The sequence below is a fragment of the Amphiura filiformis genome, unplaced genomic scaffold (genome assembly GCF_039555335.1).
Source record: "Amphiura filiformis unplaced genomic scaffold, Afil_fr2py scaffold_99, whole genome shotgun sequence".
Taxonomy (NCBI): Eukaryota; Metazoa; Echinodermata; class Ophiuroidea; order Amphilepidida; family Amphiuridae; genus Amphiura; species Amphiura filiformis.
Window position 1 is genome coordinate 178,809 of NW_027305563.1, and position 72,089 is coordinate 250,897.

Here is a 72,089-nt window from a genome sequence, read left to right on the forward strand (position 1 = left end):
TGCAGATTTGAAGTAAAAGTAAAAATGACGAGGAACTTTACGACTCATTCGTGGTGTACGGTCACAAATAAGAATCATTATACAGTAGATTCTTCAAATAAATATGCATTTTAATGAATGAGGGAGCATTGACTCCCAAAGAAACTCTATTAATTTTAACCAAAGAAATTAGAATAATGGAGCGTGGGCTTATGTGATGTTTATGGGGAGAAGAAATAGTACCTCTAGAGGGTTTAAAATCGATCAGACATGTTATTACTATGCGCCCCCGATAGCGTCGAATCACACAGCTAATAGTATAGCGTCTTATCACACAGACCAATAAAATTGTAAAAACTTTCTCAAGTGTTAAAGAATTAATACAAATGAAAGAAACTGAGTTGAATATCACAAGGAATGCCAGTTAAATTCTTAGATTCATCTTTGGGGGTGAGCCAGCTACAAGACAGGATCAAGGTCAAAATCAATTTTGGCAACAAAGTACAAAATAATTGAAATAACAAATTTAAAAGAAGCATTTGCATTCCTCCAAAAATCACTTCCTAGCCGTGATAGTAAGAATCGGTAGTTATTAAGTACTTGCGATTTAAATTTTTAGACAAAAGAGGCAAGCTTTTTGGTCGTTGTGCAGACAAAACACAAGCCTAAGTCTACTGTGTTAAACTAAAATGTAACATACATAACTACTTGCTACGCATGCAGTAGTGATACATTTATTAGGCTAACATTCATTTCTATCTATCGGTAGGTTAGCTTCAATCGTCAGATTATAATTTTCCTAAAATTCATCTAAACAATCATCTAATCTAGCTAAGTACTAACAGAACATCTGTATTATCATATATTCTTCATTTATTTTATTGCTATTAGTTTTCCATGCACCATTCCTGATATCGATTATACTCAATCACTGGGGTCACAATTTCAGAAAGCCATAATGGTTTTTATTTTTATCAGCCAGTTTGGTCAATATTACTCAAGTCTACAACACTTTTTTTATACCAGGTTTTACTGCCACAAGGAGCTTACAACAACAGGTGTGTACACACACAACAGGACTGGGCTGTTCCATTTAAAATCCACACTACCCTGTGGAAGATTTAGCTAAAGTCTTCCACAGAGGGAGTATAAGTTACGAATAGAATAGACAATTTGGTAACTTCCGTTTGAAATACTCAATCACTCCGGTTGTGGAAGATATAGGTAAAACCACAGTACAGGGGGAGTATGGGTTTCAAATTGATTAACTCTGACCAATTACATCTGAAAAACTTGCTACCCTTATGGAAGGTGTTTCCTAAATCTTCCACAGGGGTAGTGTGGATTTCAACCGGAATGGTCCATTGTCAGCGGCAGGCCACAGATCATGCAAGGGAAAACTTGGTAACTTGGATTGTTCACGAAGGACCATATCTTGCCTTTTGTGCTTTACTTGCAGCTATTTACTGCTGAAACAGCTTTCACTATTATTTCCACCACCCGTATTATAAACGTCAATACTTTTTATTGAGCCAATTTTTCGTTATTTTTAATTTCACATTTAAATTTAATAGTAAATTATTTTCATTTTCTGTGTTTTCATTTGATAAATCTAAGCCAGTGATAACTTGTATTAATTTTATTCCATGTCACATGTAGAAGCTTGACACTTTATATAATGCTTCCACTACATGTACAATAATCATATGACGGTACATAAATATACTTTTTTGGAACTAGTTAGGTAGGTAAACCAATGAATGTTACCACCCTGACATGTATATATATATTGAGTGTTATAGGCTACAATGCCACCAACTAGCCTATATATAGCATTTAATTGAGCAATTTCCCAGCCTGAAAACAATTAACATTTGCAGCCATTTTTATACCAGATTAACCTAGAAGACATTGTTATTTCATAGCTCTGAAAATAAGACCCATATTTGTGATGCGATCACGCAAAATGAGTCTGATGTCGATCAAAATAAAATTCAGTTATTAATTTTATTACTAGAGCCATTCTCAGAGCTTCATTTGCTGAAAATCCCATCATAATTTGATTTACTGTTCCAGAGATATGGTCATTTTAGTGTTGCTCAGAACAATAAAATATGAAGGAAGTTGAATACTATTATTGACTATATCTCAAAATCAATATTCCCGACATCCGACTCATTTTCCTTGATCGCATCACATTTGAGACATGTCCCCATACGGTCATGTGTACTGGAGTAAACTCCATGTCCAGAATGACGGAGTAGACAGGCGACTAGCTAGGACACTGGTTTCAGTACAACCATGGGTTTCAGTACAACCTTGGTTTGAGTACAACCTTGGTTGTGACTCAATCACTCTTTAGCAAGAGGAATATAATTCCACTTTAAGAAATCTGTTTCATTTACTGAGCCACACAGCATTATATATAGTATCAGATATGAATATTCAGTTCATTAGTACCAACTCATAAATATTCATTTTACAAATAGTGTAGCACTATATGATATTTTACTTTTTAAATAAATATTAGTAATTAATTACATTGTATGTGTTTTGTTACTCAATGCCCCTTGATGTATGACATCTGGCTCACCATGATAGGTGGGAAAAGGAATGCATGCCAAAATGGTGTCCCCATGACCGATCCCTCCATCCATGCACAGCCGTCATCATGTGGTCAGATTCTCTGTTGCCCATTTGAGGTGGATGGTCTTGAGGTGGTCAGCAGCCCTTTGGGAGATGTTCAATGCTGGATGGATTGGTAGTAGACCGGATTCTCCCATTAATGAAAGACCACAGATGCCGAAATAAGCATGAAGTGCATCTATATAAATTGCAAATTGAAAGAAAAAAAATAAATAAATAAAAAGTGAGATTTTGAAGTTTCAACCTTTGAAGGTTTCAATCTCAATGATAGCTGTGCCTACCACAATTCTGTGAGTATGTTTCAATTATAATTACTGGCAGAAAAGAACGGCGCTTGTTTACATTTTGAGAGCGTACACAGCGTAAACACTGAAGTGGGGTTCTGATTGGCTAATTCAAGTGTCCCACAATCATAACAACACACCAGTAATCTGATTAGCCGATTACGCATCAAAGCATTGGTTGGCGCAGAGTGGCGCTCATGAAGGGAACACAAAGCCCCACGTATGTGCGCTTGTGTTGATCAAAGCAAGAGTGCCGTTGTTTTCTGAAAGCCTGTGTAGCAGGGATGTAAATGGGTAACAGATCCATTTCCTGAAAATCAATCATTTGTTTGGGCATTGAACATTTATGGGGGCTCGTCCGGGAAATAAGCTGCAGCAGGAGTTGAAAGGGTATCACAACTCCTAAACAATTTTTTTCTGCTCTTTTAATGCTGAAATACCATCGTCCAAGTACAGAAAAAAAAAACATTTTCCGGAATTCCAGAAATGTCTAGTTTCAAACTTACCTTATTTTGGATTCATCAACAAAAAACGCCAAATATTCTTTTTACTTGACTTACCTGGGTGATAATCTGCCCATTTTGCAAATCCTCCGACAGATTCATCTTGAGTTGATAGAACAAAGCTGCGATTACTTGCATAGTCAATCATCTCGAAACACTCAAGAAGCTACAAGAAATAAAAATTAAAGGCATAAATCTAGCGATTACATTGATTCCATATTGGGATCTGGCAGAATAAGTCATATGCTGCCTAATTTGATTTTGTGACACCACTATCTGAAGAATTAAATTTATTTTAAAATTAAAGCACCCTGCTTTAATTCTCTATAAACTTGTTTACCGTAAAATGGGGTGACTTTGGACACTGGGGTGACTTTGGACACACATGGGAAAAACTATTATTTCATATAGGCTGTTTTACCTTTTAATATTTCTAAGAATATTTTTGTATGTTCTTATGTGGTAATGTATGGACATTACAAATGACTAAAGTTTTCCATGCAGTATAATGTGTTATCTTATATGTTTTCCAGAACTTTTTAGCAGGGTCCATAAAGTACAGGATTTTTGTGGTGGTCAAACTTTCGGTACTCCACCGGAACATAAGAGTGGAAACTCAAGCCTGTTGGTTGGATAGTAAACACAGATGAATCAAGAACCTACCTGGATAGTCATGATATCTAGCCACTCTTAAGAATTTAAAAGCAGGCTGTGTCCAATGTCACCCCAGGGTTTGGCTTCCTTTCGGGGTGACTTTGGACATAACAAATGAATACAAAAAATTTGACACTTTGTTAAAAATACACCACAGTGACCATGCCCTACCACAACAGTGTCCTCTGTGCTCCTACCCACCTCACAACTACTTCCACCCTCTCCATTGCTCTACTCTTCAGGTCGGGGTGACTTTGGACATGCACTTGATTACATGGTGTCTAAAGTCACCCCAAACCCAGGGGTGACTTTGGACAAACTTTGCCCCCCCAAAATTATTGTAAAATAAAATAAACTCGAGTTGACCTTATGGGCATGAACTGTCCTCTATTGGTACTTGCCAAACCCAACATGAAACTCAGAATTCTACTGATCATTATAAAAATATTTACGACAATACATCAAAATTGTCCAAAGCCACCCCATGTTACGGTACCTATAAAGCCAGGAATAAAGATACTAGTTTGTGTCGCAACATCCTGTCAATCAAAGTCCCCACAGCCTGTGATTTGGTCAGTAGTGCATAAAAGGGAGGTCAATAATTCATCTGACGCCTTCATCAGAGAAAAGGACTCGTAGAAAATGGCTGCTGATGTCTGCACTTTAACTGGGCAAAAAGCAGCTTTCCTAGGCATTATTGATGGGCTCACACACTTTAACAATGTTTATGACCTCAATTGCTTTAATCAGTGATTTTTTTACTTTATGGGTAAAGTACAACCAAATGTTGTCTCCTTTATATAAGCTATGACTCATTTACTGTGACTAAACAACGAAGATGATGACAACGCCGACAACAACAACAACACCCATTTTTTTACCTTTAGAGTTGCTCCAACCCAGAATGAATAGCAGGTGTCCACCGGTTTATTGGGTCTCCCTTGGAAGCCTGTTTGTTGTCTAAAGATGCACCATTTAATTATCCCTTGTATCTGTTTCTTGGAAAATGCCGTATGTAATCTTCCCATCAACACTAGGGATGCTATTGCACAGAAAGTGGTACCACCTGTATATAAGGAATTATGATCAAATAAGAAAAGGAAGTGCATTATGGGATACTATAGTTAAGTGCTGTCAGTGAAATATTTTTTCTTGTCGACATGTCAGAAAAATGTATCGACATGTCGACAACATTTCGACATGAAAGTACGCCCATGACTCAGTCGAGAATGTCAATGAAGTTGAATAAGCAATCACATATACCATATTAAATACCACAGTAAATGTGTATTCTAATAAGCTAAGTGAAATGGCGATCAATATGATGAACAACAGTCACATCTTTCGAAAAATTACACTTAAAATATTGTTTTTTGAGTGTTTGTTAAACATGATTTTACCACTATTTAGTAAGTACCATGTGTCAAAAACAATGTCAACAAATGTTGTAATCCAAATTTTATATCAACATATGCAACTTTTTATGTCGACATAATTGCATGTCGATGACAGCACTAATAGTTAATGTTTAATATTGCAGCTCTCAGGGCTGGATTTACCTTTTGCTGGGTACGGTAACATGATTAGCCCCTCTGGCTCTGCTGAACAAAGTGTTACCCCCACACCAAAATTTTGGCCCCCAGATCATGGCCCTTGGGCCCAGACCCACTGTACCCTGTGGTAAATGCAGTCATGGGCTAGCTCTTTTTCACAGTTCTCTTGACATCTTTTCAATATCAAGGAACTTTATCAAATAACATTTTAGCTCTGTGCAACAAAGGACACAAGAGCGTGAAGAAAACAAGGACGGAAATCAACGGTGCTCTAGCTACAGGGTGTCCAAAAAAAAGAGGCCCCTCATTGCGCCCTCTTTTTCTCTATTTCTGAAAAGTTGATCAAATATATGTTGGTATGTAAAGAAACCTTGAGTCATTAGCTTTAATAAACCAAAACAATTACATCAATCGGCTCACAACTTTTGAAGATATGCTCTTTTAAAGAAATGTACCCGTTTTTCACTCTGTCCACGGAGAAGGTTTGGCTACTTCAAAGATTGAAAAGGAATACACATACCATGCATGAATATCAAACATTCCTCAATGATAACTTTATAAAATAACTTTAATTATGGAATGGGCTTTACCGGTGGGTTTATGGGCAATGGATTTTGTTAATAGAGTCATTAATTTGTGGGTAAAATGGATGCCGAACGGGACTTCTTATTTTGCTTTACTTGCAATTACTTATTTTTTCTTGGCCTTTTTGTTTTATGTTTCTTACTTTCTTACTTTGTTGTTTCTTGCTTTCTTTTTTTTATTTACAACATAAGTCATTTCTCTTTTTAGGATAAAAGGTAGCCCTAAAAGGCTGTTTGGTTTGTCTTTGGTTCTTCTGAAGTGAGTTTACTGTGCTGCTCTGCCCTCTACCTGGTTGCCTCCTTGGCGAATACAGGTTTCAGCCCGGTCCTCATTGCATCAATTGCGTTGCGTACCATCCTTGTGCGCCGGATACTTGAAAATGCATTCAGTAATACATTTGCAAAGATCTTGGTTTTTACCACAAAGGAAAAAAAATCAAGTGGTGTGAGGTCTGGTGATCGTGCAGGCCTCTCCACAGCATGAGCCATCCCAACCACTATGTTTGCTATCCGTGGACAGAGTGCAAAACGGGTACTTTTATTCAAAAGGGCATATCTTCAAAAGTTGTGAGCCGATTGAAATAATTGTTTTGGTTTATTAAAGCTAACGATTAAAGGTTTCTTTACATACCAAAATATATTTAATCAACTTTTCAGAAATAGGAGAAAAAGAGGCGCAATGAGGGCCTCTTTTTTTGGGGACACCATGTAGCTGCCATAACTTGCCAGTAATTTTGTAAAATACCTTCTTTCAGACTTGTAACAAGTCATGACTCGAGACTTTACTTTCAAAAATGTAACGACTCGACTCGGATCTTGACATTTTCCCCATAGAGATTGTACAGTGACCAGGAGGCATTGCTAGTATAGAAATGACTCGATTCGACTATGAAATGACTTGACTCGTTACAACTCTGATACCTTTATTTTACCTTAAATAGTTTCAAAATATCCTAAAATATTAATGGAGTATTCCATCTGAAATCCATACAACCTCTATGGAAGACACGACCTTAATCTCTGACACAGGGAGTGTGAATTTCAAATGGGGTTACCTGAATGGGTGACTTCATTTGAAATCTAAATCCCCTTTGTGGAAGATTAAGGTCATGTCTTCCATAGGGTGTATGGATCTCAACAGGAATAACCCAATACATATTCCAATTTCTTTTCACAACTTACCATGACCTTCTAGTCCAGGTCCTTGTCCAATTCCATATTCATAACTCTATAATAATAAGACGGGTAAAGTAAAAATGAATCGCATATTATGTAATTGTTTTGAATCAATATAGTACAAACAAAGGAAAAAATACAGAGAAGTAGAAAACAACTTACTGTATGGATTCAGCCTTAGCCCTTCCCCAGGTCACTTTAGTACAAATAACCATGATACAGGGATGTGCCACTAGCATGGGTTGCATTTTGGCCATTTGGTATATCAATTACCCCTTTCTAGGCCAATTTTGGTATATGGATGGGTAATTTTTTCAAACTTTTTCCATTTTCCCCAAATTTTGTTGAAATGTAGCCAAAATGTTCAAAGTTTATGGGAATAATTGTAAAAACTTGGCAATTTGCATTAAATTTGGCCCAAAAGTTTTGACTTTTGGTATATCGATGGGCCAAAATTTCTTGGAAAATTGGTACATGGATAGGTTCACTTTCAAATTCTCAGTGGCACAATCCCTACCCAAACCAAACTTGAGTACCCCCTACATAGTATACAAATATCTCATTTCCGTCAGTGCCCCACCTAAAATTTGTTCGGCTTAGATAAGGCGGAAAAAATAAGACTCATAACACTGTAAAAATGGTATAGAATGGCGTGCACGCTATTGGGCGCAGTGCTTATGCTAGGTGTGCATTGCGTAATGTGTGACTAGCGCACGCTTATGTAAATTTATGTGAGCGTGAGTTGGGACTTTATTGACATGCGCAGTAACAAAAGCCGAATAATTTCCGCCTTATATAAATCGAACTTTAGCATGAAAATCATGGATACTCACAAGACTATCTTGGATAAATTTGATGGCTTTCTCTTGATCTATACCCGACCAATCTTGTAGGATATAACTGATGCAGCATGCACAGTAGACGAATCTCATGTCGTTCTCGCTACCGTCAATGGTTGCAGCAAAACTAAATCAAACACAAAACAAATAATGTTTAGGTGTTTATGAATTAGGGGGTTATCATTAATAGATTTTATGGCGTGATTGCTGGCTGGACATCTTTTTCGAATCCAAAAAACGTGGTACTACCATCATGAATAGAGATGAGGGGGCCTACCATTTCAGTCACATCTATGACCCTTTCCTACATGCCACCACAGGATGGAGCTGTAAATAATACCATCAGAAGAGAGGATGGGAAACCCATCACTCTAAAGATGTCACCCATCGCATATGAAACTGTCAGGTCAGTGTTCAAAATTTGGTTAAGAAACATGAAAATTCCAAATATAATTATCTACAAACCTGATGAATCTTTTCAAAAATTGCAGTTATAAATGCCTAGATTATTTAGCCTTAACATATAAAAATATGTGTCAAGAAGTTATGTGTAAGACACATGAAACTTTATCTGTAAAAATTACACTTTTATAGTGATTCAGGTGAAACATGACCTACCTTCCGTCTGGTAGTTGCAGAGCTTTGATCCCTTGTATTATTGCTGACCTTTGAACCCTAGAAAGGTCATCCCCAAGGATAAGCAATGATGCTAGACCTGTATAGGTCATGGCTATGTGACTCCAGTCATATGGATGTGATATGTTATTTTCCTAAAAGAATAAACAAATTATAAAGATAATAATCACAACCGTGCACTTTGCTTGTTAAGTTATGTGACCGTTCCCTCAATCGATGAAAATTATGAACTTTTAATTTTTCATATATGTATACATCCATATCAAAAGCGATGCACTTGTAAAACTGCTACATGTGTCTCATTTCACATAATAGCTAGGAATAAATACCAGACTCATCTCAAGTGGACGTCACTTGAAATCATCCCCAGGTTACATGGTTTAGGAATATGTTCTATGTATTCCTAAATCAAGTGACTTTGGTATGATTTGAGGTGACCACCACTTGAGATGAGTCTGGTATTTATTCCTAGCTATTATGTGAAATGAGACTCATGTAGCAGCCGACTAGTGCATCGTTTTGATATGGATGTCCACATATACATTTGTATTTTATAAGAATCTTTGCGAGAATCGTCCACTAATTCTCACCAAATGATTAACCCTAGGCCAGCATACATACATTTAGGATCTTAAAATTTATAGGATATCTGATACATCAATCTATTAAAGCCACAGTATACAATCTTTTTAAATTAATTTGGTTAAACCTGATCTTTTTGGCATATATTTGTAACGTTTGCACATTTCATGTTCCAACTATATTACATCTAATTGGAATCATCAAAATATATTATGCTCACAGGACAACGGAGCATTCGGGAGCAATTTATTATGAATTAATGTTTTATAAGACATTAAATTCCCCATAAAATAACACAGTTAAGGGGGTACTATACCCCTCGATAAATTTGTGTCCATTTTTGCATTTTCCTCAATAACTAATAACACACTGGTAACAAAAGTTATGTATATTATAGGGGCAAGGCATCCAATTCCTACACTGGAATTTCAGTGACCCAAGACAAGCGGTTTGTTATTTATGATAAGAAATAAGGTACCGCTAGGAGGGACCTCATTTCCTATCATATATACTGAACCGCTTGTCTTGAGTCACTGAAATTTCAGTGTAGTAATTGGATTCCTTGCCCCAATAATATACATAACTTTTGTTATAATTATTTTTTGAGAAAATGCAAAAATAGTCATAAATTTACAACAGGGGTGTAGTACCTCCTTAAGATAGTAATGGTTTCCTTTCATTTCACCTAATCAGGGTCAGAGTTTTGTGAATCGAATTCTCACAAAAATTCTCGTAAACAGATTTGCGTGAATCGAAGTTGATTCTCGCAAACTTTTGTAGTTTACACAGAAGTTGATTTGTGAGAATCAAACGATTCCCGCAAATTTATTCTGTAAGAATCAAAGATTGATTCTCGCACTGTGAAACGAAATTCTGACCCTGCTAATTATTTTGACTTAAAAAAACCCAGAAAATAGAAAGTTTAACTACATGTATACATCGAGGGATTGGGGCCAGGTCCTATAGCTATCTGCAATAGCTGCCCTACAGACATTTGGACAATTTCTACAATCTATACTGTACACAATCTGAAAATATGACACCTGGCAGCTATTGCATATAGAGCCTTCTTGCACTAACCCCCATACATGTAAATTTGAACAAGGTACTAGGATTTGATTCAAAACTGAACTGTTTTTGGTACTCCAGTAGGATTATACTTGGATCCGATTGCAGCTGAACCCCTAAATCCACAACATCTATTTCTTTTATCTGAAAAAGAAGAAAACAATAGAGAGGGAGGATGAATAATTAGCATATCATATTAGCAGTCACAGCATGAAATTGCTATAGTAATCAAAATTCAAAACCAGTCATGGCTACCAACGACCAACAAAGTTGCCTTCAAGTCAACTACTTGTGACTTGACGCTATAGGGCATGCTAGCAACTTATCGATCAGATATCGACAGAAGTTAAGTAAAAAAATTCTTAGGAGTATGATATGGCTTTACAGTACCCTGTGTATGTGCAAAGTTTAAAATCCTACATCTTCGGTAAACTCACACAAATTTGAAAACAATTTGGAATGTTGAAATTTCAGTTCAGAATCCCATCTAGAGGAGCTATAAATTGCTCTTGCAAATGCAACTTAAGAAGAGCTGTAGAGGAGTCATTGCTCTCACTCTTCTCAAAAGGCAGTCCTTGCCCCGGTCCACAGCTCCTTATTTCAACCCATGGTTATAAACTAGTACGGTAATTACATGAAGAGCCTTACCTGTTTTCTCCAAATCTGGTAGAACTTGTAGAGAGTATATCCAATCTATGATCTCATTTCTTTCTTTTTCCACACTGTCTAGTGCATTGAGTACATCAAGACCAGAGAGTGCAAAGAACGAGATAGTTAGACTGCAAAAGGAAGATGAAAAATTAAAAAGATACCGATTAATAACACTTCTTTATAAGGTCACACACTTTTCTTTTGCATACAGTTTGGAGGACTGGAGGATTCATATTTATATAATTCATATCCATGTAAGACTACTAGTATTTAAAGAAATCAACAACTTTTTGGAGTAATGTAGTGTAACTACATGTAGCTAATGATGTACTGTAATTTTAAACATCAAATTAAAAAAACGGTTCAAAAATCCTTCCATGCTTTTTTTTGTCAAGACCATTTTTTCCTATAAACCAACTAACCAAATTGTGAGATGCTATTTCGAATACATGTTTCAAACACTCCAAAGAAATGAAGCCATACATTTGTATATTAGTTTTTTTCCTTTTGTTGATTCCAAAAATATTACGGATTCATGCATAATTTTCCGGTCAACTTGCACACAATTTGCACATCAAAACATTATACGACGCACAGATTGCCTGTCATACAATGTAGGGCCTAATATGCAATGTCGTCATCGAAATGTCTACATTATTTGTTTGATGTTATTCTCTAGACGTTCGGGCTATTTATATGTAAAATTTGTTATTTTAAATGTAAACAAGGAATAAACACAATATTTTGAGGCTTATGTTTTAAATTCTACTTCTCATTGTAGACATGTACAATTAATATTCTTGAGAACTCTTTACTTTGAATTTGCACACAATAGTTTGCACGCATTAAATGCTAGAGACCATTGCTAGATCGGTTACCACTAGTTTCGCCGGGTAACTAGTTGATCAAGATCAAGTTGTTGTAGAAGAGGTGAGATACTGACTTTACGTTCATAGACACCACATATACATGTACATATAACGCACAGCCTGGCACTGGACCGCCTCCAGAGAGTCTATGTTTTTTGCAGTGTGTGGACTCCATGCTGCCGACGCGTACTCCAGCTGGGGACGAACCAGGGTTTGGTATGCTTTTAGCTTGATGTTTTGTGAGCATGGTCCCATGTTTCTTCTATGATTCCTAGAGTAGGCCTACTGATCTAATTTTGGCAATATGCTGGTTGAGCCTGGTTCCACATTAAGTCACTAGAGACTGTGACACCGAGGTACTTATGGCTCTAGAGATGTTCTTTCTAGAGTATGTCTTGCTGCACAACATTGTACCGTAATTGAAAAGGCTGGGTTTGGTCTTACAAGGCATTCGAGGCTAGTACTAGTAGAGACCATTGGATTCGAAATCTAGTCAGATTCGCTGAAGCATGACACAGTCAGTGTAAAGCTATGGAAGTTCAGAAGTAAACACAACCGATCACGACAGGCGATCACATCAAAAATGTTGCTAAAATTGCACTTCAACAAACAGAGCTCGAAATACCACATGCATACATGCACAGATGCATGTAACTTTGACTGTGCAGTGTGCATGTAAAATTTTGTGAAAATCAGTCAATTTTTACATGTAGGAACAAATCAGAGTTATGGCATATAAGTTTTATTCTGTATTTCGACCCCTGTCAACAAACTTCTGGACTGTTCAAAATATGTTGACTCATCAAAATTACTTTCATCCAAATTTCAACATTAACAGAATAAACGCTGATCGAATGAAAAAAGATAGATTGGCTCATCAAACACATAACTATCAGGTGCAAATTTGAAGCTACATTGTAGAGTTCTCGAGTAAACTAGCCTCGGATGTGAAGCTACTGGTGAGCAAATTTATGGCTAGTCTTCTCAAGTATAATGTAGTTGGTGCAGTCAGTCATGACAGTAAGGCATCAGACTTATATTTTTTTAATCAACATCATGCAGAAGTGAACAGAAGATCAGTTGTAGTAAAGTTCTACAAATTCTGAACATTTGAGGACTTGTTCTCAAGTTGTAGAAGGTGCCATAGAGTGTCTTCAGTGTTAATTCTTTTCATTATAAATGTCGCAAAAATATCAATATTGACATTAACAACCTGTTTGGCCTCTACATAGTGCCGTACTATTACGCTGACTTTCGTATTCGGCGAGGAGGACGATTTCGACCTCCTCGTTTGTTTACAAACAGAGAGGTAGACAAAGGGGCCTGTCAAACCTGTTCCGCTTGTCCAAATACTCAAGTATCAAAAGGATGGTCCACAATAGAGACTAAATCAGTGATTCACGCAACATGAATAGGGGATTAAAAAGCTGTGAAGTAGCACCATGTGCTTCTATTGTCCAATTTGCCATCAAGATTTCGAATGAAAACAGTTCAGACCCAGTACACGATAATGTCAGAAATTAATAATTTGTTCTGGGTCTGATTATTCGGACTAGCCTCTACATATATATTGATACATTGGTCACCTGTGTTTTCATATCATATTTTGTGGTGAAAAATTATTACGTGTAATTTGCAATCATTTTTGGAGCAACAATTTCTTCGTACAGATGGCTAAGTGTGTATGTGAATGCACATTAAACACATACATGTACACAGCACCTGTTGGACCGGGAGTTTCAATTATTGGAACTGACAGTGCAGAGGATGGAAATTGTGCAGATCGCTGGTTCGAACTTGCACGCACGATTGTATTCCGATTAAGAATTGTGTTAACTCAGGTTTGCCTGTTATATACCAAATTTATATTTTGTTGATAAAGTCAAAGTGATATTTATTTTTTATTCATTTTTTATTGTATAATTTTATTTATTTTAGGTTTTTTCAATTTACCTGATCTCACCACACTCATGGAGTGTGAATGGATTCGTCTGTTCATTTACTTTACAAAAAAAGAATTACTTCAGTATACTGTGAAACAAAATGAAGCTGGAAAAGGCACAATTTTCCCCTTTAATTTTTCATTCAATAAGCTTACTCATGTGTGCCAAATTCGGAAGAATTCAACCGGAAGTGAAAAACATCGATCGATACTTTTGCTAAAAAACACACATTTGAGATAATTTATTTGCTTACCGACTAGTGTCAAGGGATGTATAGCCACTTGGAAGAACCTGCAAACATCTACAAAAGAATTTAATGTGCTTAGACCGACAAAGTGATCGATCTTCTTTTCATTTTCCGGAGCTGCGTCCGTGATCATGGGCGCGGCCATCTTGAAGTGGTTCTCAAATTACACACATTTTTGTTCAGTGTTTTATCTAAAATTAGATATCATAAATAATAAATCACAATTATAAAACATAATACTTATATTATGAATTTTATTACATTATATTAAGCAATTTTTGGAATTTATAAAGGCGAATGAAGAGGCTAGTAAATGCTGAAAATTCCGAGGATGACCTATAACCTAAAATGGCAGCTTCCTGAGCGAGCGTGGAGTCTGCAGAAATAGTGTGTTGTTTTTGCCAAAATTCGACCCTTTTACGGGCATAATGGGGATTGGAATCAAGCTGTTTGCTTTTCTAACATGGCTAGCTATTCTATATGCAATTGGTATAGCTCTTTTCACTCGGGGTTTCTTACTAAACCGTCTTGAAATTTCTCGTTCCAGTGACTGTGAAACTGATTCCGTTCCATTTCCATCTGTTCGGTTTTTGTCTTCAGGATCAGCACACAAATCTGAAGGGCTTACTGACAATCAAAATCATTGTGTTCAACATCAAAGATTTAGTAAAGCTATAATTTTAGTCATCGATGCACTACGGCATGATTTTGCAGTGTTCAACGAGTCACTGCGTGCTAGTAAATCGCTGCCATTTCAAAACAAACTTGTCACTATTCGTAAACTGTTACGCGAAAAACCACATCATTCTCTGTTGTACAAATTCATCGCAGACCCACCAACAACAACTCTACAAAGACTAAAAGGCCTTACAACGGGTAGTTTACCAACATTCGTTGATGCAAGTAGTAATTTTGCCGGTTCAGAAATTGTTGAAGACAATGTAATAAGTCAGCTGTACAAATTAGGAAAAAGAATAACTTTTATGGGTGATGATACTTGGGAGACGCTTTTTAAAGATAAATTTATCAGATCTTTTCCATACCCTTCATTCAATGTGAAAGATCTGCACACAGTAGACAATGGCGTCATCTCGCACCTCATGCCAGAAATTAGTCGAAATGATTGGACGGTGTTAATTGGTCACTTCTTGGGAGTAGATCACTGTGGTCATAGATTTGGGCCATACCATTCGGCGATGGCAAATAAGCTTACACAAATGGATGACGTAATCAGGTATGAATTCAGTCCCGAGCTTAAAAGGCAGCCTACATGTATATACCTGGCATTTCAGGATCAGAATTTCCGCGAGAATCCAAGAATCGATTCTTGCAAAGATTCTCATAAACAGATTTGCGCGAATCAAAGTTGACTTCTCACCAACTTTTGTAGTTTATACAGAAGTTTTAGTTGATTTGCAAGAATCAAATAATTCCCGCAAATTTATACTGCAAGAATCGAGATTGATTATCGCACTGTGAAACAAAATTCTGACCCTGCTTTTATTGACAGCTGATGATTTTTCAAACTGCTATTTTGGCAGGAAACAGTACGAAAGTACATGAGTAATGCTGGTTTCATAATTTCTGAGTTCTCATGCAACAGAGCGGCGCCGCTTTTGAGTTGACTTGAATTCAACTCCTAGCAATTTGCTGAGGGCAAATCGGTGGGGTGATTTAGCTTGCCACTGGTCACTGCTTGCATTCCTGGTGTGACTGCGCAGTGAAGCAAAATTGTTCAATGTCAAAGTGGCAACTAGCAGGAAAGTATGAAACCAGCAGGTACCGAAGTACCGGTACATGTACAATTTTACCATGTCATTTTTGTAGACTAGACTAATAATGCAAAACAGCGTACAATGTAACTTCATAAAATGTGTTGTGTTTTTGAAAACTTAAATTTATAAAAATTCACCAATGGCACTCAGATTAGAATGTATTGTGATTTGAACAAGTTTGATTCAGTTTTGTATGTACATGTATGTGTTATGAACTTAATGTTTCTGATTTACCTGTGTGATATTGCAATAAGTTGTGATGCTATAGACCACTTGACATGTGACGTCATTGCCCGGCAGTATCCATGCAAATTATGGCAATTTCCATTGTTCTTTGCCTTGCAGTGTGCATACGCATCGTAGTTTGCTCATGACATGTGCATATATTGTGCATTTTAAATTATCGCCCACCACATTTCATATACATGTACATGTAGTACAAGAAAGCCATTGAACAGTGTAGCGGTTCGTTCGAGCATATCGATAGACGAGTCCCTCGCCTTTGTTGATAAACTATGATGTCAAGTGGTCTATAGAATATAATTTCAGTTGGATGCACCATGTAGCAAACAGTGGATGGATGCACAGTAACAATACTATGTGAGGCCTTTGTTTCCCAAATGTCAAATATTTAGTTTACATATTGTTATGCAGCACTGTTGTGGTAAATACATGTTTATGGCTTGTTGATGGTACAACTCATTGTTGCTCAAACTTGTCAAAGTACATGTACCAGTATTGTATCACACAAGTAAATGAGACACATGTGGTTGTGGATTTTACGGTTTGGTTTGGAAATAAGCTCTTCATACACTGTATGATCAAAAAAGACCATTCAGTGTATGATCGAACTTACTTAATTTTTTTTACACCACCACTTTGGTTTTAAATCATTTAACATGTAGCAAAACTTAGTCCTGCAAGCAAGACTTAGTCTTTATCATATTGACATCTATGGACCTGAAGTAGGGATGCACTGTAGGCCTATGTCTAAAAAATCCAAAGGTCATCAAGACATATAGGCCTACATATTATTTGTCTTTTTTTTAAAGTTATTTATTTTTTTGGTTTTATAGTGTCCCTGGACCTACATGTAGAGCTATGCTACAATGTAGGATCATTCATGGTTGACTTACAAAAAAAAATAAAAAAATTGCATGATTGTTTGTGTTTTTAATACGAAAAGTGGTAATTTGTATTCATGTCGTAACAATACATGTAATACTACACGGAGCATTGCGCTCGACCTGTGTACACACATGGTACACATAAGCTGACATCCACGGGAGATGTTAGCAAGCAGTCGATCGATGAACTCTGAATAAAACCGGGTTGACCCGGTTTTAATATAAAAAGTTTTTTACTCAAATAAATTTACTGTTATTAAAGCACTTCAGGCTTGGTCTTTTATGTGGTATTTACACCTCTGGGCATTATAATTATGCAAAAAGTAGAAATCCGAGTAAAATTTAGGGCATCGCTGTGAAGCAATTCACACATTATGGCTTTAAAAATACAAACAATCATGCAATTTTTTAAATATTTTTTTTCGTAAGTCAACCATGAATGATCCTAGCATATAGCTGTAGGTGGAAGGACTCTACAGATCCGAAAAATAAATAGGCCTAACTTTAAAAAAAACCAAAAAAAAACCCCAATTTTGAAAAATGTTCACCTAAAAACGGGATGGGACTATACTCGAGTCAGTATGGTAATTGGGTCTTTTGTTTTTAAAGATATATTTTAATAACCAAAAATGGATGTACGAGTATCTAAATATAGTGATGAAACAAAAATTATGACCCCCTCAAAACACGACCATACATGTTTATACATGTACATGTATATCTATACATTTTGCGAGTTTCTAATGCCCAATGGCAAGGAGGTCCATACAAAAAAATGTAGCACTGGTGTAACACTTTTAAGGTGGGTGAAATGAAAGATCATAATTAAAATAGTATATTATTGTCACTTCAAGTGTGTAAGACTTTTTCGCACACAGATGACAAAATCAATGCACAAAACCATCCAATTCTCTCTCAGTTGTGTAAAATATAATTTGCTCATAGTTTGTCTATTATTTTTCATTCCTTCTTGTTTTCCTCGCAGAGGTGTTATAGAAGACATGGACAAAGACACTATACTGTTTGTATTTGGTGACCATGGTATGACGCCCACAGGTGACCATGGTGGGGATAGTGCTGATGAAGTTGGTGCTGCTCTTTTTGTATACAGTCCAAATCAGTTGTTTGAAGAGGATGAAAAAATAAGAGTAAGTTGGTGATTAAAAAAGCCTTTGCTTAATGTGCTTGGTCAGAATTCAGAAAGGTTGTTGACCGATGAACATTTTTCGTCATAGCGTCCTCCTGAAAGGTCCAACACATAACAAACTATACATTTTTGGAATCCTTGTGACCATACGAGTAAGTTGATATATTACTTGACATAATTTGAGCATTCTGAAAATTTGACACCCATGTGACCTTGATTGACCTCTCTCCGGAATGCCCGGAAGTTTCAGGAGGTGAGCCCAAGCTAAATTTATTCGGAATCAATCAAAGATCCCAAAATGACTCTCAAACTTTTTTTCTACGATTTGGTCACAGATTCTACAGGCTGGTCCTGTACTAAATTGAATGATGACATTATCACAGTAAAATTATGACATTATCACAGTTGAATTATGACATTATTGCAGTTGACATGATTTATTTTTTATCAATTTCAGGATGAAACAAAAACAGTTTCCCAAGTGGACTTTGTACCTACCCTGTCATTGCTACTGGGTCTACCCATTCCATTCTCCAATCTTGGCAGCATTATACCAGAACTATTTACCACTCTACCCAAACACGATTCCATTACCAAGGATATGGAAAGGCTGCCGAAAGAAATGCGAGTCCTCTTCAGCAAAGTAGCAGCACTGCGAAGCAACGCTCATCAAGTGAACACGTACATAGAGACGTATTCCAAGATGTCCAACGAGTTCCCTCACGCAGAATCTTCTAAACTGTTGGAAGTCTTTAACAAAGCAGAATCAATTTTGCAAAACATGTCTTCATTGACAAAAGATTCGCATCAAAAAGTGTTGGACAATCTACAAGATGCTGAGGACTTGTATAAAGTCTACTTATCGGGGGTTAAGGATATGTGCATCAGAATATGGGCACAGTTTGATATGATGTCCATGATCTTGGGACTAATTTGCACAGGTGCTGTTATTTTATTTTGCTGGATGCTGATTGCTCGTACCCAATCGGCGGGCGATCGCAGCACTCTGAGTTCAACTCTTGAAACGTTGTTGCTCACCTCATTCTGCGTCTACGCATCGTTTTTAACTCTTAGCATTGTGCTTATTTTATTTACCGATGAACTGGAGGAGGCGTCGGTATCCACGATAGTCTTGCTCCCAGCCATTCCATCAGCACTTGTCACTATCGCTATGATATTTCTGCATTTTCTCGACGGACAGTTGGGATATATCCTAAGAACACATATTTTTAGAAACAGCAAGGAGTCCATCTTTTGTGGAATTCTGACTGTTGCCAACGCAGCTTTATATACGTCAAACAGTTACATAGTGCAAGAAAGCTATGTGAGCACGTACATTGTACAGTCTATTATCATATTTTGGTTTATTTGTACAGGATTGAGCCAAAGTAGGACTACCAAAGAAGCTCTTACTAAAAAAACAAAGATTGAGAAATCGAGAGATATTGGACATCTCATTACTCACCCTAGAACCTTTCTCATACTGTTTCTTGTAGTATTTTTAGTGTGTGTCAGATTCAGTACGTACTTTTTTGCATGTCGAGAAGAGCAATATCCAAACTGCGAGGAATCCACTTTTCTGCGGCCTCTGGCTAGCTTTACCGACGAGAAGAGCGAGTACAGACATTACAGGTACTTTGTTTCGGTCGCTTGTTTAGCGATGCTCCCGGCGTCGCTCAGCTACTGGCTGAATAAACAGGGCAATCTGAATGGTACCTCGGCGTCGTCATTGAGCATCACATACGCCCTCCCGGCAGCCACAGTTTGCGTATGTCTTCACTGGGGTCTTCAGTCACTGCCAGAGAAAATCTTGGACAACATTCCTGGGTGGGAACAGGTCATTCTAGCGAGAGTTGCCTATGGTCTGCTTGGCATCTCATTGGGGTCGCTCTTATTCGATCCCATGTGCGTTTATCTTGTACCTAAAAAAGATAGATTAAAACTAGCAAATTCAGGCGATTCGTCTGTATCCGACGATGCAGCAGCACCGAAAGTGGTGGAGCGTCCAAAAGGGATGCGCAAAAGAAACCCAAGGCAGCCGCTGGAAGAGGCGCCCTCAAGTGACGGTGCTGACCCACCTGGATTCATTCCACCTATTGTGTATGGACTGGGGACGGTGTTTTCGTCAGGGTTCTTACAAGGTGGTGTGACTGTATGTCTGCTATTAGCGATGCTATTAGGAGATGGATTTGCTCCTGCAGTACTGCTACTGATATGTCAAGCAATGATGTTCTTAGAACTGTATGCTGTCATTAGGAGAGCTCATCTGAAGGTGCTAGAGATGTTTCCTGGGCTCATGCAATTAGGTAAGAATTAGTCATTCTTAGTCCAAAATCTGATCAGTGCATGGGGGGGGCATGTGCCCCCAGTCGATTTGAAACTGAAGAAAATCCCAAAGGAAAATTGCCAAAAAATGGCTTGTGCTCCCCTAATCAGGCCTGGTGACCCCCCCCCCCCCCAATCATGGTCGTACCATAAGGAGTTTGTGAGGATAATTTTACTGATCCTTAACAAAATTCTAACTGTTTGAAGAAGTCATCATACATTTGGTAGGCAAGAAGGCACTATCAACAATACACGTAGTTGCCCTATCACATACATTTGACAATTTCTGCATTCTTTATTACACATAGAAACCTGGCAGCTACTGTATTGCAGAAGGGACCTGGCACAAACCCCTCCATTTCATGATTACAAAAGGCTGATTGCCACCTTATATTGAAGTATGTTCTAATTCTAGTTAAGTGTAGCTAATGTACCCCCAAATAATCTGAAATTATTAGCAATTTATCTTTATTTGAGCAGAAATTGTGTAAAAATTCAGGACAGTAGTACTTCATGTATACCAACACGTTGAGGCAGCTGTTTCGCTTGCGCTTATGCAGCGTCTTTAATAAGCATGTGCTTGCGTACACCAGTACTTTGAGTGAAAGCTAGCGATTTGAGGCTGGGCTAAATGAAATGCGCACTGATGTCACTGCCACATTAGGATGAAAAATGGTATCTCTTTCAGCTGCACATGCCCAAGCAAACAAGAATTCTCCCAGAGTTGAAGTATTGCTGAAAACTAATCATTATATTCTTGCAAACTTTATTGTGCAGGTTTATTACAAGTTCCCTGGTACGCCATAGCCGGCTGGGGTTTCATGGCCAATCAGTACTTCTTCGCTACGGGTCACCATGCAACAGTACCATCCATCCGATTTGAGTCGGCGTTTGTGGGTTTCTACGGCGATTTCCCCAAATATTTGTACTTTGTTCCTGCTCTGCTGATTACTCTCAACACATTTGCTTCACAGGTAAGGTTCAGGCTGTCAAATTCAGGGCCCGAGGGGGGGGCACTCCCACTTTGGAGGTGATGCGTATGTAGGGCTGTCGAGGAAGACCCTCCTTTTCAGCACCGCTGTCACCCAAAGACCCCATATTTTTTATGATCACATGCTCTGTCACCCAAAGACCCTTATATGATCCATTTGAACAGCAACAAGTCATATATTACTGATTTATTATGAAATAAAGCCATTTGAAGTCATTTAGAACTGGAAATTCAATTCTCAAGGCTCTCACCCAAAGACCCAATTTAAAAAAAGGTCATATTCATACCCAATGCCCCCCCCCTAATTTATATCAAAACGGTCCGTCTGTCACCCAATGACCCCATATTTTATACATTTTGCTCTCACCTCACCCAATGACCCCATATATCTTATATTTTGCTCTTACTGAATGCCCCTTACTGTGAAATTACCAGCCATACACCTATCTCCATTTCATATTGAAGTGCCCCTCCCCTCCCCAAGTCCAAGCATTTTCAGTACAGTTGCCTTTGTAACATTTGCTCACTGGCCTTGAAAAGGAGTACCCATGAAAAATTAATTTTGAGGCCTAGTAATAAAGGTTTTGCCAAATTTTACATGAATCTGTTCTTCTTTATTAATGTTTTGTGCATGATTGAATTTCAGATACTATTTGCTGTTGTTCTACCACTCCTCGTGGTATGGCCGTATACAAGAGGGAGATTGTTTGAGAAGAAGAAAACAGAAGAGGACAGGAAAGGAGAGATGAATATGCATCTCAACCCAGATGAACTCAGAATTGCCATGTTTCAACTTTTTGTCCAGTACATGGTTTTCCACGCAATACAGGTAGGCTGTTTGTAATAGTTTCTTTGATTACTGTATGATCGTAGTCGCATCCCTCTACGACACTGTACTATAGACTAAATCCATCACTTGTATATACCCTTGCGACTTTGGTTATGCACCATAGCGCGACTGACTAGCGGAGCCTGTGTACCAAGCCCTAATGATAAGATCGCACTCTGAAGTTCTAAAACAAGAAAACTCAGTCAAAAGGTCAATTTGGATACAACTGCACAGTCTCAGTGCAACCAGAATCTGGATGCAAAGTTTGTCACTACTGGGGCATCAGTCTACACTGTACTACACTTTGAGCATAAAAAACTCCAAGATACTACTTAGTTTCAATTTCAATTTCGTTTCTCAAAATAGGATTTTATTACAGTATACACAGGCCACTTGTCCTAGAATCCATTTATAATAGAAGTAAATAATTTATTACAACTCCTTCAAATATTTATCTTTTCTTGCAGGCGAGTAACAAAAATTTTCCCAGATTATTTAAAAATATGCTTATTTGTAGCTTACATTAGTATGCAAAATTTAGGGCGTTTGTGAAAATATTGTGGAATGAAGCGTTGTCGCTCAATAACAAAAAGGTCTACATACGAGTACAAAATGAAACTCATCTTCAACTAAACCAGAGTTGCAAACTCTGCAATATCTTTCTTCCCTGGCTACACCTTCATACATACCCACTCTAAATTCAACATGCCCAGTCTTCATTTTGACCGACAAAATTCTGAAAATAATATTTGAAGTTTCATTGATAATTAACTGTTTAATCATATAGTAGCATCCCTCCACTACTACGGTACTGCACTTTGAGCATAAAATTAGGTTCAAAACTCCAAGATACACTGATAACTGTATGATTGTGGTAGCATCCATCCCCTACTACTGCACTTTGAGCATAAAATTAGGTGCAAAGTACAGCAGAAAATCAAGCCTTCCCATTCATTTAAAAACAACAATTGATTGATATCTATTGTTCTCCTTTGTTTACCTTCATACATAACCACTCTAAATTCAACATGCCAAGTTTTCATTTTGACAGAAAAATTCTGAAAAAAATATTTTCAATTTCATTGATATAACTGTTTAATCAAAGTAGTATCCCTCCCCTACTAAGGTACTGCACTTCGAGCATAAAATTGGGTGCAAAACTCCAAGATACACCTTAGCTTCATTGATAACTGTATGATTGTAGTAGCATCCATCACCTACTACTGCACTTTGAGCATAAAATTAGGTGCAAAGTACAGCAGAAAATAATCAAGCCTTCCCATTATTCATTTATAAACAACAATTGATTGATATCTATTGTTCTGTTTTGTTGTTTACCTTTACAGGTGTTTGGCACCATGTTGTCAGCAACCATTCATCGTCGTCACCTCATGACGTGGAAGATCTTCGCCCCACGCTTTGTCTTTCAAGGTGCTTCATTCTTAGTGGTGTCTATTGTTCTCGTCGTGATGTACCCCATATTCATCAGAATCGACATGGCTTTGTCCAAATGGCTGCAACGATTATTTGATGAAGTATAGCCCAGTAATCATGTTTCAAGTACTGCTATGCATGCATTTCAACATGTGTTATTGGCCCCTGAACATGTTTAAAGCAAATCCCTTATGTAACTGGTTGGCAATTTTGTTTTAAACATGCTCAGGGGCCACAAACACATAAGAGGGTTTTCCTGCCCAACGACGCTCTGCTATTTCAAAGATGTCACAGGATATAGCACTTTTGTTGCACTGTGCATAGGCGAACACAGAATTTGAAAAGCTAGCTAATAAAATTAGCTAATATTTAGGCTGAAAATGCACCGATTTTTGCCGATTTGATCATTGATACCCTGTCAGGTTAGCCAATGTTGTGTAAGAATCAGTTTTGATTTTGTGAGAATCGTTTCATTTTCACTATTCCAGTTGAGATCCATACATCCCCTTATGGAAGACATGACCCTAATGGAAGACATGACCCTAATCTCCCACACAGGGGTATGAATTTCAAATGAGGTTACCTGAATGGGTAACTCTGTTAGAAATCTACACCCCCTAGTGTGGGAGAAACAGCCATGTCTTCCACAGGGGTGCATGGATTTCAACTGGAATAATCCATTTCATGCTGTGCCTAGAATGATGTTGAAATCCATATATCCCCTTATGAAAGACATGACCTTAAACTCCCACACAGGAGGTGTAGGCTTCAAATGGAATCACCCATTCAGGTAGCTCCATTTGAAATGCACACACCCTGTGTGGGAGATTAAGGTCATGTCTTCCATATAGGGGGCGTATGGATTTCAACTGGAATAGCCCATTCTCTCTACAGTGTTGACATTGAACATGAACATGAGAATCAACTCTTGTCTCGCTCACATCTTTTACAGCAGGAATCTTTGCAATAATGGATCTGCATGGAATTTCTTACCCGCCGTTCTTTTTGTTTTTTTAATGTAGTCATACAGTGAAAACTTGTTTATACAAAATCTGTAAATAACACAAAATACCTGATAACCCAAATTCTTGTCAGGTCCAAAGCTGTGATATATTGTGTTATGAGTTTGGTAAACAGCCGAATCTGTAATTCGTCTTTTGTTAAATTCATGTTGCGCATGAATTATTTTTGAATTATAGCGAGAAAGGGATTAGCGCTTTAGCTTCAGAGGGCAGCATATCAACTTTGTAATGGTGATCATGCATCGTTGACCATACTGCGCTGCACCATTAGCTAACCCTGTATGCTGCCCTCTTTTGCTTACTTATCACCAAAAGATGAATATGGATGCCAAACTTGTTACTATATATTTAATACATTATATAAAGACCTGGTGACTCAAATCCAAGGCCTGACAATTTTGTGTTAACGACGTTCCACTGTAGCAGGAAAATGATTGAATGTAAATTGTTATTTTCTTAAGAATTTGTACAACAGTAGCTTATGGTGCTATGTATCTATGAACAGAAAGCCAGTCAATAGTATAATTCATCAATATTAATGAGGCCAAAAAAATATCTTTGGTTGCTCTCAGCGACCCACCCAAAACTGCAAAACCCAAATTTATGGGGTTTAATGAGCATTTAAAGGAGTCCGAAGTTCTGAACTTTGAAAATGGTCAAATACTGATTTAGAGTCCACAAATCAACCAATCACTTTTTTAGAAAAACTTTAAATTTGGATAGTATCAAGGACATTTTATATTTGTTATTCGCTTATTTTATTTATTAAATGCATATTTGATTAAAAACAGGCATTGTTTTCATTTAAATTCACTTCAAAAATGCACAATTTTGTACCATAAAATGATAAAGCATTTGTCAATACTTGCCTTTTCAAAATGGAGGAAAAATGAAGGAAGAGCCCATGAAAAAAAAAAAAAAAAAAATTTTTTGGCCTGATATGTGATACATAGTGCTGTCATTGAAATGATTTTTTTCCTTGTCGACATGTTGGAAAAATTTGTCGACAACATGGTCGACATCAGTCAAGAATGTCAATGAGGTTGAATAATAGTTGTATATACCACAGTAAATACCACGGTAAATGCTTATTCTCCACATTATCTTTAATGCATGTGCTTATTATACAAGTTAGGGAAGCTACTTACTAAACGTAAGACATCATGGTTATTTTAAAGATTTTTAGTTAATTTTACCACTGTTTCGTACTAAGTACCATGTGTCATAAACAATGTCGATAAATGTTGTAATCCAAATTTTATGTCGACATCAGCACTTTTTCTGAGACTGATGTTGACGTCGACATAATTTCATGTGGATGACAGTACTAGTGATACCGGTACATCCCTTTTACTCAAATGGTGCATTGTATTTGTGTGAAAAAAAGAAAAACAAGGGGCAAATTTAGGTGTTATTTATTGCATGGTAGTAGAATGGGCTTTCGCATCCAAAAACATGTCTTAACTAGAAATTGAGATGTATCCATTATTTTGTGCAATTTCCCATACTAAAAATGGCCTTCACTTTAAGGGATCTGGAATGAGCGTTTTGAGCATTTCGACAGTATTTTTTGTGGGACATGAGAGCACATCAGACATATCGATTGCATTCTGAATACGAAGAATGTCTTTCTGATATCAAATCATTTTCATTTTTTTAAATTCACGATATAATACAAATGTTATGACAAATTATTGAAATTTGACATTTTTCACATTTTTGATATATAACAGTCCTCGAAGTAAATTTTATAAATCTAATGATATATTCTTAAAGTGTATGTAACTGGGAGGAAAAGCCGACGATCAATTGAAAATTTTCACTTTTCATATTGAAGATATGGATTTTTTTCCCAAAAAGACCCTAATTTTTTTCGGTGTTTTGGGAAAAAAATTCATATCTTCAATAATGAAAAGGTCAAAATTTTCAATTGATCGTCGGCTTTTCATCCCACCTACATACACTTTAAGTATAAATCATCAGATTTATAAAGTTTACTTGAGTACTGATAAATATCAAAATATCAATTTTAATCATTTGCCATAAAATATGTATTACATTGCGAATTTCAAAAAATCAAAATTATTTGATATCAGAAGGACATTCTTCGTATTCAGAATGCAATTCGACATGTCTGATGTGCTCTAATGTCCCACAATAAATACTGTCCAAACGTTCATACCCCATCCCTTAAGGCATAAAAAAGTTTGTATTGCCCTTTGTGTTGCCCTGTGAATTTTCATATATTTGGTATTGCTTGTTTGTAATTTGTACCGCACAACTCTGATATATAAAAAAAAAAAATTCTATCAAATCTTATAAATCATTGTTTACCATCGTATTTTATGGTAAACTTGCATTTTTGTAATAATTATTGTATTTGTCAAATACATTTAAAAAAAGTAAACCGACTAACGGACCCTGACTATGGAGCTTTATAAGGGCAATACAATGTATAGTAATTTTTTTGGCCTAATTTCAGTGGCGTAGTGTGGGTCATCATACGGGGGGCATGTGCTCCCTGTGCCCCTATGATGCTACGCCATTGCCTAATATCATATGGTCTACTTGAAGCTCAAAAAATCTTTTCGACAGGTATAATTATAAATTAACATTTATCTGTGGTCACTTTTGCCTATCTAAGGAGGAAGCTGCTTGTCCTCATTTAAAATATATTGGACGCATTTTGTCTATTTTGCTATCAAAATGCACACAATTTGATATAAAATTGGATCGATTGAGCCCATATTTGTTGGTTGAGCTATGAGTTCTAAAATATTGGACGAGACATAGTCGATTCCAATATTTTAAAACCCATAGCGAGACCAATAAATATTGGGCGTAAAGCATCCAATTTTATCATTATTTATGTGTCTGGTTCAATATTTTCACACACTTGGATCCATTAAAACCTAATAATGAATGAAATTGGGTGCTATTTCATTTGTGTGTACGTACGTTGAATTGAATTATAATTTGATTATATCTCCCAATTTACTTAGCCCATTGTATGTACATTGAACCTATGCCAAGCAGTGTTACTGTTCTGCATTTAATGCAGTTTTGCCACAAGTTTTTAGTCATAATGATAATATATTTGACTATTCTAGTTGAAATCAATGCACCTCCGATGAAAACATGACCTTAATTTTAAACACAGGGAGTGTGAATTTCAAACGGGGTTACCTTAATGGGTGACTCCATTTGAAATATATACCCCCTAGTGTGAAAGATTAAGGCCAAGTCTTCCGTAGGGGTGCATGCATGAAGATTTTTCAACTGGAATAGTACGCATTTCATGCTATGCATGGAATGTAGGCCTGGCATTTTCGGTAATTTTGTACCCGGTACCCGCCAGATTTTTCGGGCGGGTAACTGGTACCAAATTGCAAAAAAAAAAAAAAAAAAAACAAATTTAATTTTTTTTTTAAAAGTTTTTTATTTTTTCGGTTTTGTAGTGTCTCTGGACCTAGACCTAGACCTAAATGCCAGGATCATTCATGGTTGACCTAAAAAAAAAAAAAAAAAAAAAAAAAAATTTCAAGATATTTTGTATTTTAATATGAAAATCGATACTTTGTATTCATGTCATACTCTATTAATGATTTCAAAATGCATTCAAATTCAATGCATTTTGAAATCATTAATAGACTATGACATGAATACAAATTATCAATTTTCATTTTAAAAATACAAAACATCTTGAAATTTTTTTAATTTTTTTTTTTTTGTCAATCTCGTGCGGGTACCCGTTTACCCGCCCGAAAATGCCAGCCTTAATGGAATGATGTACAATGTATTGAAATATTGCCTCAAACCTACCAATGACCTTTCCCCATCAGTATTAAAACCAGCTAAATCCCTAAAACTGCCATTTTCAGGAAGTTGTGTCATTGCACTTAAATTGTATATTTTGAAAGTAAGTGCTCTTGTTGTAAAATATTAAATGTCCAGAGAAATAACAGAGCCATGACCTTTGATACATATCTTGCAGAAAAAAAATCAGTACATATAACTTTTTATATTATATTATAATGGCCATAAAATGTATACCTTTCTCAATTGTCATTGATATAATTTGGATTATGCATTTGGACAGTATTGCATTTGAACATTGCTCATAACTCCGGAATACCCTTTACAATCTATGTGTTGTATTAAATGCACTTTATTTCATAAAATGTACAGTGTAGAGGGTATTCTGTACTTACTCCAAATCTTTAATGTGCATACATCATACCAGCAATCGGAGCAGCTATTGCTAGTCTAGTGATCAAACGCCAGTCGCAATTTTAAAAATGCAAAGAAAGTTGCCTTGATGTTGACCGGTTACAACTTGATGCTAGGCATGCTATAGCGACTTCTGATCCATATATATCTGCAGTCTCCTTGCGATTGCTTATACTCTGATCAGCTCGTAACAGGCAGGCCTCATAACATTGTGGATTAGTATAGAATGGTGTACACGCAGCTGGGCGCAGCACCTACGTGAACTGCGTGTTGCGTGACTGACGCGCTTTGCGAGTCTACGTGTACGTAAGTTGGGACTTTGTTGACTCGTGCAGTAACAAAACCGAATAATCCTCGCCTATTACGAGCTGATCATTGTATAGTATGATTGGGCATGAGATTTTCTGTAATTTAGAGTGGTGCAATAATTATGTGTACCCGGGTTAATGTTGTGAATTACAGGAGGCCAAGGTTTTTTGGCACAGGCAAGGAGTGATTTTTAGCAGACCATTTTGAGAATTCACCACCGTGGGTACACATAAATTTTGCACAGACCCTTATTGCCATGCATGATTAACTTGTGTGAAGACTAGAGGTGTAAATTAACTGTTACTTGTCTATCCATTTAAACGGACCACAATCCGGTCGGTTAACTGTGTAAAAAAAAAGTTTTTTTAAACATTTTTTGGGGGGTAAAAAAACCCCCAAGTTATTGGAGTTCCAAAACAAGTCAACAATGGTTGATAACAAATGCTGGACCAATATAAAACAATTTGAAATTATTTAAGAAATATGCACGAGGAATTTGAAAAGTGCGCACCATATTTTCACAGCACTGTCCTACTTTAATAGATTAAAAATGTTAGGAATTTTTTATGCTTAAACGGATAGTGATTTTCCTAAACGGATAGTGCATCTGCGGTCAGTTAAACATGTAAACGTTGACACCCCTTGTGAAGACAATCATTATATCATAAACACTTGTAAAAAACCCTACCTATATATAATTTGAAAACATGAAATATTTACCAAAAACTTTCATCATTTATGCAGTCTAGTCTAAAAATGATTGAGATTAGAGGAATTTTGTAGATCCCGATAAAATTGAGCGGTCAAGAGTTTTAGCGGTTCTCCGGGTATAAGTGCCCTATAGGTGGGCTAGCCCAATGGCAAGTTAAAGCCATATTGTAACATTTGCGGAGCAGCGCCCTCAATGGTTATCCAATTCATGAATTTTACACACGATTGTAAATGTAATGTGCTTTAGGCACTGTAGTTGTGACAAAATGTGTGATTTTGACTAAAACGATAGAGTACATGTATGTTGTTTCATTACGATTGAAAAATTACTCAAACGGGTGCACGATGCCCGGGGGGTACTCAAGTTTGGTTTTGGTAGGGACGTGCCGCTGAGAATTTGAAAGTGGACCCATAAATATACCAATTTTTCAAGAAATTTGGACCCATTGATATACCAAAAGTCAAAATTTTCGGCGAATTTAACCCAAATTGTCTTAGTTTTTACAAATTTTCCCTAAATTTTGGGAAAATTTTGGCTAGATTAGGGAAAAATTGGGCTATTTTCGAAAAAATTGAGAAAATTTTGAAAAAGGACCCATTCATATATGGTCATTTTCACGGTAAAGGGTGTAACTTTTGATTTTTAGGGTCAAAATTTCAAACCACTTAAATATGTTTCTGTTTACTGAAATCATGCATAGAAGCAACTTAATTTCAAGTAAAATAATGTTTCAAGGCTTAAACCTTTTGATTTCTAATAAAAATTTGACATTTGCATAACATTTTGGTTAAAATCTAAGAAAAATGTATTTTACATAACCTCAGAAAATTTTGACATGAAAGCTGGAATACATGTGAAATTCCATTCCAAAGTAAGTCAACAGATATAAGTTAAATTTTATACCATGTTTTGCTATGTTTGTAATTGCAGTTTTGAAAATTGTTAACATCAAGTGTCATTTACAATGGAAATTTCCAAACCTTAAACATATTTTTTAAGTTTTAATTGGGTTCCTAAAATAATTTGAATGTCTAACTTCATGTACAAATACTACTTGCTGAAAGGAACCTCCCCTCCAAGCTTCACAGAAATTGGAGTTATTTTTAGAATTGGCAATTCAAGCGATTTGTGTTTCGGAGGCTTCAGTTAACAACACAGGTGATCATAAAAGTAAAATATTTAGCTAACTACTACAAGTTGACATAAAAAATAGGTAAAAAATATCACAATTACCAATTTTCATGCTTTGCTTCTAAGTATTGAATTTCAGTTGTGACAAAAATTAAATTATCACAGCAAGTCATTTTTTTTTTTTTTTTTTTTTTTCATGTTAACAATTGTTAAACATTGCAGAAGTAGTTTTTTTGAAAACAACAGTGTTGGGATCATCTAAGCTGTTATTTTCTTGTGTGTATTGAATCAATGATTCTATGCGGCAGATATTGTAGATTTATCACACATTAATTTTTTCACCCATTTGTTAAGTATGGTGTTTTTTGCATGTGAAGCCTCCGAAACAGGCTTTTTAAGGTATCAGTATATTTTTCAAACATTAACCATAATGTCAATTTTTTTTTTTAATTTATGACATTCTGCACATATCAAGTAATAATTACAATGCAGATATCAGTATGAAACACACCAATTTAGATATGCATAGATGATAATTAAGTTTACTGTTGTTTCGGAGGCTTCATTTGTTTCGGAGGCTTCAATTGTTAACGGAAAGTTTGTATTGGGTCCCATTTTCAAACGGTGATATATATCTCCACGATTTAAAAACATGTGACTTGAGGATCTAGTTTGCTACATTTTAATAAATAGATTGGATGAGCTCTTTTATTTATATTTGCACAAGCTTGCTGAACAGTTTGTTTCGGAGGCTTCAAAAAAGTTAACGGAAAACGGCTATTTGAAGTCAAGATTTTATAAAAATTTTAAAAGCTTGCAAATCGGCTAATTTTTGTTACCCATTTCAAGTTAAGATAACAACTGTTATGAATCAAGAAGAAGTGAAGAAATAACCAAGAATTATGAACCAAAGCTACACCCACAAAGTTTGTTAACAATTGTTAACGGAAAATGAAGCCTCGAAACGATAAATATCGAAGTCCGGTTCTCAAAAATACAGGGCCGTTCACAATTAAATCTAATGTGGCAGTGTTTACTGAACATATGACTGTACTTTCAGGATAAGAAAAATTATCCATGAGCTAACTGAAGAAAACACAGGGTTTTACAAAAATGTTACGGTTTTTTATAGTTTTTCAAAATGGCAATATTAAGTACATTTAAGCCTGCTAAAACTGAACGCAGTAACTCCCAAAGCTGATTATGCTACCCAAGGTAGCTGCTAACTAGATGACTTATGTGGCCAAAAAATTATGGAATTCTGTGGCTTTATTAGAACACTACGGATTAAAATGTTAAAAATCCAAAGTTACACCCTTTACCGTGAAAATGACCATATACCAAAATAGGCTTTGAAAAAGGGGTCATTGATATACCAAAAGGCTGAAAATGCTACCCATATTTGCGGCACGTCCCCGTGTGGTCATTTGTACTGAGTACCCCAGGGCACGATGTTCATAACACTGCACATTCACATCAAAAGACCAACCTCGGTAATGATTAATGGATTGACATGCAGCGGTGACATATGCGCTTTAATTAGCAAGGTTTTTTTTTTTGCCTCATCTGTTTAGGTCAAAATTAATTGAAAGGCGTCATCATTATGGCAGTGAAAACTAACATTAAAAGTATTTCTTATGGAAATGTTACAATATGACTTTTAGAAAAGTAGAAAGATATATGCATGTAATTGTATGTTTGTTCATTAATTGTTGGTTACTGTAATGTCTTTGTATATTGTATGTGTATATAGTGCAATAGTATATGTCATACAAGAAGGGGTGTTGGTGTTTGGTTTCAAGTAAATTGTGTAGCTCATGAACACATGTAGTGCACAATGGGTTGTTTCTAGTCTTTGATACACAAATTGTCGTAACTCCAAGATAAAGCAAAATCAGGCCTTTTCACAAAATTTTTGCATTCCATTGTAAATGTCATTCACGGTTAGCTATTGATGCGTCAATCATACCGTCGCAACAACGCAACCTTTCAGGTACTACACCCAGGGTACTACATGTACTATTATTTTGGAAGGGGTCCTGTTAAAATTTTAAATGTGCATGTGTCACAGTGTCATGAATGGGTACTTGTTTTGGTACTCAGAAAATTGTAAATGGATGCATATTTTCAACACAATTACAAAAAATTGTTATAATTTGAATTTTTTTTTTTTGTAGATAATGTTTTCATCCTGTACTGAAACTCCAGGTTGTTTGGAGTGGGTCTTTACAAATTCCCAAATAGTAAATCCACATTAAGAAGGATGGCTGTTAAAATGATTTATAGAGTTGTCTTTCATGCTTTGTAAATCTGAATAGAAGATACAACAGGACTGATCGGGTCTTGCGTAAGCTGCCAAGCACCTTTAATAAAACTAAAACAAATACTTGAAATGGCACAATTTACATATTAACCAAAATTGATGATGGGAAAACAAACAGAAAACACCATTGATTGCAACATTGTATGCCTTGTACATTGTATAAAATGTTACATATTTTGTATATAAATAATTGAAAAGTATTTCCGTCAAATTTTCCATGTGTCTGTACTGTGTTTTGTGGGAGAAAATGTATTAACTATTGTGTAGTGTAATTGACAAGCAACTTGTATGAAGAACCACAGCAATATTTCTTATAGCAATTGTAGTATACGAGTTACCTCAAAGCCTATAATGCTGATATTAAGTGTTGCGAACTGTGGAAAACTTGGAGAACCACTTGGAAGTAGATGTCACTGGGCATCATTTATGTCCCTTGACCTGACAAGTTCAACATAAACTACTTAATATACATGCAACACAAACTAAAATCATTGGCCCAGGCAACTTTGGGTTACCAATTAAGATGAAATAATCATCTTTGAAGATGCAATATTCATCTCTGAAGATGAAATATTCAACTGTGAAGATGAAATATTCATCTCCGAAGACGAAATATTCATCTCCGAAGACGAAATATTCATCTCCGAAGATGAAACATTCATTTTTTACATGTATAATGTAAGATGAAATATTCACCTTCTAAGATGAAATATTTCTTTTTAAGATGAAATATTTATCTTTGAAGATAAAATAATGAAATATTAACTTTTTCAGATGAAGTTTAATTATCTTTCATTTAAAGGGGCATTGAGAGATATCGCGCACAGAACGCCCTCAATTTCGGTCAAACTAGCTCAAAGTCTGGTTTTTTACATATACGTAATGGTTATACATATACAAATCTTAATCTGAAATAGTTAAGCGAAATTCGGCGTCTTTCGGGTAAAATTTCATGATTTTCTAATATTTTGTATAGATCTATACATAAAATTCCCGTTGATTTTAGGTTAATGCGTGCATTGCATCATGGGAATGAGCCATAACATTTACGTAACGTTGTTGATGTTGATGTTGGCAGATGATGAGTTGGCGAGCGAGTGAAACAGTGTTGTTGTACATGGTGCGATACACCCAGGACGATATGTAACTATTCGCTTCTTTAGCTTCAAGGGTCAGTTTGCTTGCGCTTCAGTTTAGTCATCCTCAGGAACCAACTGAAGTTGGAAAACTTTACATTTCAACCGCTTGCGTGTGATGACGATGTATGTACTGTGTTTAGTTTGAGCCGAATATACTGGTCCCTACGCACGAGTGCAGAATTCGACAGCATGCACTTCTTCTCTCTGTTCAGCAACTGGATGCATGTTCAATATGCATTGCAATTTCATTATTTGCAACATCAACTACTAGTACCATGTATGTATAATGTAGCCGATCCTGTGTAAGTGAGGACGCGATAAACATTCTGATGAGCCTAATGGTGAAGTACATCAATACTAGACTAGGCAGTGCTATAACTATTGCACATGAATTAGTAGTGATCAAAGCATTACTTCACATGCTGGGCAAATAGGCGCAAATGCATGAATGGGGTGCAAATGTACATGATAAAAACATGAAAAGGGGGGAACATCATGGAAAATCAACGGAGCATTCAAGAATGATTTACTCGAGTCTAACTCTAGCTTCCATGGCATGGGATGGCGATAAACTGGAAATGACTTGATGGCAGCTGCCAGCCATGCCAGCAGGGACTCAATTCAAGAAGAAATGCCATCGCATGATCGATAGCTCTTTTTGCGATGTGACCCGGGATGTGACACCTGATATGAGACCTTTGACTGACATTCAAAGTTGATGAAATGTCATCGTATTGTTATGTAGTTGATCATGTACTGCATACAACAAGTAGAAAATGGTGTTCATTAAGGTGGTACTACACACCCCTGATAAATTGTGTGACTAATTTTGCATTTTTCTCAAAAAATAGCTATGCATTGGTATCAAAAAATAGCTATGCATTGGTAACAAAAGTTATGTATATCATAGGGGCAAGGAATCCAATTACTTCATTGAAATTTCAGTGATTCAAGACAAGTGGTTCAGTTACATTAAGAAATTAGGTACATTCTAGCGGTACCTCTTTTCTTATCATAAATAACGTGCCGTTTGTCTAGAGTCACTGAAATAATTATTCCAGTGTAGTAACTGGATTCCTTGCCCTATAATATACATAAATTTTGTTACCAGTGTCAGTGTGTTATTATTTTTTGAGAAAAATAGTCACAAATTTATCTAAGAGTGTAGTACCACCTTAAGCCATGGATTTTCAGGTAATAAATTTGTGCCCGAGTACCCGACTCATTTTTCGGGCTGGTAATATGGTACCCAAAAATTTTAACAAATATTTTATTCCTTTTCGGTTGTCTCTGGACCTACACATAGAGCTATTTTTTTTATAAATGCTAGGATCATTCATGGTCGACTTACAAAAAAAAGGTTTATGTTTTTAATATACAAATTGATAATTTGTATTCATGTTCCATTGTTCATACTCTGTTAAGGGGTACTACACCCTGTGGTAAATTTAGACCATTTTTGCATTTTCTCAAAAATAATAACACACTGGTAACAAAAGTTATGTATATTATTGGGGCAAGGAATCCAATTACTACACTGAAATTTAATTGACTCAAGACCGGGCTCAAGACAAGTGGTTCAGTATATATGATCGGATATGAGGTACATCCTAGCAGTACCTCATTTCTTATCCTAAATAACGAACCTCTTGTCTTGTGTCACTGAAATTCCAGTGTAGGAACTGGATTCATTGCCCTATATTATACATTAACTTTTTTACCAGTGTGTTATAAGTTTTGAGAAAAGCAAAATAGTCACAATTTACCACAGGTGTAGTAATTTTAATGATTTCAAAATGCATTGAATTTGTATATATATATATTGAAATCGAGTACGGTATAACATGAACACAAATATCACTTTGCATTAAAAAACACAACAACCATGAATGATCCCAGCATTTAGCTCTAGGTCCAGGGACACACTCCAATACTGGAAAAATAATTTTTGTTGAAATTTCGGGTACCTGGGCAGGGAATTTCCTGCCCGGTAATGTAATCTTAGGCGGAACCCGTGAGCAGTGTTCATAAGCATAAAGTTTTAAATTATGAAAAGTTTAACATAAGTTATTATTTGTAGGCCTATTCATGTCATTAGTCTATTGACATATTTCAAAATGGATACAAATCCAATGCATTTTGAAGTGCCAATTATAACTTTGCATATTGAAAACACAAAATGTAACTTTTTTAATATTTTGAAAAGTCAACCATGGCTGATCCTAGCATTTAGCTCTTTGGTCCAGGGACACTCCAAATCCAAAAAATAAAATCCAATTTTTTGGACAATTTGTGGAATTTGTCAAAAAACTAGGGGGGGAACTTTACTCAAACATGGGACTTTACTATACTATACTATACTATACTATACTATACTATAATACTATACCCATGTTCTGGGAAAAGTGAGGTGTTTTTGTATAATTATTGTAATTTACAATGTTATATATTAAAAGAAAAGGAGCAGAATAAAATAAAAGAGTAATTAAATTTATTTCCATAAAAGACTTCAATTTCTTCAATACTGTGTCCACTTTCCATGTTCTTATATGTTTGTAGCTGTACCAGTGGTTTGATCCTGGATCATCAACACATAGTGTTCATACAGTACATGGCCCATTCACTCTGTGAGTGGTCCAAGAGAGAAATTATTTTGGCATACACATGCCCTGTGTCTTACATGTAGTTATGCGCATTGACTGACTGGCTATATAATATGGGGATATTATATAGTGTGCATTCAGTGAAGGGCCTGTGGGGCTATTTTCTTTGGAAAGGAATGGGGGGGGCTATCAGTGACCAGATTGCATTGTTTTTTGTCACCTACATGTATCTGAAGTAAACAAGGTTTTTAAGCATTGGATAGGTTGGAGGGCCATGATGATACCTCATTTACAATCTTTTTCATTTTTCAATTTCAATTGTAAAAAAACCCCTCCATGTTCCACACATTTAGTGGAAAACAATTTGACCCCTTTAGTAGCCTATGCCAAACCTATCATTATTTTTCAATTTCAATTGTAAAAAAAACCCTCCATGTTCCACACATTTAGTGGAAAACAATTTGACCCCTTTAGTAGCCTATGCCAAACCTATCATGATCCTCCACTTATTTGGGACCCCTCCTAAGAACTGGCAGCACCCTGATGACATTGTTGAGTTCAAAAAGCTTACCCAAGCACTGAATACCAGTATGAATGTTGAGTCCACCCCAGACCCCAGTTATAACAAGTCACCAAAAATTCAGGGCAAGTCAAGTCATTTCAAGTCACTTGATATCACAAGTGGTTGAAGCGTAAATGTAAAAAGCAAAAGTCAGAAGTGTAAAAAGCATGTCAGAATTTTAGAAAATTATATTTGCAAGTGATTTATGGATACTTTTGTGTGTGGGTATGCACTTGTGTTTCTAGGTGTTTGTGCTTTGTGAAATTGTTTAACCCGCAAATGCAATTTGTATAAGTTGAAACAAAATTCTGACTTAGTTTACACTTCTGGCTTTTGATTGTGTTTATTGGTTAGGGTTAGGATGTGGGTTTGAATACAGTATCTGTGGTTTGCATAAAGGGTCAATGTGTTACTATGATCCTGATTGGATTTTCTCAAGGGTTTTCTGATATCGTATGACCCGCATTAGGGAGCTGTCACTTTCTTGGAAGGGGGTCCCAAATATACGAGGGGGGTGGTCATAAATTTCCGGACAAAGAAAAAATAAGGGGTCATAACATTTTTGATGACCAAAATGTAGGAAGTTGCAAGATGTCCACAGATAGTGTATTTATGTTATTCAAAAAGACAGATTTCAATACAATTTTAGCCTGCCGGGGGTAAGGTGTATTGGTGGTGGACTGTGGTGGTGGGAGGGGTGTTTGGGTCATAAAATTGTCGAAATAAGGGGGTCGAAATTTTATTGATGCTGACTTTTTGTAAATTTGGGACTGGGGGGGCAAGGGGTATTTCTCTTGCCCCCCATTTTTTAGGCAACTTGACTCCCCAAAAAAATCACACACATTTCCAATTTTTGCTGCAACTTTTTGCTACAAAATTGGTTGATCCCCCTGAAATTCACTTCCCCCAAGTCCCCCTCCGAAAAAAATCCTGGGTCTGCCACTGATTACACGTGTCGTCATGCACTGAGGGAAATTGTATACATAAGCTTACTGGAATACTTCCTTTACATGTACGTGCATGGTTCTTCATGTATAAGCTGTTCTTATTTGAATTTTATAGTGGGAAATTAAACACGATAGTGGACAATATATTGCCGGGATATATTGACATGAAATCATTTATCTTTTCAAAAGAAAATGAATATAATTAGTACGGCGTAATTTGCTGTTTACATAGTTTGTACACATGTCCATGTGCCCGATCGACGGTCAATTGTTTACGTGTCGCGAGTTGTCACCACAGCTGTCAAATCGTTACCGAATTGCCTTGGTTCAATCCCATAATGCAACGCGAGTGCAAAACTCAAGATCTAGGCACGCTAAACGAAACGCTCATAAAATGTCGTTTATTTTACTATTTACTGTTTTTTTCTTGAAATTACCACTGTGGTAGGTTTTTCTGGATCCCTTTATCAATATAAAGTGAAATGTTCTCATTCAATTTTCCTGCGAAATCTCTCACTGCCCCTTTAAGATGAAGTATTAGGATAAGGGTAAGGATTAGGGTACGATTTGGATTTGGATTAAGAGATAAGATTAGGGCTATGATGTTGGCAGTGACGTAGCCAGGTTTTCAGAATAGGGGGACTCAAATTTGTGAATGTAACAACAAAACATGTGGATACAGGTCTCGATTCCCCTGGCAACCAAAAAAAAAAATTCAGACAAATATATTTGCGAATTTTTGATCCAAATGTTTTTCACCTGGGCATGCAAGAATCTAAGAAAAAGGGAGGATGGAGGCAATTTTTAAAAAACTTTTCAAAACATCCCACCAGCAATGCAAATTTAATTTCCCCCAAAATGGGGTAAAATGTAAGCATATCATGGATTTTGGCCACTGGGAGGAGGGGGGGCTATGCCACTGGATGTCAGTTGCACCATTATTCAAAAGTTGCTTTAAAATTGAGTCAAAAACAATTAGCACAAAATGTTAAATATCAACTCAAAAACAATGTCATCTTTAAAAGCAACTGAAAATTGTATAGACATTTTAATACCAAAAACAAATTGGTTTTGTTTAGAAATTCATTTTACATGTGTACGATACTTGGAAAACTGAATTACAATGTATCTAACAATCCGATACACAACTTGTTGTATTATAATAAATTGTTTAATGTACTAGAGATGAGAAAACAGATGTATATGAGTGTGAAAAATATTAAAATATTAATATTAAATGAAAGTGATATTGATATGAATGTATCATTTGACTTTTTGTTTATTTTGGTAACATTAAGACTTCTATGCGGTCTTGATATATTTTATTCAACATAAGTCATCAATCCATGGGAGGCACTGGTCACTGATGAGCAGTGGCTATCATCCATGTACGTATCAAAAATAAGCAAACATTTTTTTAAGAAAAAGGGTACCACTCCTTGCTCAATCATACATATTAAAGTCATAATGTACAATCTTATAATATGAATTTGGTTATTTTTTTTTTCAAACCTGATTTTTTGGCATATTTGTAATGTTTACACATGTCACAACTTGCACCTAAATGGAATCAGCGAAATTTGTTGTGTTTGTAGGTAAACAGAGCAAAGTTCGACATAAAGTCATAATTCAAGAAAATGTCCGCCCATAGAACTGCGTGTTAAACGGCCAAAACAACAAGCAGTGTTTCTTTCATGTTACCTCGTTATTTCAGCTCAAAATGGACAGAAACCATTCCAGATCATTATTACTAGTATTATTTCAGCATTTTGAGTATAATGACAAATTTCAAATTTGAAGGAAATCGTACATTAAGCCTTTAAGGATCCTTTGAGAAATAAGTTTATTTCCAGTTGTAAATCAGGAATTTGTGTCTCAAATAACTTGGTTAAAGTGGGAAATGTTTTAATATACTTATAAAAAATAATGCCAAAGGGCTATTCCATTTAAAATCCACACACCCCCTGTGGAAGATTTAGCTAAAGTGTTCCACAGAGTGAGTACATGTACAATGTACATATGAGTTTTGAATAGAATCTACAACATGGGTAACTTCCATTTAAAATACTCACTCCAGTTGTGGAAGATATAGGTAAAGCCATACAGAGAGAGTATGGGTTTCAAAATGATAACCCTGATCAGTTACATTTGAAAAACATACTCCCCCTGTGGAAGATATTTCCAAAGTCTTCCACAGGGGGAGTGTGGATTTCAACTGGAATAGCCCAATACTTGTTTAGGGTACATAGAAAGGAAACTTACCATACAAATTATATAAAAAAGGGTGTACATGTATTTTCAGGGGTGCATTTTTAAATCAATGATTATAATAAAATTGGAAGTGTTTTTTGAAAGCAAATTATGTTCATCAGGGATGATACCCTTTGTCAACATCAAGTATCAACATCAAGGGTGTACATGTATTTTCAGGGGTGCATTTTTAAATCAATGATTATAATAAAATTGGAAGTGTTTTTTGAAAGCAAATTATGTTCATCAGGGATGATACCCTTTGTCAACATCAAGTACCCCCCACATTGAGATTGAGATTTATGATTCTGACATTGAAGTTTGAATAGCTTTGAATGTTACACACGATAAAGCAATTCACCATTTTCATCATAGAATTCTCTTCCTTTTTGTACGACCTTCAAAGGCTCGGTATCTTCATATTCAGGTGGGTTATCATCATTCTCTTCAATATCAAAGTCCTCTGCATAGTTGCCAAACTCATCTGCAACTGCATCATCATCCTTGTTTGGACGTTGCTTATGGTGTTTCCTAGTTTTGGTAGAATGCATTTTTTCTCCCAATTTTGTTCTGATTTTTCAGATGATTTATTTACACTCTGCTGTTTACCTACTAAGGTTTCATTCAGTTCCTGGATTTGAACATTATCAATACTTTGTGAATTTCTAGCAACAACTCTTTGCTTCCGAATTTGATTACTTTCTTGTCTAGCATCCATCACAATTTTAGAATTGTCTGATGCCTGTCCTGATGATAATACATTTTGTGAAGTTGGATGTCCGTCCCCAAGTAATCTAGTTGAAGGTGCGCCAATGACCTTCTCTGTATTTTCCAAAGCTTTGATGGTAGATCCAGGTGGCAGAAGACCCAAGTTTATTTTTGCTTGCAAGTCCTGCTTCTGTTTCATTTTCTCTGAAGGAACAAATTTACTCTTCAGTACTTTGATTATGACTGTGTTACTAACATTGAAGCTGTTAGCCAGTCGTGGGATTGTCCATTCATCTGGTTGCTCTTGCTTCAGAAAGCATATTTGTTCCATGGTGTCAGTGGTGAGCGTTCGCTTTTCTTTTAGTTGAGGAAAAAGTCTTGCAGTTTTTGCCCTTTTTATGGCTCTCACTCTCCTATCATGATCACTGTAGGTAAAATAAAGCAAACATGTTTAAATATTCAGTTACATATTAAAACTGACTATCATTGTGTTAGGTCAAGTAAAATAAATAATGTATATCATCTGGACTTTCTCAAAATTTGGTGACAGTAATTTGTTACAAATTTACTACCGTATTCATTTCTGTGTAAAATTACCAATTTTTTGCAAAGGCTTTTACAACACATAAAAAACAGAGCTGCCCTAATATTTCTGTTTTTTCCCAAAAGTCCTGCCCTACATGTAGCTTGAAGAAAGTGTTTGCAATGCGTTTATAAATGATAACCAAGAACTTAACTTGTCTTTTCAACAATTTTAGAAACAAAGTAAAGGGGGTGGTACTCAAGATTTGTTTGGACAGGTGTGTGCCGCTGAAGCCCCCATACCGGGTCAGAAATTTGGCGAGAATCCGAGAATCCATTATCGCAAAGATTCTCCTCAACAAAATTGCAAAAATCTATGAAATAGTGGATTCTCGTAAATATTTCAGTTTTAATATCATGCAAAGTTTATATGGCGAGAATCCATGGAAGGATTCTCGCACTTGGTTGCGAATTTCTGAGCCTGCATACCCCTAACCAATTTCTAAGGGTTATTTTTGCAGAAAATCTACCCATTATGAAGGATTTTCATTCAAAAAATGACCCATTCTTCTAAATTTCAGCAATTTCAACCAGATTTTTGACATCCCATTTTCTAAATTTCAGCAATTTCAACCAGATTTTGATGCCATTTTGATAAACCTGACCCAATATATCTGGGAGTTTTTATCTGAAAAGCATGACACATGTCTATTTAAAGGCCCTCTCATGACAAACTGACCCATTTGCCAATTGGAGCGGCACACCCCAGTATTCATGCGAGTACCCCCAGATTACCGTGTAACCTCGCTGACATGCCTTCAGCAAAGGCAGTTTCCTGTTGTTATTAAAAACCTAATATTTGAGATGGTTTGTATGTTTGAATGCAAAACTAATCATATACCGGGGTAGATCACCACAATGTTATTACAGTGGAAACTCGTTAATACGAGATCGCCGGGGACGGCATGTTTAGCTCGTATTAAGCGGAGTTCGTTTTAAAAGTCAGGTACAAAATATGTGTCGGAAGACTAAGCAAAACTTCACTGGTCGAGTCTGCATAGCCGTCTTCATTATTTTATACTAGATTTGCAGCCTCCGAGCAATGTCACAGTTCGAAATTCCTCAATCGGTATGATAGGCTAATAATTGTTTTTGATTTTCGGTAAGAGACATTTTTCTCACAGCTTTCTGATGAAATTCAGATGATTTTCTCAAGCTGATTATCGTAAACAAATAAAATAATTAGGCCTACCTACGGCGATATCGGGATTTCCCCTACTTCCAGCAGCTAGTAAACATGCCTTGAAGGGTTTCCACTTTTGATCCAAGGGCGGACTTCGCGTTTGCGATTAGCTAGTTTGATATGTCGTCAGCAATAATTGGCCTTATATGGCAAATTTCGTCATGACTTGATTTTATAACATCTAAAAATAGGAAAGGGAATCCTCATTTGCCGCTAAAGTGATGTCTCGAGCGAGATTTTGTCAACTTCTCACATGATTTAAATCATAAATTTGCCTTGGGAAATTAGCTCGTTTTATCCATCATAAAAACAATAGAAAACAAAAGCTTTGACTGACAGCAAGTGCTCGTATTATGCGGATTTCGTATTATTTACCTCGTATTAAGCAGTTTATTTTGTACAGTAAATAATAGGGGAAAATCGGGACCACGAGTTTCTGTTCGTAGTAAGCGGTTTCTCGCATTAAGCGATCTCGTATTAACGAGTTTCCACTGTAGTATATTTAATACACTGCATCCTGAAATTTAGATCAAACATGATCAGTGTAGGTATACTAGGTGAATAAAAATTTGCCATCAAACTGCATCATTTTATATATCAAATTAAAGCCCTTGAGTAAACAAAGCCAAAACTGAAAACCATTTTTTCATAGCACTTTTCCTAGCAAAGTTACATCTTGTCAAAGATTGACTTTCATCAAAAAGTTTCAGCTAGCAAAATTCCCCAAAACGACATTTCGGGGGTGTTTCTAGGTCTTAGTCTCATTATGATAGCAGCTTTTTTAATGGAACTGCTATCCAAATCCTCTAAAATTCCATGTGCGAGTGACTTGTCACCATAAAAATCATATATTTGGGTCAAGTGAAGTATAGAAAACATATTTATGTACGTTTCCTTCTTCGGCCAGTTGTTTTAAATTTCTATGTAAATATGCATTGACATTGTTGGCGAATTTGACTGACTAGCAAATGTGTTAACTAAGGTTTGCCTGGGTTTATTATACCTTTAGTGTATGTGTACATGGCAATAAACAATTCAGTTACCGTACTTGCTTCAGACGCAGCTTTATGAATTCCGACATCATGGACAGTATAAAGGCATAGCCCAAGAAAATTTAATTACCTTTCCATTTTCTGTATTATATGTCTTGGGTCATCATCCTCAGGGTCCTCCAACTGCATTTTTGCTTTCTCATATTCTCTATCGATGAAAGTGTTGTCAACTTTATCGTTATTTCTTCTCCGTGAGACAGCCGCTGTGACACTTATGGATCTTGCAAAACTATGATTAATGTTCTTATACATTTTACACAAGTGATATTGAAAAGTAGAGACTCCAGCAATAGCACTGAGACTTCTGGCACTGGCAGTCATGGCAGTTAAGCTTAAGCTTAACCTTGCCAGGCTCGGGAATGGCCACATATTTTGACGGATTTTGATATAGAATGACTGAGCTAGAACTTGATTGTTGGGTAGATGTCAAATGACGTAAACAAATTAACCGTGATAGTGCGGTGACAAGTTAGTTTTCATGTTTCTCACACATTATTTTTCTGTCCGTGGGCGCTGCCATTTTATCCTTGTACTGATATGAAAATTTGTTATAAATTTTTATCGGCATATTATACGTCAAATAATGTTTCACATATTTGATATAATAAACTTAAATACACAATTAAATGTTAAATGAATAATTATGTGTAGAAAACAGTTTTACTTTGTGATTTTAGTGGTTTTAGGTTCACATTTTCTTCACGTGTTGAAAGAGGATGACCTAAAACTTTGTTGCTAAAATACGAAATAATAAGATGAGTAAATTAAATTAATCATATAAAAGCATTTGCATTGAGTGTTTGTCTTTTAAAATCCTAATTTTGAATACAGATTTCATCTTTTATTTGTTGTTTTTATTATATAGGTCAGAATTAGTAAAAACGATAGATTAAAGCTTTTTTATTCAAAATTGGGAAAATGTGCGTTTCTATATTCTGAACCTTGGTCTTTTGATTATTTCAATCAGGGAATTCCCCTGAAATGTTGTTGATACTTAATAATTTTGTTACAGAGCACCATAGAAAATACTTTCAGTTTTACAATTATGTAATGCATTCTTTGGCGAGCTTTGTAAAATAACTTCTTGTTCAGTGCCTGAATAAGACGCAATTCAATTTCTAATTTTATTTCAAATCAAATTGATTTTTAAGCTTACCAAAATTTAGCAATGGACAACCAAAGCATGAACACAACCACAGTTTCAGCAATAGCAATTCCTATTAAAGTTTTAGATTCATTATGCAGGTAAGTTGAAATAGTTTTGGTTCTAGTATTTGACAGTACAATGATCTTTTAGACTAAAGTCTAAATCTAAAGACAAACAAAGCCAAGGCCTTGATTTTTTATTTTTGCATGATGACTGAGTCTGAGACTGAGTAAAGTTTGTAGGTATGCCAGGCAAACCTTAGTTAACACATTTGCTAGTCAGTCAAATTCGCCGACAATGTGAATGCATATTTACATAGAAATTTAAAACAACTGGCCGAAGAAGGAAACCTACATGTACATAAATATGTTTTCTATACTTCACCTGACCCAAATATATGATTTTTTATGGTGATAAGACAATCGCACATGGAATTTTAGAGGGATTTTGATAGCAGTACCATTAAAAAAAAAGCTGCTATCATAATGAGACTAAGATCTAGAAACACCCCCGAAATGCCGTTTTGGGGAATTTTGCTATAGAAAAATTATCAAATTCGTGGCCATCGTGGAACATACTCTTTGCGTGGCTGTGCGTAGTAAGCAGTTGTACGCAGATAGCCTCGCTAACATGGCCGCGTAGGGTAGCGTTGTACGTGCGTGTAGTTAGCATGATTAGTCGCGGAGTAACAAGCGTAGTTGAATGTTCCACGATGTCCACGAATTTGATAATTTTTCTATAGCTGAATCTTTTTGATGAAAGTCAATCTTTGACAAGATGTAACTTTGCTACGGAAATTAAGTGCTATGAAAAAAATGTTTTCAGTTTTGGCTTTGTTTACTCAAGGGCTTTAATTTGATATATAAAATGATGCAGTTTGATGGCAAATTTGAATTCACCTAGCATACCTAAAGTTTGTACCCGCGATCGGTTGATCATGACTTTCTTTGACTTTAATGTACGATCCTATGATAATATGTTTTTGGAACTGTCATGACTGTGCAATAATATCTAGACTAAAAAAAACTACCGGTAACCTAAAATTTAAAAAAGACAAGGCCTTGGGATTTTTTTTTTGCATGATGACTAAAGTTTGTACCCAGGATCGGTCCTTGGGGATCGATCGATCGTGACATGTAATGTACAATCGGCAATCCTATAATAATGTTTTTGGAATATTTGTAATGTTTATGTCCAAATGTACCTACACAGCTCTGAAAAATTGAAAAGGGCAGTGAGTCACCAAGGCAAAGTTTGTTTTTGAATGGTTTGAAAACGACAAAAATGTAGGGCACCAAGGCAACACTTTAGGGCATTGAAGGCAATTTGGTTGTGGTACGGGTTAGAGTGAGTGTAGGCCTACAGGTTATCAATTTTTTTTGTAAGGTTTATATGCTTAAAGGTTTTGCACAAATTTGGAATATACGTCCCTTCAGAATTGTATTAGAATAAAAGGTGCGGTTTTTCCTGTCATTAATAATACATATTGAATGTATGACTTGGTATTGAATATATTTTCTTTCAGTCGTTTCCTGTTGAATCTACCACCTCAGGAAAGAAATGACAACATAAGAGTGATGTTCCAGATAGAGTTAGCACATTGGTTCTACATTGATTTCTACAGAGTTGAAATGCATGGGCTTCCTGGATGCGGCATCAAAGAATTCGCCAAAATTAATATCCTTTTGTTGCATATCGTAGATCTAATTGTGTGTGTGTAAATATTTTATTATGTGTTTGTTTATCGTGGACTTCTCTGCAATTGTACTAAATATTCCAGTTTGGCTAACAGTAGAATATATATATGTTTAGCGAAATTTAAACCGATTTTAAAATGCATTTATGCGAAAGTCACTTTGAATGAATGGTGATTGTTTATACTTGTGTCAGAGGTCATCATACGTCAGACTTGTAGTATTGGGACCCGTCATGAGTACGGGTACGGGTACGGGTCCGAGCCATGAGTACGGGTACGGGTACGGGTCCCAGACCATGGGTACGGGTACGGGTCCCAGGCCATGGGTATGGGTACGGGTCCGAAGCCATGAGTACGGTATGCGGTACGGGTCCGAACCCAAAATAGGGTGCGGTACGGGTATGCGGTGCAGGTCCGGAGCCATGAGTACGCAGTACGGGTAAGGTGCGGAAATTGGGACTCGAGTATCGGTACGGGTCCCAGTATGGGTACTGGTACGGGCCATGGGTACGGGTACAGATATTGGGACTAGAATACTTGTATGAGTCCCATTATGGGTACATGGGTATAAACAAAGCTATTGTTATTGATTATTGACATTAATTTATTGGCTATTATACCTTGCTGTAAATACACACTTTGATGTCATTTATACCACAACAAATGAATTAAACTACATTTAGCACCAACAGAATTAGAGAAATTAATTTTGTCATAACCATATACAACATTTTAATTTGTTGTGTGTGCCATGAGTTGCTGAGACATTTCTATTTGCTAAGAAGTACTTCCATTTACAGAAAATTGTAGAACTGGTTTTGTGGAAGTACAAAAAGAGATTGGTGATGGTCTTAGTGAATCTAGCTTAAATATTTTGGGATGCAAAAATCATGTAAACTATGTCTGTGTATTGACACACTGTACAATACTAATTTCAACATACATTTAGCAGTGATATAGCATTCACCTCAAAACATCAACTGGATTTCAAATTTAGTGAAGCCTTTCATGCACATCCACACATCCCAGCACACATCCACCAGATTATCCATTAGCTTAATAAAATTATTATCATTAATTATGCACATCTGAATAATTATTAATATTTTGCCTATAAGCTCCAATAAATTATAAATTTCTGTAAACATGGTATGGCAAAGGAACTCTATATCATTTGACTCAAATGCACATACTGCCCAAGTACATGTGGTGGGAAAATGTAGTTTTTATGTGTGCACTTGTGCTAGGGGAGTGTATTTGGATGGGGATATTAAAATGATGAATAAAATAATGCTATAATAATGATATCAAAACATGATAACTTGAAATTCACCACAACCAACAATTTCTTGAAATGTTTTAGTTCCAGTTTGCTATTTTTTCTGTATCAGTCAGAGTGTGAATGCTACATGTATATAGTATACATATGAGTGGCATGAGTGTGCATAGGCTGGAGGCTGTCACAATCATGACAATGTAGGTATGTGTGTAGCATACTCGATTTACCTCTTTCAGGGCCCTGGGCCAGGCTACAATTTAGGGCACTTGCTATCTGGATCCATGCATGTGTTACTCCCCACCCAACCCCATCCATGTAACCTATTGTTTTGATTATGTCTATGATCAGAGGACTGGAGTTAACAGGCTTGTGAGAAGTGAGAGTAGATCTACTCTCACTTTCTTACATGCATGTAGGCAGGCACTGTATGGTATGGTACCCGTGCCCATGGTACCTGTGTCCACGGTGCGGTACGGTCCTGGGCCATGAGTACGGGTACGGTCCCAGGCCATGAGTACGGGGTACGGGTGCAGGTACGGGTCCCGGGCCATGAGTACGGGTACGGGTACGGGTCCCAGGCCATGAGTATGCGGTACGGGTGCGGGTCCCAGTCCATGAGTACGGGTACGGGTACGAAGCCAAAATAGGGCATGAGTACGGGGGTACGGGTCCGGAGCCATGGGTACGGGTACGGGTACGGGTACGGAAATTGGGACTCGAGTACGGGTACGGGTACGAGTACGGGTACGGGTACTACAAGTCTGTCATACGCATACGTGACTTCTATCACAGCCTGTCACACAGGAGAGAGCTTGTGACAGTAGTTGTCGTCTGACTCTATTTGGATGACCTTGTGAACCAATCAGATTCAAGAGTTGTGATTTTGTCCCAGTTAGGCCCAAAAAATATGTTTGGTTGCCCTCAGCGACCGACCAAAAAAATAGAAATCTTGGGTCGGGTTTTTTTTTCCAATCACTTTTTTAGAAGAAACCTTAAATTTAGAGAGTATCAAGGACAATTCACTCATTTGATTTATTAAATGCATAATTATTTGATTGAAAACAGGCAGTATTTCCACTGAAATTCGGTCCAAAAATGCACAATTTTTTACCGTAAAATAATCAAGCATTTGTCAATACTATTACTAGCCTTTACAAAATGGAGGAAAAATGAAGGAAGAGCCCATGAAAAAAAATTGACCTACCGACGCTCCAAATTTTTGTCTTGAGGGCAATCAAGCAATTTATTTTTTGGGCCTTGACAGACAATTAGTGTGCACAGTTATAATGTTCCTAATTTTTGAACACTGGTTTAATAAGGTCTTTGGCTTTGGTACGAGAGGTCCCGGGTTTAAAATCTCTGCAGGGCCAAATCTCCCTGTGGCACATCTGGAAAAGGTGGGACAGATGACCCATCGGTTCCAATCAGGATAATATCCGATTGTTGGTTACACATGCCCGCCATTGCCTGTAAAAATGCCCTGACCCCCTATCTACGGTGACACTGACACCCTTCACCATGTCACTTGGCTTAGTTGAGGTTTTGTAAGCGTTTTTCCCCGATTTCAACTGTTAATGCTTTTGCTTGACATTGTTAACCTTAACTGAGCCTCACTTTTCAATCATTGTCCTTTTCTCAATGAGCATGCGCCAAATGTAGAGAAGATTTATTCTGAATGGAGGGAATATAAGATGAGTGTACCAACCTATGGAGCCATCATGCTGGATGAAACTATGCAATATGTAAGTGCTAATTTATACACTACTAAAAATGATGGAATTTGATATGACACGATCAAGGGAAATGAGTCGGATGTCGCTAATATTGGCAAAGAAAGTGTTAAAATCCTTTTGTTTTATATTGTTTTCCGCTATTGATAAATTGACGTAACTTTCAAAGAAAAGTCGTATCTACATGGGGTTTTCAGTTTCTGAAAGCTCTAAATGTTCTCTTTAGAAACTTATGTAAAATTCATTTTTGGCCAGGGTTGACATGTGACTCATTCCCCTTGATCATGTCACATATCTGACCATCCTCCACAACTGAGCCCGGATGTCGCCAGTGCCACTATTGAGATATACTCCATTGAACTTAACAAAAAACAATAGGAAACAAAGGATTTATTGACTGTTTTATTGATTTTTCATTACTTAAATGTCAAGTACTATAGATGTACATCATTTTAAAGCTAATTTCAAGCAGAATATTTTGGTTGAATATCTCAAAAATGATGATTGGCGACTTCAAGGCTCAGTTGTGCTGAGGGGTCACATATTAGCTTTTTCCAAAAACAGCATTAACATTGTAATCAGGTGAGTGTCATTTCATTCAGTAATGTTCTGACATCAACAGAACACTTTCACTACTCAGTACTGAAGGTGAAGTCATATGGCACTGAAAAACACTTTGGTCAGCATCATGAGATCAGAAAAGAAAGGATGCATGTTAGATCCTTTAATATTTTTGAGTAGTTGTGTATATTAGGGCTCATACTGAAATTCCAAACTCAAGGACAGACTACCCAGATAACATGGCGATATTGGTTCGATGGTGGCCCGATATATGTTCAATAATGGCCCAATATCATTTGCTCATGGGCCCAAGATTGGTTCAAGATTGGGCTTGGGCCAAATATTGGGCCTATATTGGACCAATTTAGGCTGCCACTGTGATGATGCCAATATGAAGATTACCGATGGTACATGTAAGCCAAGATTGGCCCATTATGGGCAGCAAAATTATGCCGATGCCAAGATTGGCGTTCGAAAAGCAACGTTGGGCCAATATATGCATGTTATCTGTTTACACAGAGAGAAGTCGACTTACATGCGATATTGAATCCGTATTGTGACTAAGCATAAATTGATATATGGAGGAACATCTTTGGCAAGATTTTAAAAATATATTCTCATTCAGTGAACAACAACTTTCCACTCAGACAAAATATTTTTGTGTTGTTTTTTTACAGATTGTTATGGTTCAGAGCTTCTTTTCTAAAACCAGTTGGGGATTTCCTAAAGGCAAAGTTAATGAAGGAGAAGAACCTCATCAGTGTGCTGTCAGAGAGGTAAGATAACCCAAAGTATCAACTGATTTCTACCATAGGGGATCGATCTTTGGCAAGTGCAGCTATCTGTTGAATCCCTATACATGGGTATTTGTGAACATTGACCCACCCTATATTGTAGTTTTTACTCTCCAAGTGCAGACCTAACCCTACACTGGCAAAAGTTTTCAATGGCTACATGTATATATTTTGTTCTTAACATGCTGTTGTCGATCTTGAAACCATGGACATCCGCTTCCGCTTTGCATTCCTGAGTATCCACAAGTACACATGCAGAGTCGCATGTGTGTCCTGATTTGCTGATATATGTTTACAAAAGCATGCATACAAGCGCATGTGGATGCATCGATGTGTCCATATCATTACGAGTTTGGCAGACAGAATTATTTTTGAATTAGTGAACAAGGGATTATTGCTTCAGCTCCAGAGGGCAGCATATCATTTTTTTAATGGTGATCATTGTCATTTCTGCCGCCAGCTCTCTAGAGCTAAAGCGTTGATCCCTTGTTCACTAATTTAAAAAAAAATCATGCATAACATGAATTTAAAAAGATGAATACAGAGCAGAGCCCAGATGAATGGAAACAATACCCATAACTTGCCTGGAATATACATTTAATTATTTTATTTTGACTTTGTGTTTTTCAGGTCCGAGAAGAAACTGGTTATGACATCTCAGATTTGATAGTAGAAAACGATTACATAGAAACAACATTTAATGAACAATTAGCAAGACTGTACATAGTACCAAAAGTGCCTATGGAGGCTAAATTTGAGCCTCAAACTAGAGGAGAAATACGGGTAGGTATTGTGGTCATTAGTGGCATAACCTGGACATTTTCAGAGGGGGCAAATGCAACTTTCCGGGGGTGAAAATTGTCAAAAGTGGGCTACAATTTTAAAAAGTACACAAAAGGCCTAAAAATCTGTGGTCAGCATCCTACAGGGGCAAGACTTCTCGCTATTTGATGACTTGTGACTTGACTGGACTTGCAACTTTTTCAAAATGACTTGACTTACTTGTGACTTGACTTGCAGAAAATGACTTGTTTCCATCTCTGCTAGATGCCCAATTACAAACTTATGATCCATTTCCATTAATGTTAAGGTCATTTATACATGTATGTTAATACTTCATGTTTCAGGGTGTAAAATGGTTTCATATTGATGATTTACCAAGCCATAAGAAGGATATGGCACCAAAACAGAATTTGGGTCTAAACTCAAACAATTTCTTCATGGCTATACCATTCATCAAGTAAGTGTTATCATAATTGACCTTTTCGGTAAATCCCATAAGCCTTTGCGATTACACCTGAGATGTCGTCATTTGACATCACGCCGATCTGCGCCGATGCACACATCGTTTGTCGAACATCATAACTGCGCATTGCAAGTCCATGTGACGTCAAGTGACGACATCTCAGGTGTACTCGCAAAGGCTTATGGGATTTACTGAAAAGGTCAATTTAATAGTTCCCTTTTCCTAATTAGTACCCTCATTACTATGGCTATTAGCTGGCTAATGGCGGATAATGTTTCTATCGGGCAAAATTAATCTCTCAGCCGGTAATTCTGGAAAATGGGTCTCAATAGAAACATGCTAATTGATGTTCAACTTGTAGGATTTAATTCACATTTCTTTACTGTTTTTTGTTTGTTTGTTGTTTGTTTTTCCTCTAGACCATTAAAGAAGAGAATAAACAAAAGGAAAGGGAAATCCAATCAAGAAGATAGAGATTCTCCTCTGGCGGCACTTAAAAATTCATTGGCCGGTAATCAACAACAATATCAGCAACAAGTGCATCAATCACGCAGCAGCCTTCCAAACCCAGCACAAACAATTTAGATCCTACACATAAACAGAGACAACAGAGAGCTTTTGCTCAACAAAACCAGAGTGAACTGAGTCAATATCTGAAATATAAAGACCCTTCGATGAAAGATCCTAATGTTGGGAATGCTAATGGAAGACCACAGTATATAGGAGGGGACAGAATCAGTACCAACAGAAAGGAAGAGGAAGGAATAGCAATCCAAATACACCACAGAAGACGCTCCAAATTTTGGTAAGGAAAACCTAACAGTCTTCATTCTGCATTTTCTTCCCTTCATTCATTATTTTTCCGTAACCATATCCTCTTTGTGACCACTTACCATAATGACCTTGACCCACAGCAGCTGAAAGGAGTATCCCGTCATGCATTGCAGTATATCTGCATGCCCCATAGCAAATGTATACAAAATATAAACAAGAGCAACTTAGATATTGAGAGCTATGGATAGTTTCACAATACTTTAGGGGTCATATTTCTGCAAACAAAACTCTAAGCTTCCCTGATGATTTAAGCGAGTTATTTAAAGTTGAAGTGAGGGGTTTTGTGTACATTTTCTATGGCACACTCAGTTCTATTATGGTACCGCAAAGTATAATGGGATACTCCCTTCAGCTGCTGTGACCTTGACCTATTTAAAGCTTGGATTTGCTATTGATAAAGATTATGCTGAGATCAAAATCCCCAACTTCTAATTCAAGTTGGAATCTGTTACAATAGGCTTTTAGCAGGGACGGATTTAAGCGGTGGCCCTGCGCCAGTGGATTTTGAGTCGGGCCAGTAAACTTCCAACAATGCTGACCCGACGGGCCACTAGATATTTGAGCCTGATGTAATGGATACAAGATATATTAGTAATCAGTAATGGACATAATTTGACACAGTTTCTGCTCCATCTGTCACCTGTGTGTAAGCTGGGCCAGTAAATTAATTACAGGGCCAGTAGGTTTGCCATTTCACTGGCCCGGAGGGCCAGTAGAAATCTGAAACCCAAGTCTGTCCCTGCTTTTAGTTGTGGATAAAACATTATACATGTAGCTTCTTTTAAACTTCCACCTGCAAAAAAAAAGAGAGCTAGCTTGCTACTGTTATTATTATAAGAGGCCTCAATTTCTACAAAAAAGTAATAAATAATTGTGAATAAATAGAAAAATAAGTAGATTAATAATTATGTAAATGAAGAAAAATTAGTATTATAAATAATGCAAAAATATCAAATATGAAACGAAAATTAAATAGTGATTTTCTTTTCAAATTAAAAAATGTTACAACCAAAGTAACCAAACTGCATTATGTCGGTGTTTTTCCTTAAAGTGGAAGCCCCACTTTTGGTTCAAGTTCCTTAGGGAATTAGTCAAGGTTAAAATTTATCTATGTAAATTCTGTTCTGTCTGTCATCAAAGTAACAGGTGTATTGTCAGTTCTTCTGTGGAGAACTGGGCAAGTGGGGCTTCCTGTTTAAGTCCTGAAAAGGTCTAGTACAACCATCATCAATCAGCTACATTGTATAACTGCATAATCTTAATGGTTCTGTGTCTGTATTTTTTGTCATTAGACAAGGGATGGAAGGATAGCTGGCAGGTCTGCATTCACAAGTCTAGAAACAGGTGAGAAAGTTGGCTGATTTACCTCAGTGAGAGGGGCAGTGCCGTAGCAAGGTTGAAAAATGTGGGCGGCCATCACAAATGTGGGGCGCCAAATTACAAATATATGCCCAAATCGAAATAGAGATATAAAAGAAAAACATAACAAATTTCTCAAAAAAGTGGGCGGCCATGGCATCCCTGGCAGTCCGCTTGCTATGGCCCTGGAGAGGGGCTTCTTGCATTTTATTATAGGGTATCCATGATTGTGCAAAACTACCCTCAATTTCAGAAAAATACAACACTGATTTTGTTCTATTACAAAAAAATTTTGTGTTTTTTTAAAAAAATGAAATAGACCCCAATCCTAATCATTTGTTGGACATATTTGCAATAAAGTAAAGTTTTGGCAAATTTTTGGTGAAAAGGGACAAGAACCTGTAATTATGCCTGTTTTTTCATACAGTTGCAGAATCTTGAGTATAGACTAATAAGATATTATAAGGCCTGTAACCAGGATTTTTTTTTGGGGGGGGGGGCTGATTTTGATAAAGTGGACTTTTTTTTTATATTTGTACCTTTTTGGACTTGGGGTGGATTTTGTTTTCAAATTTGGACCTTTTTTGGCTAAAAAGACATTAAAAAAAAACCTCTACTTTTTAGCCCTTTTTGGGCCTTTGGCGATTTGACGGGGCATCCGCCCCCAGTCCCCGTAGTTACGGGCTTGGATATTATTTGTAATCTTTGCATTAAAGCAATAATTTCCAAAGAGCAGATTTGTATTTCTTTTCCACAGAATATTAGTTTTCACTATCACTTACGTCCCTGTTATTGAGTGGAGCACGTAGTGACGTATAAATAAGACGTATAACCCAATACAGGGTGAAAATTTGAAATTGCACACTCCAGTGTGTTATTCCTCTGACCATAAGAAAACAATTCAGGAATGGTATAGTGTTACAGATCTGTGGCATAAGGTTTTCAAATTTTAAGCATATACCATAAAAACAAGTTGCACAGGCAAGAACAAATTTTTAGTGTAGTTTGTTAAACTTTTTCATTTTTTTCTTTTAATTCATAAATATCTGTGTTATGCAACGGAACTGTGAGGGGGGTATCTATAAGATATAAAAACGACACGAGGGAAAGCCTATAACTTGTTTGCATAACCAAAATGTCCAAAATCCTATTTCAGGAATGCCTCTCTAATTTTCACCAGGTGAGAACCAGCATTATTTTGAACCAACATTTTCAACACGGTCCCTGAATATCATTCAGGCGATCAACAACTTTTTGTACATGCACCGTCACCGTACGCACTTCAGCATGTCTCTATTTTCGCACCGAGCAATTTTTCACAAGACAAAATCAATGGTTCCAAACCTAATAAAAATAGAGCCGCATCCAATCCTTTAAATAGAAACTAATCTCTTGTATTTGATAATGAATTTCCAATAAATAAAGTAAAGCTTCAAGCAAGAAAAACACAGCAGAAACAAAGTTTTTATGAGTCTCAAGTTTGCATAAATTATTATTCACGTAACATAGATTTCCATGTTAACAAGTCACATTTTCGTAACAAATAAATTTCAACCAATTCAGTTTAGCTTTTACACTGAACATTTTACAATTTATGCGGGCCACGACTTTTTTATTATCATGTTTCTCATTCCATTTTGTAACTCCATAAACCTAAGGCTGACCAAGTAGATCTTTATGAGTTCAAGAAATATTTCATAACTTTCCCATGCATCCCATACCTGCACAGCTCACACCTAGCTCACACGCGTACAATTACCGTACATCAGCTCGTCACTCGCCCGTCAGACCTTGCACTCGCCACCAGCCGGGTCGAAACACGCATAGAAAATCCCAAACAAACATGAACCCAAAATACATCTACTTGATCTTCCTATCAAAATGGGGACATGGCCGAAATCACTCATGTAAGAGTCTGAGAACAATATCCAGTTTACAAATTGCAGACAACAATAATCATTTAAAAACCTAAATCATGGGGAAGTTTCCATGATGGTGCAAGATACAGAGACGGCAATGGTGACGGGAAAACGGCTAATGTCTCCAGCCATCTAGCTTACAAAACATCGGTCCATTTGTCAATTTACAAGCCCCCGGGAAAAAGGTAAGGACATCAGTAAATTTTTGAAGTGATTCAAATTACTAGACTTTTCCAAAACAGAATTTAGTAACTTGAACTTTGACTTTTGATAACTTTTCATAAAAACGGAAACCAAAACGGTAGCCTAAAAAAAAACCTGCCTAGAAGTCAAAACTTTTACTGGCCTATCTTTCTGCTGAGTTCAGCGCAGTTTAAACGCCGTCTTCCGCATACTCAAAAATAGACAGTTTATATCTCGACGCTAGTTTAAAAGGCCATGTCACCATTCCAGTTTATGCAGATTTCAGCGCATTATAAACGCTGTCCTCTGCAACACTAAAATCCGGTGTTCAACCATCACTAGAATAAAAAGGACCGGGAGAAATTCTAAGGATAAAAAAACACAACCCATGTTACCGTCCATCTCTGACTCTTGAACCATCTGCCTGAATTAGCAGATTTAATCACAGTCTACTTCCAATGCAGTTCTAAAGCTTGCCGATAAATTAATTCATGTAAAACAACCAAAACATTTGAACACGAATAGCCGTGAAAACGGCTGGGCCATTACGCCCCTGTACAAAGACTACATACCTGTTTGCTTTACATTTTTAACCCAAAATTCAAATCTGAAAGCACAAAATAATTAATTTGCGAGAGCAAAGATCAGACGCGGCTTTGCTCTGTGAAAGCTTAAAAACAACTCTGACAATTTGTGCAAAAACAACTTGCGCTACCACCAACTCGCACTTCTGATTGGATGGGCTTGTCTCCAGCTGCGCTAAGGGGATCAAGGCGCATGCGTCTGGCAGCATGCACGCAGATCGTGTCATCTCATGATCATCACATGATAGCCTGATGATGCCTCAAAGTAGTAAACAACTATTCGGGGTGCAGACAACGACCTCCTGAATAAGTTTAATTTAATTGCTTGATTAAAAAAATAAAATAAAATAATCTAGCTGTATGAACTGCATCGGAACAACTGAATATTTTGCTGGCCAAACTAGCCAGTATCAAAAAAATCATTGCATTATTTTTAAAATGCCTGCAAAAGGCCAAAATGCAACTTTATTACAGTTACAAATATAAGAAAAAAAAATGAAAAGGTTTAACAAACTACACTAAAATATATATGTTCTTGTCTGAGCAACTTATTTTTCATAGGCACATGCTTATAACATGATAAATTTATATACATGTTCAATTTTCTATATAAGTTGGGCACTTTTTTCTTGTCCTATAATCTTTACATCAATTGATTTCTTTTTTCAGATTCAGTTCCTGTGCAACCACCAAACATCTCTAAAGGCAGTCAACCTCAAGTAATGAACAACAGTATCTTGTATTCAAAGACACTCATGAACTTCAGATTTAACATGGCCGATATCATGAAAGCTTGCGAAGGCTTTTAAACGATTGCCAGCATATAGTTTGCATGCTTTTTGCCGTAGCGACAATTGAGGATCCTAGATGTACAGGTAAAAAGGGGGTTAAGTCACAAAGTCGGTTTCTGCTACAAGGGGGTTTATATCTACACCCTTTATGTATTGTAAGTTTCATAGTGAAGTAAAGTGGTAGAGCATAAAACTGCAGGGACATAACCATGCACCACCTTGCATTGAAACTATTCGCCATAGAAGTGACGTCATAATCGGCTTAACTACCATAGCAATAGAGGAATACAATTTTTGAATAGATCACCCTGCACTACAAGCAGATTGCACTTATCACCTGTGTATCTCAGCAAACATAGATTGAATACAATACTGCTCTTTTCAAAGATACTAATCTTACAGGTGCGAGTGATCAGCCTTTCTTTGACATCTATGGTTCAATGCATCGGTACCGTGTGAACGTTGAAGTGCAGGGTGATTTAGTCAAAATTGTATTCCTCTGTTGCTGTGGTAGTTAAACTACATCACTTCTACGGCGAATATTATAATATATGGATATAACAACCTTCTTTGCCATTTCTTCTCAAAATGCAACTCAGTGTGACTTAACCCCTTTTAGATCTGGCATCCTCAATTGTGCCACTTGGTTTTTTTCTGCCGCTGTGAAGAACCAAAAAACCACAGCTGAGAAGACCAAATGCATCTTTTGTTGAATCGAAAAAGTGCATGCCAAAAATGTTAAAGACTATATACCAGGGATAAGTTTGTTTTTTCCTTCAAAATTAAACTTGAAAGGTCAATTTGTTTTCACCAATTTGTTGAAATCCATTAAAACACAAGTAAAAAAACCAAAACAGGAATAGTGTTTGTGAAAATGTGCCCAATTCTTATTTGATTTTTATTTTGGATTTTCAATGCAAAATTCTAAATCTGCAGCAGCCATATTGATTATTTGGGTCACACTTTGTACCGGTACCTGGAAATGTTATGTATGTAATTAAGAAGCGAGATACGCATTTACAAGCATTATCTTTTCAGTAACAGAGGCCAAAGTACAGGTATTTTTTATTTTGAATTTTTAAAGCAGATTTGTAATGATAGGATTGTGTAAAAGAAAGTAGATATGCTACAATGTAGACAACTGATAAATCACTGCCACTGATGTAATTAATGCAGGAATATGTATAGGATAATTTAAGGAAGCTTATAATCAAGAATTTAAAAACAAGTGAAACATATCAAAATTGGCAATTTACACTTTACAGTACCAAGTTTCTAACCTGACAACCATTTTTGTTTGTATTCAAGAGGTCTTTAGATAAGAGTCGTTCAGACCTGTAGCCATGATAGGGGGGGGGGGAGGGGGAGATTGTGACAATTGGGATTGGAACATAGAAAATTAGTCTCTAATCTCATAAAAGTGGACTTTTTAAAATAAGTTCCCCTCAAGAAAGTGGACGTTGTGTGAATTTTTCTTTCAAATTGGAACCTTTTTGGGCACGTTGAAATGCAGGTTTACAAATAAGGTGACTTCAGAGGCAGGGCTGCATCAGCTTATGGTATTATTTAGGGTTTTTAATTCTTGGAACCTTCATCGTTTCCCTTTCGTTCCTACAGTTTTCGTAAGATGCCCTTCTTAAACCTTGTGTGCTTTTTCCACTTCTCTGTATTATCTGTTCCAACTCCAGTGACACTTCATGCTTAGGCCAAAAAAAAAAAGATGTTTGCTTGCCCTCAACCGACCGACCCTAATTTTGGAAATCAGATTTTTTTTTCCTATTTACTGTACAAAAGAATACTGACTCTATTTTTGGAAATTCCTGAAAAAGTTTTTTTTTTCAAATTTTTGCATTCTAAAGATGTAAATCAGAGGATGTTTAAAGACATTCCCATGACCCAATGGGGTTTCCTGACCTTGGTATGTCTGGTTTTTGTACACATGTGGCAAGTTGACCATACTTTGCATTGGGATTGTGTGCAAATATCTGATGTTTTCATCCTATTATTTAACATTGAAAACATCGAGACTTAGGAATAAAATTAATGCAGTGGGACAATATGAATGTTTCCTGTAAGAAAATCAAATATCAGTCCTAAGTCTCAACTATTAGCTTGTTGGCTGCAGTTTTAAAATGACCATTTTGTGTGTGTGGCAATGGGGACTTTGCCTCTAAAATTAGGTTATATTGGTCAAATTTCCCAATCATAGTGCATTGTAGGAATGCCTTTAAGCCTCCTCTGGATGTAAATAAAAAATGTATTTTAGAGCTTGTGTTCAACATTTTAGGTGTTTTGTTAGTTGATTCATTTTGACACTAAATTGTCTGATATTTCATATTTTGAGCCTCAATTAATACAAACAGTGTAGAGTTTGCTAGTATTAAAAAAAAAAGAAAAGAAAAAAAAAAGGAAATACCGACCGACCCAATTTTTAAAATTCATTTGAGGGTAAGCAAACAATTTTTTTATTGGCCTTATTGTTGTCCTGGGTAAGATTAGAAAAATGATCAGATCACTGGAGGGGCATGGAAACTACATATAGCTCCACAGCTCTTTTATATTGATTTTTCAAAATAAAAATGCCAATACCAATAGTACATCAAAAGGTCCAGGGAAATTAATGAGGCGTTACTGGAGTTGGAATAGATCAATAGTATGTTTTTATTTAAGGGCATTTAGTTATAGTTTTCTGTATCTTTTAGTGTATTCAAAGGCTGAAAATATTTTAGTGCAGTATTTTTTGTAGTTAAACAACAAAGGTTATGAACAGTATTAGATATACCGTATTCATTCCAATAAGCGCCCATGCCCCAATAAGCGCCCATCCAGGGTATTTTCAATTTGCTAAAGGGTACCATTAATGTTGAAGTGACAGATAGACAACAATATGACGTCGATACAGTGAAATAGCTGGAGGACTACAAGTCCTGTGTAAACTTGTAATACATTTTCTGCATCAGAAAAGCTACTAGAACGTCAAGGACCCTTTTGTAACATGCGTTAATTCGTCTCTAATAGACGCCCATTACGAAAAAACCTGTAAAACCCGGTAAAAAATAAGCACGCAACCCAAAATGACTTTGTTAAGCGCCCTGGGCGCTTATTGGAATGAATATGGTACATTGTATATGTACACTTGTATGCATTAGTGTCCATGGACACATGATGCCTAGTTTATTTTAGATATTTGCTGAAATTTTGTAGTTTTCCTTTCTTTTGCATCATTTTGAACAATGTATTTGATCATAAATTGTCATTTGAAAAGAACCATTTGTATATATTGGATAAATTTTGAACAAAACTTTATGATAATAATGAAGCACATAAATATGTACTGCAAAAAATATCCTTACACTTATGATAAAGAATATTTCTTAGACACTAAAACAAAATAGTGGTCGATAGATACAGAATTTTGCTCTGCATATTTTGATCTCATTCAGCATAATGCAACTTTATTTACCCCAAATTTTCAAAAATGACAACATTTACATATAATTTCCCCACAAATCATACAGATTATGAAAAGAGTGCAGCAAGCATTGATTTACATGTATCACACTGTAATGAGCCCAATACACAAAGGTATCTTTAGAGTTTCTTGGTCCTACTTTTGAGTGCTTTTACTGTCAGTCAATACCCCATTAAAAGAAGGACAATATTTTTGCAATTTAAAACACTTTTTGTTGGGGGAATAAAGTTGCACCATGCCATGAGGTATCAAAATGTGGGAGAACAAAATCTCCATCAATCTCTTTATTTTATAATTTGTGACACGATCCAGTGGCGTGCCGGGGGGCTGAAGAAAATTCAATTTTGCTGCCCCTTCCTCAACAGCCCGAAAAGGTTGACCCAATTCTCAGTTTCAAATTTGCCGTCTTTGGACCAGATCGTGTCACATTTAGGTTACTCCCGGGGTCACTCCCATTATGTGGCCTGTACACCATCCGCGATAATGAAAACGCATCAAAAGGGTCGTTTTTTGTGGTTAGGCACGATACGCTGCAGTAACGCGTTTAGGGTGTCAAAAACATGCAAAATTGGAAAAAGGGTAGCAAAATTGCAATTTCTAAATACGCGGAAATGAAATTTAGGGTATGAAATTTGATGTTAGGAATGAAATCCCTGTTTAGGGTGTCGTTTTAGCCAAGGGTTAAATCCTTGTTTAGGGTGCTTTTCAAAAGTTGATTATCGCGGATGGTGTACAGGCCACAATGAGAGTGACCCCCCGGGGGTTACTCTCTTTGAGAAAACACTTCATTTTGTGTGCAGTAAACATGTAATTACCGTGATTCGTCCGAGTATACATGTAGTCCCACTTCGAGTATAGTCCCACCCCCCATTTTTTCAAAAAATTCCAGAAGTTGTTTTTTAAGTTATTTATTTTTTCAGTTTTGGAGTGTCCCTGGACCTAGACCTAAATGTTAGGATCATTCATGGTTGACCTAAAAACAAATAATTAAAAAAAATTTCACAATGTTTTGTGTTTTTAATATGAAAATTGATAATTGTTTTCATGTCATACTAGATATTAATGATATCAAAATGCATTGAATTCGAATGCATTTTGATATCATTAGTAGAGTATGACATGAAAACAAATGATCAATTTTCATATTAAAAACACAAAACATTGTGCAATTTTTTTTTTTTTTTGAAATTCGATTATAATCCCACCCCCCAATTGTGAAAAAATGTCACCTAAAAAACAGGCGGGACTATACTCGGACCAATACGGTATATCTATCTAAAATCTCAGCATCAATGAAAGAGGATTGCAGAGCTGTGTGTACTTTTTGTATTATATTTCTGTTTTTATGTGCAGAAAATATTGATATGTGATTTGTAGTAAAGTGTCATAGGATTGTGAAATAAAAAATGTTAACTTCCAAATATTCTAAAAAGACTGAGAAGTGTACATCAAAAGAATTCACAATGGTTTTTGGATGAACTAAGGCGTTGCAACGTTTCAATGTATTCAAAAATATTGATGTTTTTTTGACATTGACTTGTCAGTGTTTTCAATCTAAATGTAACATTGACAACATTGTTTTTGACCTGAAAAGGGAATTCAGTAGTACTTTTCTAACACGTTTTTTATACAGATCTCTGTGATTAATAAAGTGGACAAAATTACAACCAAATCATTGAAATCACAGTATATGCCATTGCTACAAGTGCCAGTCGATTGGTATGATTTTAAAGCTTGGAAATAAAGATTTGAAATATGTTATACATGTGTATTTCAAAAAAATATAGTTTTGTTGACTTTGTGCTAATTATGTTAGAGCCGGTCCCAGATATTCAATGTTTTTATTTCAATGTCAATGTTTTTTGTTAACATTGCAACAGCTTTAATGAAAACTTCATAAACATATCAAAAAAAGTAACTAACCCCCCTTAAACAATGACCATTATTCAAAAAGGGACTATTGTATTGCAAATCTGAAAAATGCGTTGCAAGCAGAATTTATTTCTGCGCATTTTGACACCTCATTTGATACGATAGCCCAGAAAGATTTGAAAGTTGCACTTACATACAAATTATTACAATACAAAAACACTCAGATATCATTACACAGATTTCCTTCCATTACACTGAATGCAAAATCAATAGAATTTACTGCAACTTTCAGATCTTGGGCTACATTGATTTAAATGTACGCTGTGACGTCAATATTTAGTCAATTGCTACAAATGAGGTGTCAAAATGTGCAGAAATTAATTCTGCTTCCAAAGCATTTTACAGATTTGTAAAACAATCACCCATTTTTGAATAATGGTCATTATTTAAGGGGGGTCAGTTACTTTTTTTGAGATGTTTATTTTGCAACAGGGAATCCAGTCCTATTTACTCAAAAACAGTGTGTCCCCTCAGATTTCTCAAGTTTCTTCATTCAAAAAAAAATGTTACAACCAATTCAAGAAGACAACAAATAAACACAATCCAACTTGGGGGAAAAAGCAAAGAATGTGTCAGGGCAGGATTTGAACCCACAATCTTCCGATCACTAGAGGGATGCCTTCACCATTAGTCCACCAGGATAAACAGTGGTTTGAAACTGGGTACTAATGTAGGCAGTCGAGGTATACAATACACACAAACAGGTATTTGTTCCAAGTTGTGTTATTTGCCATTTGGGATTTGTGTTTACTTGTTGTCTTGTTGAATTGGAATATTTTGGGTTGGTAAACAGGGTCTTAGCTAGAAATTGAGGGTTGCCCGTCATTTGAATAAAATTGCCTGCCCTAATTTGACCTTTAAAACATTTACCAGACATCTATAGCCCATTGGGGGTTCAAAGAGTTCAAATATGTGCTGATATGGCCTTGTTCTACAAATTGGGTCTACTAAAAAGGTCAATTAGCTTCTCAAAACATACAATTTATAATATAGCATCTGTCAAAGGCATTAATTTTGCCCGTCCCAGGAGCAAACTGGCCGTCTAAAATGACGCCCAGATGGGTGGCTAGCTAAGACTCTGTTGGTAAACTTTTCTGTCTTTCTTATTACATGTAATTATATGCCGAGCCATTCCCCATGCATTGTGTTTTAATTGTTCATGGTCTTAACCCTTGAATTACAGAAATTTTGTGGCCGCATTTAAACTGCTAAATTGTTTGTCTAAAGTATATAAAATTATACATATTTAGAATGCCAAAGACTTGATAAATTCTTCTGTGAGGTCAAATTTGGGCAAAAATAAAGGGTTAAGACCTCCCTTAATTTCTTCATTCACATTTTGTGTTTAACACTTTAAGGAAGTCACAGATAGATTTGTCAAGTTTTTGCCTTTTATCGCCATGAGTTCAGCAAACAAATTGGCAGTTTGAGGTCTAAAAGTTTCCATAATCTCTGGGTTAAGACCAACATTAGGGACCGTTCACAAACACTTGTAAGGGGGGCCTGATGCAAAAAAATTTCAAAGCAAAATTTTTTCAGGGCCCCCCTTTACAGACCTCATAAATTTCAGGCCCCCCTTTTTGACATGAAAATTATGGGTCAACCCCATAGAAAAGCATATAAACTCAATTTTTGTCAGGGCCCCCCTAAGGAGATCCAAAATTTTTCAGGGCCCCCTTTTTGCATCAGGCCCCTCCTAACAAGTGTTTGTGAACGGTCCCTTAACATCATGAGCAAGTGCTACCAAGCGAATTATCTGCATCTAAAAACTTCTTTGATTGGTTACAAATAGTGACAGGCTGTATAAGGGTGTAGTTGCAAACAGCTTAGGGTACCAGCTGATTTGATGCAGCTTGTTGTTCTGAGTAATTTGACACCAATTTTATTGAAATCGGCCAAAATTGAGACAGTGCCGCCAAATAACGGCATTTACACAAGGGGGGGCAGATTTGACCTTTATTTTCTAGTTTTAAGGAATTTTATCACATTAAGGACTATGTAATGCATTTTTGGTGTCTACTTACATAGTTTTAGGTCCAGGAAGGCCATTTCTGCACTTTGTGTCAAATGAAACTTTTTAGTGTCCTTAAAATTAACGGTCATACTAGAGATAATCATCAATCATCCATATTCTGAAATTTTCAGCCATTTATCACATTTGGTGTGGCCGTGGCGCTAATTTTACAGGGGTAACCTGCCCATAGCAATATACAGGGGTCAACGAACTTTGTATCACATGTAAGTCAATGGAAGCGTCTCTACACATTTTCAAATGGGTTCCACGCACAAGTGAAATAAGGGGGGGTGCAATAATTATGTGTACCCCGGGGTGAATTATAGGGGGGGCAAAGATTTTTGGCAGGCCAAAAGGGGGGGGGCAAGCATTTTTGGCAGGTCGAAGGGGGGTCAAGCGATTTTTGGCAGGTCGAAGGGGGGGAGCAAGCAATTTTTGGCACAGATATTTTGGGCACCGTTTCTATATTACGCCCTAAAAAGGCGTAGGAAAACGTTACGAACACGTTCAAATATGCAAAATTTCCTGCTCGCTGCATTCGCATTATATGTTAAGACAATTTAAGGTTTTAAATTCGGGTTCCACAAAATCTTGCATGTGTAAGGGGGGGGGGGCAAAGATTTTTTGGCACGTCAAAAGGGGGGGGGCAAAGATTTTTTGGCACAAAGCCAAAGGGGAGGGGGGTGGCAAGCAATTTTTGGCAGACCATTTTGAGATTTCACCCCCCGGGGGTACACATAATTATTGCACCACCCCTAAGGTTGAGAGTTCAAATTTGGACAGATGCTGTTATTTATCAGTAACTTTGATATGATAATAAGAAATGATAAAATTTCAGTAGGGGGGATACGTAACAGCTATTAGGCTGAACAGCGCCCCCACATCCTAAATTGGCTCTTAAACTTGCATCAAAACATACGATTTGTGTATAAGTTGCATAAATATATCCAGGGGACCCAAAATCATGTAAATAATCATTAGAATCCAACAAACAGCAAAGAAAACGCCCATAATTGTCAAAATAGTGAAAAATAGGGGGGTCCCAAGAAATCTCCTTATGCGTAGTTTTTTGACCGGCACTGTCTCATTTTTCAATCGATTGTTTTTTAAAAGGTGTCAAAATGCTCAGGAGGATTAGCTGCTTCAATTCAGCTGGTACCCTAAGCTTTTTGAAACATCACCCTTTTTTTGGGCTGTACAGCCTATCACTATTACAAAGAGGCCTAGATATTATTTATTGAGCCAATCAGAGATATGGTAAGAATGGCCTCAAGGGCTGAAGGGGATTTATAGCTTACTAAAAATTAATGTTCAAGAGCTCTGTATTTTGATTAGTTCCTCAGATGAAGGAAACAAAAAAAATTTTACCCTAAGAAAAGGTAGTAGCTCTAGTGCTCATAGGGGTTAAATTGAAAATATGCCTCCCCTTTCTTTTCCTTGATTCCCGCTGGCATAAAATTGGCCAGTCCCATAAATGCATTGTTGTTTGTTTAGCTTACAAAATGCTGATTAAAACAGAAAGCAAAAAAACAACCAGATTGTTTATTTGGTGAACATTGATATACTTAGTAAAGTTAGTATTAGCTAGTATTGTAGTGTGTGATTTTGATTAGAACTGATGGTTAAGGGGACTCGATCTTTTGTGCGTACTTATAGAGGGCCAGGGGATTCACTCTATCATTAAAAAAATTATTTGAAGAAGTCAAAGAGCCCTAGGAATAAAAACTGTAGTGTAATTCACGCCAGATACAATTTCTTTATACGACAAAAACTAATTTTTGTAATCGATCAAAAAACAAACGTTTTATATCAATTTTAAATTTAGCCTGAATCCGTAAATATGGTACCTCTCGCCCTTTTTTAGGTCAAGGCTATTTTTACCATTATGCAGCGAACCATTGTTGAAGCTATTTCACATACATGTACAAAACATTCTAGAGAAAGAATGAGGCCATGATATACTGTTGAAATATCTTTTGTTGATTTCGAATGATGTCATGAAGTCGTAAATTTTAAGGTCAAATTCCTAAAATCAAAACAAAACATTGCGACGTAGATAATTCCCGACTTACGCAATTTCATCATCACATCAGTGTCTTTATTATTTGTTTGAAACCTTTCCCAAATGTTCGTGCTATTTATGCATAAAAGCGGCTAATCTATCTTTACAAAACGCGTCTTTTTTTAGTAAACAAAAGGCTAAAGATGGCATTATGAGATTTATCTTTTATCATTACACTCATCCGCTCAACTGCCACGGTGGCCAAGCGGTAAAGCGCTAGACGCGTAATCGAAGGAAGTTAAGAATCGCTGGTTCGAGTCCCAACGAAGCCTGTGGAAACTTTTTTCTTCAAAATTCATGATCGCATTCGAAATGAGTCACTTGTCGGTAAATCATGTATCGTATCCTTAAACAGGCCCAGAGAATTTGCATGCAGAGGGCCAAAAGGTTTTATTTCCAAGAAATAGATGTTTTCTTTTGTACAGACCAGTGCATAATTATTTTTTTGCTCACATGATCACATCACACTAAACAAGGTTTTGCAATAGCATTTCATACATTTATTCACCTACATGTATTGCAAATCATGGATGGTTATTTACCGTAACACCTGTACAAATGTAGAATAGCATGATAACAATCAACTCACTGCTTACACTCTAAATAAAGAGAAAGTCAACTTGAAATAATATCGGAAAATTGTATGAAATTTATTATTGGACAATATCTAATCATATTCGTAACATGATCCATTCCTGTGCTCTCTCCCTTCAGTCTTTAAAAATAATAATTCGCATCATTACACATGTTCTTTCATCTTGTTGATTTTGATGATCATGCCTGTCTGTGGTAAGAGAGGTTTAGTGGGCCAAGCATTCAGAAAATCTCAATATTCCAAAAAATCTGGAGACCAACTTACCCCACTCTCCCATCTCCCCTAATGAGTGACAGTTTGTACAGTCACATATGTTTATAAAGTACAGTACACTGATGAAAATGATTGATGGCAAAATTTAAAATCCTACCATGCCAACATTTGGTGATTTTTCTACATATGTATAAAAAAAAATGCTCAGTATCCATGTATGATTATTAATAACTGGGTTCTCAGCCTGTATTCTTAAGAAATAAACCCAATAAATATGTGCAAGATATTATTGTAGGTCCAGTTCTATTGATTTCTTGTTTAGGCCAAGTAAAATAAATAACTTTCTCAAAATTTGGTAAGGGAAGCCCAATTTGTTAATTTGTTACAACTTGACCGCTCAATTCTGTATAAAATTGCAATATGGCTTTGTTAACATTTCATTTATAAAAATGGGGAGGCCCCTTATATTTTTTTGTTATTTTCCCAAAGCTCTACCCTAAGCTTGAAGAAAGTGTTTGCAATAAAACTAGGAACAAAATGTATATTTTTGCTTCACAACAATTTTAAAACAAAATAAAGGAGCAAATAAGAAAAATATTTGAAAATCTCCAAAAGTCGGCGAGGGCGGGGACGACATCTTAATTATTTATTTTACTTGTCCTTAAATTTAAAGTTTTAATTCCGTCATCATGGGAAATATAAATCGTCTAAAATCCCAATGCAATATCCATGTGCCAGCTAGTCCACTCAGTGAAAATAAACTGTCCACATACATGTACAAGAACTACTAGTTCCACTGATGGCCGCAGATGGTTAGTTTGATTCCAGGTCTTGACTTCATTCATCCACATGTCCCTGCAGTGGTCAATGTCACGTTGAAGTGGCACATAAGTTTCAACATCCAATTGAAAAGTGCCGAAAAGCAGCCGGTGCCCTTCAATCGGACTCGGTGCTCCTCAATCTATCCAGCTGGGTTTTTGCGTTTCCACCATAGTCCATGCATGCGTGTCCATAATGACTATTCGGTTCATGAAAATCACTGCCATCAGTCAATCCTATTGCACAAGGACAAGGTCAATGATATGTATGCCATGTTTTACAGTAAAAAAGATTTCACGATGAGAAAGATGAAACTCAGTATAGTCAGTTTGTATCAGTGGAATCAACAATTTCCAATGCTTCCTCAGGATCTGAATCAGTGTCAATTCGCTGCACTTGTGGGAATGAATTGGCCATGTTTGGATTATTCAGTCTATCTAAAAATGATGTCAACAAAGACTTATTTAAGTGATCTGTCAAACTGGGCTTGGCTTCTGGTTCTGGCGTTTCTTCACCATCTGCTGGAGGCTGTGGGTGATCTGTGTTGACTTGTGCTGTGGCACCTGCATTGTCACCGGCTGTGGAATTTTGATCCGATTCGGGAGTATCCGGAAGTCCATTTGTTTCTCCGTTCCCTGGTTGTCGATGTGAATTTGGGGATTCCATGTTGTTCCCGTCGGTCATTATTTCAATCTGGTAAAATCTGCGTCAGTTCTGAGGATTCCTTTTGGCAATTTTTTCAGTAAGCTTACAGTAAACACCTACAGCTCCTACACCAGATTTTGTTGTTTCCTGCTTTCTCAATAATTGACGTCAGTGTTGCCATAAATTGCGTCAACTGCAATAAAGAACTCCATCGTTTGGGCCCGATATCAGTGTATTTGGGTGCGACAATAACGCACAAGGTTGACATAATTATTGTGAGACGTATTGACTATGTGTTGACATCCTTGATCAGGTGTTCAAAATATTTTTGTGAGAAGATCCAATGTACGGAAAGTCGACATTATCAAGATCTGGGACGAATATAAGCCTACCATTTTGTGATTTGTCCCAGATTTATGATGATCTACGCTCGTAATTATGGTCCTGCAAAGTGGCACCTTTCTACAGAGATTGACACATGCAATCAGACAGTTTGCATGAAATCAGTCTGCATGAAATAGAGCCTAGGCAAAACTAACCGTGAGAATACCGTTGAAATGAATGTTTATTTTCTTTGCTTTATTAAAGGCCTTTATTCAGTGATCCCAGCGAAAATACAAAAAAAATTAAAATTGTTTATAATAATAATAATAATAATATATTCTTATATAGCGCATTACATCAAAGACCACAAGGCGCTTTACAATTTAAAACATGTGTAGGCATACGTAAAAACAAAATACCCATTAAAATTTCACAACATTAAGAAATAAGAAACAAATGAAATAGGCACACGATGAACATTGCATAAAAGGGATTGCACGGAAAAAATACATGCAAAATGAGCAAAGAAACAACTAAGTGAAATGTTCAAAGTGACGGCATAAGCAATAAAGCAAAATAAGTTTAACCATACAACAATTTTGAACAAACAACAGCAATACTGCAAACAAGTATCAAACAGAAGATGAAATTAGAATCATAAAACACGAATTTTTAAAAAGCCAAGCTGTACACTACATAGATAACACGTGAGTAGAAAACAATAATGAAAATGAAGTATACAGCGAAGCAATAAAACATAAATTGTTTAAAAGTGAAGGATAAAGTTCCTTAGATATTTTTGAAATGAAAAATTTGCCAAAAAACAACAACAACAACAACAAAAACAAAAACAACAACAACAAACAACAACAAAAACCAACAACAAACAAACAAGTTGAAGCCCCATTAAAATACATGTAGAGAAATATATTACAGATTGAGATTCATGTAAAATGTCTTATTTTGTCTTTAATACATTGGATTGTTGAAAAAAGGTTAAAGGTCATTGGACCTCGACCAATGTCCGAAAAGAGAGATGGGAAACCCCCTTTGCAAGAGTTGGTGGGTGATGATATTTTGGGAATCCCCTCTCATGTTCAAGTTGATCAAAAACAAATTGAAACATGTCTATTTTTAGATTGTTGGGAATCCCCTGTTCTCTAGAATATTCAGTGTATTGCACCATTAGGAGGGCGCACCACCAAATCACTCCACGTTTAATTATGTACCAGTGAAATTCGGTTAAAATAGTCCACCGCTTATTTGAGCTTGTTGCGGCTTTATTTTCAAAACGT

The 72,089-nt window shown here is 36.4% G+C and overlaps 4 protein-coding genes across 4 annotated transcripts; 2 read left to right on the forward strand and 2 right to left on the reverse strand.

The window, feature by feature from the left end:
- Positions 1 to 2,610: 2,610 nt before the first annotated feature.
- On the reverse strand, positions 2,611 to 14,300 carry LOC140144927 (geranylgeranyl transferase type-1 subunit beta-like; the record flags this gene model as incomplete). Its single annotated transcript, XM_072166724.1, has 9 exons — positions 2,611 to 2,803; positions 3,470 to 3,578; positions 4,948 to 5,132; positions 7,386 to 7,431; positions 8,213 to 8,345; positions 8,837 to 8,988; positions 10,569 to 10,648; positions 11,153 to 11,283; positions 14,221 to 14,300. Coding segments are annotated over 9 exons (1,071 nt in total), but the record flags the coding sequence as incomplete, so codon positions are not given.
- A 322-nt stretch (positions 14,301 to 14,622) lies between these two features.
- LOC140144921 (GPI ethanolamine phosphate transferase 3-like) lies at positions 14,623 to 24,836 on the forward strand. The gene is made up of 6 exons (XM_072166717.1): positions 14,623 to 15,448; positions 18,102 to 18,264; positions 18,721 to 20,569; positions 21,366 to 21,562; positions 22,226 to 22,408; positions 23,755 to 24,836. Exons 1-6 carry the CDS (start codon positions 14,643 to 14,645, stop codon positions 23,947 to 23,949), a joined length of 3,393 nt encoding a protein of 1,130 aa, XP_072022818.1. The 5' UTR covers positions 14,623 to 14,642; the 3' UTR covers positions 23,950 to 24,836.
- A 16,384-nt stretch (positions 24,837 to 41,220) lies between these two features.
- On the reverse strand, positions 41,221 to 45,119 carry LOC140144923 (uncharacterized). The gene is made up of 2 exons (XM_072166719.1): positions 44,666 to 45,119; positions 41,221 to 42,203 (listed from the first exon to the last, which is right to left on the reverse strand). Exons 1-2 carry the CDS (start codon positions 44,962 to 44,964, stop codon positions 41,471 to 41,473), a joined length of 1,032 nt encoding a protein of 343 aa, XP_072022820.1. The 5' UTR covers positions 44,965 to 45,119; the 3' UTR covers positions 41,221 to 41,470.
- A 429-nt stretch (positions 45,120 to 45,548) lies between these two features.
- Positions 45,549 to 58,751, forward strand: LOC140144924 (m7GpppN-mRNA hydrolase-like). Its single transcript, XM_072166721.1, is given in 10 exon segments — positions 45,549 to 45,840; positions 47,268 to 47,419; positions 50,332 to 50,459; positions 51,686 to 51,784; positions 52,433 to 52,585; positions 52,930 to 53,042; positions 53,468 to 53,595; positions 53,598 to 53,853; positions 55,175 to 55,226; positions 58,597 to 58,751. Coding segments are annotated over 9 exon segments (1,107 nt in total). The 5' UTR covers positions 45,549 to 45,763; the 3' UTR covers positions 55,176 to 55,226; positions 58,597 to 58,751.
- The last annotated feature ends 13,338 nt before the right edge of the window (positions 58,752 to 72,089 follow it).

Coding starts and splice junctions, on each gene's coding strand:
- LOC140144923 (XM_072166719.1), bottom strand. CDS start 44,964: ATGTGGCCATTCCCGAGCCTGGCAAGGTTAAGCTTAAGCTTAACTGCC. Junction 42,204..44,665: donor ATAATACAGAAAATGGAAAG/GTAATTAAATTT, acceptor TTTTACCTACAG/TGATCATGATAGGAGAGTGA.
- LOC140144921 (XM_072166717.1), top strand. CDS start 14,643: ATGGGGATTGGAATCAAGCTGTTTGCTTTTCTAACATGGCTAGCTATT. Junction 15,449..18,101: donor CAAATGGATGACGTAATCAG/GTATGAATTCAG, acceptor TTTTCCTCGCAG/AGGTGTTATAGAAGACATGG. Junction 18,265..18,720: donor AAGAGGATGAAAAAATAAGA/GTAAGTTGGTGA, acceptor TATCAATTTCAG/GATGAAACAAAAACAGTTTC.